Source organism: Rutidosis leptorrhynchoides, chromosome 1 (genome assembly GCF_046630445.1).
Source record: "Rutidosis leptorrhynchoides isolate AG116_Rl617_1_P2 chromosome 1, CSIRO_AGI_Rlap_v1, whole genome shotgun sequence".
NCBI lineage: Eukaryota > Viridiplantae > Streptophyta > Magnoliopsida > Asterales > Asteraceae > Rutidosis > Rutidosis leptorrhynchoides.
In genome coordinates, this window is record NC_092333.1 from 220,831,951 (window position 1) to 220,904,039 (window position 72,089).

General features: G+C 35.2%; 3 protein-coding genes across 8 annotated transcripts; all 3 read right to left on the reverse strand.

Moving 5' to 3' along the window:
* Nucleotides 1-3,756: 3,756 nt before the first annotated feature.
* LOC139868372 (uncharacterized) lies at nucleotides 3,757-9,487 on the reverse strand. Of its 5 annotated transcripts, XM_071856710.1 has the most exons (10): nucleotides 9,368-9,487; nucleotides 7,447-9,051; nucleotides 6,029-7,333; nucleotides 5,770-5,838; nucleotides 5,370-5,422; nucleotides 5,205-5,273; nucleotides 4,759-4,846; nucleotides 4,594-4,662; nucleotides 4,236-4,288; nucleotides 3,757-4,020 (listed from the first exon to the last, which is right to left on the reverse strand). In XM_071856710.1, exon 3 carries the CDS (start codon nucleotides 7,263-7,265, stop codon nucleotides 6,597-6,599), a length of 669 nt encoding a protein of 222 aa, XP_071712811.1. In that variant the 5' UTR covers nucleotides 7,266-7,333; nucleotides 7,447-9,051; nucleotides 9,368-9,487; the 3' UTR covers nucleotides 3,757-4,020; nucleotides 4,236-4,288; nucleotides 4,594-4,662; nucleotides 4,759-4,846; nucleotides 5,205-5,273; nucleotides 5,370-5,422; nucleotides 5,770-5,838; nucleotides 6,029-6,596. The 5 variants fall into 5 exon arrangements, 3 of the variants coding, with proteins under 3 accessions (XP_071712811.1, XP_071712807.1, XP_071712814.1); XR_011765963.1 differs by having other exon boundaries at nucleotides 4,759-4,899; nucleotides 6,029-9,051; XM_071856706.1 differs by having other exon boundaries at nucleotides 6,029-9,051.
* Nucleotides 9,488-22,694: 13,207 nt separating this feature from the next.
* On the reverse strand, nucleotides 22,695-35,788 carry LOC139894673 (uncharacterized). Its single transcript, XM_071878077.1, has 5 exons — nucleotides 35,745-35,788; nucleotides 35,603-35,653; nucleotides 35,459-35,524; nucleotides 34,808-35,303; nucleotides 22,695-23,474 (listed from the first exon to the last, which is right to left on the reverse strand). The coding sequence occupies exons 4-5, from the start codon at nucleotides 35,051-35,053 to the stop codon at nucleotides 22,695-22,697; spliced, it is 1,026 nt and encodes a 341-aa protein (XP_071734178.1). The 5' UTR covers nucleotides 35,054-35,303; nucleotides 35,459-35,524; nucleotides 35,603-35,653; nucleotides 35,745-35,788.
* A 2,827-nt stretch (nucleotides 35,789-38,615) lies between these two features.
* LOC139868388 (replication factor A protein 1-like) lies at nucleotides 38,616-51,333 on the reverse strand. 2 transcript variants are annotated; one of them, XM_071856725.1, is made up of 13 exons: nucleotides 51,011-51,333; nucleotides 50,017-50,070; nucleotides 49,306-49,353; nucleotides 49,049-49,218; nucleotides 48,197-48,470; nucleotides 48,024-48,111; nucleotides 47,872-47,928; nucleotides 39,832-39,899; nucleotides 39,665-39,752; nucleotides 39,461-39,578; nucleotides 39,204-39,370; nucleotides 38,977-39,097; nucleotides 38,616-38,906 (listed from the first exon to the last, which is right to left on the reverse strand). In XM_071856725.1, the coding sequence occupies exons 4-13, from the start codon at nucleotides 49,124-49,126 to the stop codon at nucleotides 38,694-38,696; spliced, it is 1,272 nt and encodes a 423-aa protein (XP_071712826.1). In that variant the 5' UTR covers nucleotides 49,127-49,218; nucleotides 49,306-49,353; nucleotides 50,017-50,070; nucleotides 51,011-51,333; the 3' UTR covers nucleotides 38,616-38,693. The 2 variants fall into 2 exon arrangements, with proteins under 2 accessions (XP_071712826.1, XP_071712831.1); XM_071856730.1 differs by lacking the exon at nucleotides 50,017-50,070.
* Nucleotides 51,334-72,089: the final 20,756 nt, after the last annotated feature.

Genomic DNA, 72,089 nt, shown 5'->3' on the forward strand with positions numbered 1-72,089 from the left:
ATAATGTTTCAGAGTAAATATATAAGCTTAGCTAATTTTTGAATATATAAATCTGAAGTATATAAATAATTGGTTGAAGTAACTGATGGACATAAATCATTTTTGAATGTAGAAATTCACTCCAACTGTTTATAGTTAGAACCGAGACGTTCAGCAACATTTATATTACAAGGGCTACTATGGGCTCATGGATATATTTGTATAACTCACAAACATGAAGTGTTGGACCACTATATATATTTAATGGGGTCACTTGTAACTAAGTCCAAATAATTCATACTATATTGGCTGTTGGGCTGTGGACTAATAGTCAGTTGAGTGGTGGCACAGGCCCCCACTAATGCCTATGTCCCTCCGCCCCTGTATCACTTGTTGCTTGAATTTTTCTTCTTTGTCATGAAATGAGCACTTCTATCTTGTCATATGAGACGTATCAAAGTAGCGGGAAATGTATAAATGATAATCCTGCATGCACATCATGTGATTAAGTAGTATATAAGTCATTAGAAACCCTCCTGATTTGGTAATATATTTGATTTAATAATGATTTTATTTATAGCTGACCGTGCTTTGTCAATTACAATATCATCATTGTTTAAGCTGTGAAATTCAAGCTCGACTAAGAGAATATCTTATCAGTTTGTATGCTATTCTGAACTTGATTATAATGCTTCAGTATTCCTTCATATATAAAAGTTAGTTCATGATTGTTATCCTTCTCATTGTAAGCTCAAATTGCAATTATTGACTCTGTAATTCTAACTAACTGCTAATTTATCAAACATACCCATTATCTAACTGCTAATCATTGACTCGTATTTGTTTGGCATTCATTCATTTTCTTTATTCATTTCTCAGTTAACTGAAGGAGATCATTATTGCCTTATTGGGTTCCTGGACAAAGTTGCACGATGGTGATGTTGTAGCAGCAGTTGAGATGGATAGAAGGTTATTTTTTGGTTAATTTCTTTCAGTGCCTTGTAAGTAATGGTCCGAGTGTTACTTTGCTCATGTACCTTTTGAAACTAAATTCACACTCTGCTGTACTTACTTGGTAGTCCTGAGTTATTATTGGCTTGAGAATAATACTACTAGTTACTAACATCATTTTGGTGTTTGTTTTGCTATAACATATTGCCTGCTAACCAAATGAGCAACCTGAATACTGGATATATCCTCAGGGTAAATTGAAAAGAATAATACTTGAATCATCAGCACAAATATTATGATGACTTAATTAAGTCCTTGGTCCCTAAAGTTTTAACTTTTTTTTATTCTTGTCCCTAAAATATTTTTGTTTCATCCTAACCCTTAAAGTAATGATATGGTTTCATTTAGGTCCTCAGTTAACGGATTGAGTTAACGGCAGTTAACCATGGGGACCTAAATGAAACCATATCACTACTTTAACGGTTAGGATTAAACAAAAATACTTTAGGGACAAAGATGAAACAAAAATACTTTAGGGACCAATGGCGTAATTAAGTCAAGAGGGAACGACATTTTAGGGAAATAAATAACAATTACTCTGTACTTACTTATATACGGGGATGTCAACCGTAAAGGTGCATGATTGGTATTTGGTCTGTTACGGGTGGTTGTCTCTTTGCTTGCACAATAACTCCCACCTGACATGCCTTTTGAGTTCTTTTTGTCAATGTCTTTCACCTCTGTTATTTGAGGTAACAGCAATCTTTGATTTATTGGCGATTTGACTGTCGCTTAGAGCCTAGTTTGAATCCTAGATAGACTTAAAAACCATGGAAATTTGATTCTAACATTTCCATGTCGTCTTGTTTTTATTTTATTTTATCTTATATTATTTATTTATTTATATTTATTTTGTTTTATTTTATTATTTTATTATCTTTTTGGCCGGAGGTCTTCACGGAAGCAATCTCTTGAAGTAGAGAGATTGCTTCCGTCAGGACCTCCGGCCAAAAAATAATAAAATAAAATAAAATGAATATAAATAAATAAATAAAATAAGATAAAGTAAAAATAAAAATAAAAAACAAGACTGCCATGGAAAATGGTAGAATCAAATTTCCATGAGTTTTTAAGCATGCCTGAGATTCAATCTAGGCTCTAAGCGGCAATCAAGTCGTCAATAAATCGACGCTTGTTGTTGTCTCAAATAATAGAGTCGAAAGACATTGACAAAAGGAACTCAAAAGGCATGCCAGGTGGGAGTTGTTGCGCAAGCAAAGAGCCAACCACCTATAACAGACTAAACACCATTCATGCACCTTTACGGTTGACGTATAATCCTTGTCCCTAAAATATTTTTGTTTCATCCTAACCCTTAAAGTAATGATATGGTTTCATTTAGGTCCCCATGGTTAACTGCCGTTAACTGGGGACCTAAATGAAACCATATGATAACTTTAAGGGTTAGGATGAAACAAAAATACTTTGATGCAGATACGGTTGTTATTGGGCCTGCAGGAGCTAATAGGCCTGCAGGAGGTAATGGGCCTGCTCAGCAGAAATTGGGACAAGTGTATCAAAGGAGATCCAGAAAGAATATTGGACTAAAGATTAATTTGGGCTTGTGGAAACTTGGACGTGAAGCACAAGACAGACTCAGCTGCAGCAGCGAATTAGAATTCCTCCAGGATTCTAATTCTTTTTATAATTTGTTATATCTTTATCCTTATTTGAATAGCTATTTTAATCCAATAAGGACTCTAAGTCCATTAGCTTTTATAAATAGACAGCGTAGGTTTTTTTTCTTCAGCAGATTGTTTTTTATTCTCGTGAATTAATAAAATGGCTTTAAGCCGTGTGTCAACTATTCTGTGCAGCGTTTATCGTTCTTGTTTAGCCACGATCTCAATCTATACATTATACTTTAGGGGCAAGGATGAAAAAAAGATAAAAACCTTAGGGACCAAGAGCGTAATTAAGTCTGTTAAGATTAACAAAGTTATCAATTTTTTTTATAATGTTCATGTAATTCAAGCCGCAATTGAAGAAACGATGTAAGTTAAACCTCTCTTACTGAATGGCATGTACTTGAGGAACCTTTGGTCTATGTGATTTTGTGTGCAACATAAATCATGCCATGCTATACAGTTTTGGTTAGATTTAGGATTGTTAATTAGTGTCATCTGATCAAAAATAAAAGCTTACATGCATTCAAAATTTTTATAACACAGATCCAAATCCAACTCGTAAGTTATATAGTCACATGGTAGGATTATACTTCAACAAATATAAATAAACATTAATAATTAAATCTTACAAACATTCAACGTCTGAAAAAGATAATTCTTTTTAATCTGCTAGTGATTTTTCAAAAGATCTTAAAAAGCCAACATAATATTAACATGTTATGATCGAGATTCTCAAACCACCAACCCATTTAACTTTTCAGCTCATGTTTGGGTAAGTGGGTCAATCCACAGACACGAGTAGGGAAGTCAACTTCCAACACAACCTAAACCTCATTAGAAAACCGACAATAGGGTTATGGTTTTTGACCCTTGAACCTAAAACCCGCAAACAGCAAACATGCTATTTTTTGGTTGGGTTCGGATTGCCTAATGTGTGTTTGGGTTGACCAACATGCTATAGTGTCTTTATTAATAAGTTTGTCATTCTTCCTAAATTCTACTAGGCGTATTGCCCGTGCGTTGCACGAAGATGGTAATGGTCGTTGTATTGCGCTTGGATGCGACATTGTTTGAATTGGGGCTCGATACATGTTTGGCATTATTTTAAGAAGTGTATGTTATGCCCAAAGGCGGGATAAGTCTGAACCATGTGCTAAAGTGTTAATTACCCGAAAATATAGTTGAGAAAGCAAAATTCGATTGTACTAATTATTAAGGAAAGTCCCTACACATACGCATACACATGACTAAACATAAGTGTCTAATGAACATTTGGAAGGAACGTGCTATAAATGTGGAATCAACTGAGTGATTATTATGTTGAACCAATGTTGTAGTCTTCAGTAGGTGACTCTAACGATCGTGTTGTGGGCACGATTCTTCCTATTCAAAAGGAGCCGACCTGCGGTTGAGCAAGCTATTAAAGCTACAATGGATCCAAGACAACGGAATATTATGTGAACATGGAAAGCAATAAAAATCAGGGTACGTGGGAGACAGGGGAGGGGTTTTTTTTTTCCTGGCCTGCTTTATTTCTGGTTAAACTACATTTGGGATGGAATGTAGACCACATTTGAAACATCACAACTGAAACAAAACTTGTTTGTTCGAATATACCTGATAGAGGATAGAGATGGTTAGGAAAATGAAATGGTAATAAACGCCACAACCTGCAGGTAATGGGAGGTGTCATTAATTTTTTTAAAGGCAAGTGAAAGTTTATTACAGTTAAACATTTTCTGCAGTCAAATGTATGGTCATAGTTGTCTGACCAAGTGGATGTAACAATGTAGTGTTTACATTCGAATGACTATCCCAAAATAACCAGCACATACCAGGCCATGGGTCGGTTATTGGGTCAAAAATTTTCTCAGCATAGCAACATGTTTTTATCTACCTTTTTTAATAGTTTTTTGGGTGGTTGTAGAGAGTATGAATGTAGTGAATGAACCACCCCGTACTGGTGACATCATACCTTTTTAAGAGGTAGGCACGTTCCCAAAATCACTATTATTGGGCACGATAGTTTGAAGGAAACGGTTTCCTGCAAAACGAATACACCCAAGATATGAAAGTAAGGGAATTTAGTGCGAATTTGAAACATGAAAATTGAAACAAACAGTTGTTTTCTCGACCATACCTGATAGAGGAGGGAGATGATTAGAAAAATGTATTGTTAATATATGGCATGATCTGCAGGTATCGGAAGGTTGTTTGTTCGAATATACCTGATAGAGGATAGAGATGGTTAGGAAAATGAAATGGTAATAAACGCCACAACCTGCAGGTAATGGGAGGTGTCATTAATTTTTTTAAAGGCAAGTGAAAGTTTATTACAGTTAAACATTTTCTGCAGTCAAATGTATGGTCATAGTTGTCTGACCAAGTGGATGTAACAATGTAGTGTTTACATTCGAATGACTATCCCAAAATAACCAGCACATACCAGGCCATGGGTCAGTTATTGGGTCAAAAATTTTCTCAGCATAGCAACATGTTTTTATCTACCTTTTTTAATAGTTTTTTGGGTGGTTGTAGAGAGTATGAATGTAGTGAATGAACTACCCCGTACTGGTGACATCATACCTTTTTAAGAGGTAGGCACGTTCCCAAAATCACTATTATTGGGCACGATAGTTTGAAGGAAACGGTTTCCTGCAAAACGAATACACCCAAGATATGAAAGTAAGGGAATTTAGTGCGAATTTGAAACATGAAAATTGAAACAAACAGTTGTTTTCTCGACCATACCTGATAGAGGAGGGAGATGATTAGAAAAATGTATTGTTAATATATGGCATGATCTGCAGGTATCGGAAGGTTGTTTTTTGTTTTTAGAAGTAAAACAAAAGTACGGAACAATTGAATGTTAAATTTTCCACAGACAAATGTAGGTTATTATGTGCCAGAGTCCGTGGATGTAAGAAAGGAGTCTCTTTAACGAATAGGCATTCTTAGCAAATCCAAAAATACATTCGCATCAATAGCCCGAAACACCCATCACATATCAAACCAGACATCAGTTAGGGGTGGCTAAATTTGCAGAGCATAGTAGCATAGATTTAACTGTTTGGTTTTTAGGGTTTTTTGCTTGGGCTATAGAGAATGCAAAAGGAGTGAGTGTAAAAACCAATTATCATTGAAAGTGTACCTTAGATAAGGGGGAGTACGGACCGGAAATCATTGGCATTGTGCGCGTTACTGGGGAGGAACCGCTTACCTGCAAATTATTTTTTGTTAAAAAAAAATAAGGTAAGGAAAAATGGCATTCCATAATGAGGCAGCTTCACAATTATATGAATTATAGGTTGTTAATGTGGTGTGTGAATACGCGACTGCAAATTAGGCTAAGTAATATAAAGCGATTATATTGAAATAACATCTGGATTATAATAAGGGTTAAGTATTACCGTTATATATTGTGGTTTAAGTTGACGAAGGTTTCCTTGTACATGACATTTCTAGTGTGATCCTTAAAACAATCAGCGCTATCATTGACCATCACGATTTTCAGGCCATCGGGGTCGGTTACTCGCAAGAGAGCTACAAATAATTGACCATGACTGAATATAGGTTTAGGGAGATATAGGCCAACCAATTTCAACGATTGCCCTTGACTTTTGTTTATCGTCATCGCATAACATGGCCTCACTGGGAATTGTATTCGTTGCATTACAAAGGGCCATTTTTTTCTGTTGAAGTAAGGACAATTCTATGTATTATTACCATTTTCCCTATATGTGATCCAGTGATGATTCTAGCTTGAAGAACAAACTTGTTAAAGTCGATTATGATGAGGCGTGTTCCATTACACATGCCTGTGCTAGGACTGAGATTTCGTAGAAGCATTATTGGCTGCCCTAGTTTTAGCTTCAGTTTGTGAGGAGGAACGCTCGGAAAATTTAGCTTGTTTAAGAATTCAACTGGATATGAATAGTGTTGGTCGATGTTGTCAGTTGAGCCCTTGCAAATTTCATCCTAGCTTTTAAATGTCATCTTTGCACCCTGCAATTTCTTGAACATATGCTTGTTGATTTCATCAGCATCGTCATTCCTAGGTGTCAAAATAGCTCTTTCACCCAAATAGTCTTCATCTTCTTGCCTGTTGATGAAATCTGGAAATATGGTGTCCACAATTGCTTCAATGGGGGGTTTGTCAGATTTTATAATGAATTCATCGGGAATCTTTATCCATGTTGGTTCATGCTCTCCGTCTTTACACAATGCGGGGACCTTACCTTCACCTACATCGAGGACCCATTTATTGAATTCGTGATTGCGGGCATCAACTTGACCATCGGCTGTGTATTCGTTGACCCTCATAATACGCGAAAGCGTATGCAATTCACAATGTTGCCATAAATCTGATCTATTAATACACGCATGAACCACTTCTTGTCTCTTGCCTTTTGTTACTACGGGGAGTATTTGTCTGAAGTCACCTCCCAATAAGATAGGCATACCACCAAATAACTTTAATCTGTTTGCATCATCTTTAGCTCCTAAAATATCTCTTAAAGTTTTGTCTAACGCTTCGAAAGCGAATCGTTGGGTCATTGGAGCCTCATCCCAAATAAATAATCTGACCTCTTGGATAAGTGCCGCAAGGTGCGTCTTTTGTTTTATACCACATGTACTATTTTCCATAAGTTCCAGGGGGATCACAAATCGGCTATGGGCAGTCCGTCCGCCGGGCAATAGCAGAGACGCAATACCTGTGGTTTACACATCAGTTGTGATGTTACATGTTCATGAAATGAAAGGGGCTGTTTGTGTCAAATGTGTATGATATTGTGATGATTAATAAATGGCTGAATAATAAATGTACCTGACGATGCAACTGCAAGAACAATCAACCTTTCTGATCTTAATTTTGCGAGAACGGCGTTGTCTAGGAATGTTTTCCCAGTGCCTCCAGGACCGTATAAGGAAAAAAGTCCTCTTTTTTTTCGGTAACTGCATGTATAACCCTTTGATATATTGATAGTTGTTCTGGGTTGAGTGAGCAGAAGAGGTTCTCATGTAGTAAATTCATTTCTTTTATATTGTAGTTTAGCTCTTCTCGAATTAAAAAGTTGTCCATTTGGGTTAGCATAGATGGGTCGGGTTGTGGTAGGTCGAGGTAATCATCCAGGGACTTTCCATTTCTATTTAATAAGCCTTGTAATTCTAACCAAAAATAATTTTTAATTTGTGCTTCGGTTAGGATTAGATCAGGAAAGTTAAATAATTTCCTTCTTTTATGCAAGATGTCGTCCGATAAAGCCTCCCAACTCGATTCCCATAGTTGTAGTGGTTTACTTACGTTGCAAAAGAGTAACATAGTAACGAATAACTTGCGAAGTTGTGTACCCGTAGCCCATATTTTTGCTTCTGAGATAGCCTCGGTCCATTCCTTGTCGTCATTCACTAACCCATATGCAAAGCAAGCGTCTTTAAACGTTGGGTGTAAAACACCGTTCACGGTACGTAGTTCTTCAAAAGAGCGGGGGCCCTTAACTATATTTAGTAACATACGTAGGTAGTAACGTTCCCTGAGTAGACAATGCGACCGATGCAGATTCTAAGTTTTCTCGGCTCCACATTTTAGCATCTTCATTCCATGCATAATGTGTAGGGATTTTTGCATAAGTCAGTGTACGTGCAAACTCATCTTCCTTGTTTAGTTCAAACCATTGTGTGAACATCGTTTCTTTAATACTTTCCCTTTGTAAAAGTGCAGGTAGCTTTTGTAAGTCATGGAGAGTGATCGATTGCTGGTTTGGCAGGTGGTAAGACAACTTAATGACTGATGATTTAGAGTAGTGGATGTCAAAGGAAAACAGCCTCCAAACAGCCTCGCATGGAGATAAATAACGACAATCTAAATAATTCCTTATCTCGTCAACGTCAATAACCTTGTCTCCACTGGAATCATCACCGGGAATCATATTTTTTTGGATGACTATTGTTGCTCGATCAGGGCCCTTGTTTAAATATTTGAATAAATATTTTATTGCCCGAGATCGATTACACCACTCAACGTTGATATGGGCGTTGTATTTTAGTAAAAGGTACCTATTGTAGGGGACAACGGAGCTGTTGTCAAGTGAGGTGTTTTTTTTAGTGAACCTGACACCATTGTTTCGTCTCCTATAGTTAGCATATCCTTCATCGTCAATTATGGTTTCTGCATAATAGGGTTTGGGGAAATGTTTGGAACATTGCCTATCAATAATGCATGGAGCGTTCATGTGGAGTCCACCGCAAGGGCCGTGTAACATGTACTCAGTAACAGCCCGAAACCCCTTCGGATCGTCTTTTTCAGATGGAATCTCAGTTGTGATGATGTCATCAATGGCAGCGGGCGTCTTGCATTTGTGAGCAGTGATCAACCATATTAGCATATGTATATGTGGCAGGCCCCGTTTCTAGAATTCAATGATATATATACCTGTAACAATGGAATTGAGTTAACAAAATGTCAGGATATTTGGGAGCTGCAATACATGTCAATTTTGATAGTCATAGTAACCGAAAATGGTACATTCATATTTACGCAGACATTTATAAGGCTCCCGTCTAACGTGTTGTATTAGTAATGAATCACCCATAGGCATATATGTTGGGCGTTGGTCTTAGTTGGAATGGACCAGGATGTTACTAATATAATAGAAACTGGGTTGCTATAGTGTTTTGTCTTTGCAAATTTTCATAACCATATCCGAAATAAGTATAATATAATAGATGAAAACAGTTGGCAAAAGTACCTGCTTGGCATGTTCCAAATATTTGTGTTTTCATTATGTCAGTCATGAGCCCGTCAAGTTTCTGTTTGAATACTCGAGCAACAATGTCAGGTCGGTCGGCTGATTTTTTACCATCGATATAGGAGATCATCTGTAGTGACCCGAACTTTTCCATGTTTATATATATTAATTGAGATTGATATTTACATGATTAAATGTTTCCAACATGTTAAGCAATCAAACTTGTTAAGACTTGATTAATTGAAATATGTTTCATATAGACAATTGACCACCCAAGTTGATCGGTGATTCACGAACGTTAAAACTTGTAAAAACTATATGATGACATATATATGGATATATATATATATATATATATATATATATATATATATATATATATATATATATATATATATATATATATATATATATATATATAGTTAACATGATACTATGATAAGAAAACATATCATAAAGTATATTAACAATGAACTACATATGTAAAAACAAGACTACTAACTTAATGATTTTTAAACGAGACATATATGTAACGATTATCGTTGTAAAGACATTTAATGTATATATATATCATATTAAGAGATATTCATACATGATAATATCATGATAATATAATAATTTAAAATCTCATTTGATATTATAAACATTGGGTTAACAACATTTAACAAGATCGTTAACCTAAAGGTTTCAAAACAACACTTACATGTAACGACTAACGATGACTTAACGACTCAGTTAAAATGTATATACATGTAGTGTTTTAATATGTATTTATACACTTTTGAAAGACTTCAATACACTTATCAAAATACTTCTACTTAACAAAAATGCTTACAATTACATCCTCGTTCAGTTTCATCAACAATTCTACTCGTATGCACCCGTATTCGTACTCGTACAATACACAGCTTTTAGATGTATGTACTATTGGTATATACACTCCAATGATCAGCTCTTAGCAGCCCATGTGAGTCACCTAACACATGTGGGAACCATCATTTGGCAACTAGCATGAAATATCTCATAAGATTACAAAAATATGAGTAATCATTCATGACTTATTTACATGAAAACAAAATTACATATCCTTTATATCTAATCCATACACCAACGACCAAAAACACCTACAAACACTTTCATTCTTCAATTTTCTTCATCTAATTGAACTCTCTCAAGTTCTATCTTCAAGTTCTAAGTGTTCTTCATAAATTCCAAAAGTTCTAGTTTCATAAAATCAAGAATACTTTCAAGTTTGCTAGCTCACTTCCAATCTTGTAAGGTGATCATCCAACCTCAAGAAATCTTTGTTTCTTACAGTAGGTTATCATTCTAATACAAGGTAATAATCATATTCAAACTTTGGTTCAATTTCTATAACTATAACAATCTTATTTCAAGTGATGATCTTACTTGAACTTGTTTTCGTGTCATGATTTTGCTTCAAGAACTTTGAGCCATCCAAGGATCCATTGAAGCTAGATCCATTTTTCTCTTTTCCAGTAGGTTCATCCAAGGAACTTAAGGTAGTAATGATGTTCATAACATCATTCGATTCATACATATAAAGCTATCTTATTCGAAGGTTTAAACTTGTAATCACTAGAACATAGTTTAGTTAATTCTAAACTTGTTCGCAAACAAAAGTTAATCCTTCTAACTTGACTTTTAAAATCAACTAAACACATGTTATATATCTATATGATATGCTAACTTAATGATTTAAAACCTGGAAACACGAAAAACACCGTAAAATCGGATTTACGCCGTCGTAGTAACACCGCGGGCTGTTTTGGGTTAGTTAATTAAAAACTATGATAAACTTTGATTTAAAAGTTGTTATTCTGAGAAAATGATTTTTATTATGAACATGAAACTATATCCAAAAATTATGGTTAAACTCAAAGTGGAAGTATGTTTTCTAAAATGGTCATCTAGACGTCGTTCTTTCGACTGAAATGACTACCTTTACAAAAACGACTTGTAACTTATTTTTCCGACTAGAAACCTATACTTTTTTTGTTTAGATTCATAAAATAGAGTTCAATATGAAACCATAGCAATTTGATTCACTCAAAACGGATTTAAAATGAAGAAGTTATGGGTAAAACAAGATTGGATAATTTTTCTCATTTTAGCTACGTGAAAATTGGTAACAAATCTATTCCAACCATAACTTAATCAACTTGTATTATATATTATGTAATCTTGAGATACCATAGACACGTATACAATGTTTCGACCTATCATGTCGACACATCTATATATATTTCGGAACAACCATAGACACTCTATATGTGAATGTTGGAGTTAGCTATACAGGGTTGAGGTTGATTCCAAAATATATATAGTTTGAGTTGTGATCAATACTGAGATACGTATACACTGGGTCGTGGATTGATTCAAGATAATATTTATCGATTTATTTCTGTACATCTAACTGTGGACAACTAGTTGTAGGTTACTAACGAGGACAGCTGACTTAATAAACTTAAAACATCAAAATATATTAAAAGTGTTGTAAATATATTTTGAACATACTTTGATATATATGTATATATTGTTATAGGTTCGTGAATCAACCAGTGGCCAAGTCTTACTTCCCGACGAAGTAAAAATCTGTGAAAGTGAGTTATAGTCCCACTTTTAAAATCTAATATTTTTGGGATGAGAATACATGCAGGTTTTATAAATGATTTACAAAATAGACACAAGTACGTGAAACTACATTCTATGGTTGAATTATCGAAATCGAATATGCCCCTTTTTATTAAGTCTGGTAATCTAAGAATTAGGGAACAGACACCCTAATTGACGCGAATCCTAAAGATAGATCTATTGGGCCTAACAAACCCCATCCAAAGTACCGGATGCTTTAGTACTTCGAAATTTATATCATATCCGAAGGGTGTCCCGGAATGATGGGGATATTCTTATATATGCATCTTGTTATTGTCAGTTACCAGGTGTTCACCATATGAATGATTTTTATCTCTATGTATGGGATGTGTATTGAAATATGAAATCTTGTGGTCTATTGTTACGATTTGATATATATAGGTTAAACCTATAACTCACCAACATTTTTGTTGACGTTTAAAGCATGTTTATTCTCAGGTGAATATTAAGAGCTTCCGCTGTTGCATACTAAAATAAGGACAAGATTTGGAGTCCATGTTTGTATGATATTGTGTAAAAACTGCATTCAAGAAACTGATTTCGATGTAACATATTTGTATTGTAAACCATTATGTAATGGTCGTGTGTAAACAGGATATTTTAGATTATCATTATTTGATAATCTACGTAAAGCTTTTTAAACCTTTATTTATGAAATAAAGGTTATGGTTTGTTTTAAAAATGAATGCAGTCTTTGAAAAACGTCTCATATAGAGGTCAAAACCTCGCAACGAAATCAATTAATATGGAACGTTTTTAATCAATAAGAACGGGACATTTCAGTTGGTATCCGAGCGTTGGTCTTAGAGAACCAGAATTTTGCATTAGTGTGTCTTATCGAGTTTGTTAGGATGCATTAGTGAGTCTGGACTTCGACCGTGTTTACTTGAAAAATGATTGCTTAACAAATTTTGTTGAAAACTATATATTTTTAACATGTGAATATTATGTGATATATTAATCTCTTAACGCGTTTGATATTATGTGATAGATGTCTACCTCTAGAACAAGTCCCATTGACTCACCTAATAATAATGAAGAGTCAAATGAAAATTGGAATGATTCGTGGACTGATTCACAAGTTCCCGAAGAGGAACCGGAAGAAGAGTCGGAACCGGAAGAAGAGTCGGAACCGGAAGAAGAATCGGAACCGGAAGAAGAATCGGAACCGGATGAAGAAATAGAACCGGTGGGGGAAATAATAAAACGGTTAAGTAAAAGAAAATCCTCAACCAACCGACCAAGGTTAATTATGGTCAATGGTGTTTCCGCCAAGGAAGCAAAATATTGGGAGGATTACCAATTCTCCGATGAATCGGATTCCGACGAGAATTCCGATGATGTTATAGAAATTACCCCAACTGAATTTAAAAAGGCAAAAGAAAATAATAAGGGAAAGGGCATAAAAATAGAGAAATCTAATTCCAACCCCGATGAACTTTATATGTATCGTCAACCCCCGAAGTCCTTAAGTTGTAACAATGACCCGGGAACCTCTAAACCACCAGGTTTTTCTAAACCAATGTGGACAACGACGGCTCGTATTAGGGGAACATCATATATCCCTAGAAACTTGACAAAACGAACCAAAACCGAAGAAGAAGAAACGAGCGAGTCGGAATAAGATAGTTGTATTCGTGTGGTGTAATATATGTAATATAGTGTTCTTATGCTTTATGATATATGTAAAAATTTCTTGTATTAATAAGTATTTTTTTTATGAATCTAACTCTTGTCTATTTTACAGTTTAAAAACACAAAATGGATAGACAACCTAATATTTTAAGAGACCTACCCGGAGACATGATTGATGAAATCTTGTCTAGAGTCGGCCAGAATTCCTCGGCACAACTATTTAAGGCGAGATCAGTTTGTAAGACATTCGAAGAACGTTCCAAGAATGTCTTGGTTTATAAGAGACTTTCGTTTGAAAGATGGGGGATATCACATTGGGAAACCCATAAGTTACGATGTGTTTACTTTGACGCATATATTGCGGGGAACCCAAATGCTATTTTACGCAACGGGTTAAGAAATTATTTTGACTCAATATATCCGAATATTGGACTTCGTGATTTAGAAAAAGCGGCTAACATGCAACATAAAGAAGCATGTTATGCTTACGGATTAGTAATGTTCGCTTCTCACCAAAGTGAGAACAAGAACATCGGGCTACAACTATTAAACAAAACGTTTCCACAAGTGACGGAGTCGGTAATTGGGGTAAGAAATGAGGTTTTTAGATTATTACGGGACTGTTGGACATTACGTAACCCTCGTCCCTTTGACGATGTTACAACACGCTGTCTTATCAACGGCCATAACGGTTATGTTGCACAAGACCAAGGATGGGAAGTAGTCCTAGTAAAACCAGAATGCATGACTTGTTTCTGGACGTATGAATTACGTGTCTTTATTGCCTTTGTTGAACGACTTGTGTACTAGCTAGCTTCACAACTATCTTGTATCAAAGTTATTGTGTGCTATATTTCATGCTTTATGTAAAATAAGCGGTATTGTAAGTTTGTAAAATATTGTATAAAAGTTTGAACGCGAAATATTATTACAATCAGTTTTTCATATAGAATTGTAGTAGTTGAATTGTATATTAGCTACTAAGTATGAACTTAACGGGTAGGTACTACCCGAATTTAAACTTATAAAACGCTAATATGAAGAAAAAGCTTTTATAAATGAGTTCATATTATGCTACGAAATACTATTAACTACTCTTAATATTCTGTATGATTAACTTGTTCCATTTAACTATTTTGAAGGAAATGGCACCGACTACTCGACACACCGTGAATATGAATGAAGAGGAATTCCGTACTTTTCTAGCTTCAAACATAGCTGCAGTACAGGCTGCGCTACATACCAACAATAACCTTGGATCTAGCAATACAGGAAATCGTGTAGGATGCACCTACAAAGAATTCACTGCCTGCAAACCTTTGGAATTTGATGGAACCGAAGGACCGATCGGATTGAAACGGTGGACCGAGAAGGTTGAATCGGTGTTTGCCATAAGTAAGTGTACTGAAGAGGACAAAGTGAAGTACGCTACGCATACCTTCACAGGTTCTGCGTTAACATGGTGGAATACCTATCTAGAGCAAGTGGGACAAGATGATGCGTACGCACTACCGTGGTCAGCATTCAAGCACTTGATGAACGAGAAGTACCGTCCCAGAACCGAGGTCAATAAGCTCAAGACAGAACTTAGAGGGTTACGAACCCAAGGATTTGATATTACCACGTATGAAAGACGATTCACAGAATTGTGCCTATTGTGTCCGGGAGCATTCGAAGATGAGGAAGAGAAGATCGACGCGTTTGTGAAAGGATTACCGGAAAGAATCCAAGAAGATATAAGTTCACACGAGCCCGCCTCCATACAACAGGCATGTAGAATGGCTCACAAACTAGTGAACCAGATTGAAGAAAGAATTAAAGAACAGACTGCTGAAGAGGCCAATGTGAAGCAAGTCAAAAGAAAGTGGGAGGAAAACGGTGATAAGAATCACCAATACAACAACAACAGCAATTACAACAATAATCGCAACAATTATCCCAACAATCGCAACATCAATCGCAACTACAACAAACGGCCCAACAACAACAACAACAACAACAACAGCAACTACAACAATCATCCCAACAACAATAATAACCGCAACAACAACAACAATCAGAAGCAGCTATGCCAAAGGTGTGAAAAGAATCACTCGGGGTTCTGCACCAAATTTTGCAACAAGTGTAAAAGAAATGGTCATAGCGCGGCGAAGTGTGAGGTCTACGGACCAGGGGTTAATAGAACGAAAGGAACAAATGGTGTCGAAACGAGTAATGGCGGAGCAAGTAGTGTCGGAGCAAGTTATGCCAATGTAGTTTGTTATAAATGTGGAAAACCAGGCCACATTATTAGAAATTGCCCGAACCAGGAGAACACGAATGGACAAGGCCGTGGAAGAGTTTTCAATATTAATGCGGTAGAGGCACAGGAAGACCCGGAGCTTGTTACGGGTACGTTTCTTATTGACAATAAATCTGCTTACGTTTTATTTGATTCGGGTGCGGATAGAAGCTATATGAGTAGAGATTTTTGTGCTAAATTAAGTTGTCCATTGACGCCTTTGGATAGTAAATTTTTACTCGAATTAGCAAATGGTAAATTAATTTCAGCAGATAATATATGTCGGAATCGAGAAATTAAACTGGTTAGCGAAACATTTAAGATTGATTTGATACCAGTAGAGTTAGGGAGTTTTGATGTGATAATCGGTATGGACTGGTTGAAAGAAGTGAAAGCGGAGATCGTTTGTTACAAAAATGCAATTCGCATTATACGAGAAAAAGGAAAACCCTTAATGGTGTACGGAGAAAAGGGCAACACGAAGCTACATCTTATTAGTAATTTGAAGGCACAAAAACTAATAAGAAAAGGTTGCTATGCTGTTCTAGCACACGTCGAGAAAGTACAAATTGAAGAAAAGAGCATCAATGATGTTCCCATTGCAAAAGAATTTCCCGATGTATTTCCGAAAGAATTACCGGGATTACCCCCACATCGATCCGTTGAATTTCAAATAGATCTTGTACCAGGAGCTGCACCAATAGCTCGTGCTCCTTACAGACTCGCACCCAGCGAGATGAAAGAACTGCAAAGCCAATTACAAGAACTTTTAGAGCGTGGTTTCATTCGACCAAGCACATCACCGTGGGGAGCTCCTGTTTTGTTTGTCAAGAAGAAAGATGGTACATTCAGGTTGTGTATCGACTACCGAGAGTTGAACAAACTTACCATCAAGAACCGCTACCCACTACCGAGAATCGACGACTTATTTGATCAACTACAAGGCTCGTCTGTTAATTCAAAGATTGACTTACGTTCCGGGTATCATCAAATGCGGGTGAAAGAAGATGATATTCCAAAGACTGCTTTCAGAACACGTTACGGTCATTACGAGTTTATGGTCATGCCGTTTGGTTTAACTAATGCACCAGCTGTGTTCATGGACCTTATGAACCGAGTGTGTGGACCATACCTTGACAAGTTTGTCATTGTTTTCATTGATGACATACTTATTTACTCAAAGAATGACCAAGAACACGGTGAACATTTGAGAAAGGTGTTAGAAGTATTGAGGAAGGAAGAATTGTACGCTAAGTTTTCAAAGTGTGCATTTTGGTTGGAAGAAGTTCAATTCCTCGGTCACATAGTGAACAAAGAAGGTATTAAGGTGGATCCGGCAAAGATAGAAACTGTTGAAAAGTGGGAAACCCCGAAAACTCCGAAACACATACGCCAGTTTTTAGGACTAGCTGGTTACTACAGAAGGTTCATCCAAGACTTTTCCAGAATAGCAAAACCCTTGACTGCATTAACGCATAAAGGGAAGAAATTTGAATGGAATGATGAACAAGAGAAAGCGTTTCAGTTATTGAAGAAAAAGCTAACTACGGCACCTATATTGTCATTGCCTGAAGGGAATGATGATTTTGTGATTTATTGTGATGCATCAAAGCAAGGTCTCGGTTGTGTATTAATGCAACGAACGAAGGTGATTGCTTATGCGTCTAGACAATTGAAGATTCACGAACAAAATTATACGACGCATGATTTGGAATTAGGCGCGGTTGTTTTTGCATTAAAGACTTGGAGGCACTACTTATATGGGGTCAAAAGTATTATATATACCGACCACAAAAGTCTTCAACACATATTTAATCAGAAACAACTGAATATGAGGCAGCGTAGGTGGATTGAATTATTGAATGATTACGACTTTGAGATTCGTTACCACCCGGGGAAGGCAAATGTGGTAGCCGATGCCTTGAGCAGGAAGGACAGAGAACCCATTCGAGTAAAATCTATGAATATAATGATTCATAATAACATTACTACTCAAATAAAGGAGGCGCAACAAGGAGTTTTAAAAGAGGGAAATTTAAAGGATGAAATACCCAAAGGATCGGAAAAGCATCTTAATATTCGGGAAGACGGAACCCGGTATAGGGCTGAAAGGATTTGGGTACCAAAATTTGGAGATATGAGAGAAATGGTACTTAGAGAAGCTCATAAAACCAGATACTCAATACATCCTGGAACGGGGAAGATGTACAAGGATCTCAAGAAACATTTTTGGTGGCCGGGTATGAAAGCCGATGTTGCTAAATACGTAGGAGAATGTTTGACGTGTTCTAAGGTCAAAGCTGAGCATCAGAAACCATCAGGTCTACTTCAACAACCCGAAATCCCGGAATGGAAATGGGAAAACATTACCATGGATTTCATCACTAAATTGCCAAGGACTGCAAGTGGTTTTGATACTATTTGGGTAATAGTTGATCGTCTCACCAAATCAGCACACTTCCTACCAATAAGAGAAGATGACAAGATGGAGAAGTTAGCACGACTGTATTTGAAGGAAGTCGTCTCCAGACATGGAATACCAATCTCTATTATCTCTGATAGGGATGGCAGATTTATTTCAAGATTCTGGCAGACATTACAGCAAGCATTAGGAACTCGTCTAGACATGAGTACTGCCTATCATCCACAAACTGATGGGCAGAGCGAAAGGACGATACAAACGCTTGAAGACATGCTACGAGCATGTGTTATTGATTTCGGAAACAGTTGGGATCGACATCTACCGTTAGCAGAATTTTCCTACAACAACAGCTACCATTCAAGCATTGAGATGGCGCCGTTTGAAGCACTTTATGGTAGAAAGTGCAGGTCTCCGATTTGTTGGAGTGAGGTGGGGGATAGACAGATTACGGGTCCGGAGATTATACAAGAAACTACCGAGAAGATCATCCAAATTCAACAACGGTTGAAAACCGCCCAAAGTCGACAAAAGAGCTACGCTGACATTAAAAGAAAAGATATAGAATTTGAAATTGGAGAGATGGTCATGCTTAAAGTTTCACCTTGGAAAGGCGTTGTTCGATTTGGTAAACGAGGGAAATTAAATCCAAGGTATATTGGACCATTCAAGATTATTGATCGTGTCGGACCAGTAGCTTACCGACTTGAGTTACCTCAACAACTCGCGGCTGTACATAACACTTTCCACGTCTCGAATTTGAAGAAATGTTTTGCTAAAGAAGATCTCACTATTCCGTTAGATGAAATCCAAATCAACGAAAAACTCCAATTCATCGAAGAACCCGTCGAAATAATGGATCGTGAGGTTAAAAGACTTAAGCAAAACAAGATACCAATTGTTAAGGTTCGATGGAATGCTCGTAGAGGACCCGAGTTCACCTGGGAGCGTGAAGATCAGATGAAGAAGAAATACCCGCATCTATTTCCAGAAGATTCGTCAACACCTTCAACAGCTTAAAATTTCGGGACGAAATTTATTTAACGGGTAGGTACTGTAGTGACCCGAACTTTTCCATGTTTATATATATTAATTGAGATTGATATTTACATGATTAAATGTTTCCAACATGTTAAGCAATCAAACTTGTTAAGACTTGATTAATTGAAATATGTTTCATATAGACAATTGACCACCCAAGTTGATCGGTGATTCACGAACGTTAAAACTTGTAAAAACTATATGATGACATATATATGGATATATATATATATATATATATATATATATATATATATATATATATAGTTAACATGATACTATGATAAGAAAACATATCATAAAGTATATTAACAATGAACTACATATGTAAAAACAAGACTACTAACTTAATGATTTTTAAACGAGACATATATGTAACGATTATCGTTGTAAAGACATTTAATGTATATATATCATATTAAGAGATATTCATACATGATAATATCATGATAATATAATAATTTAAAATCTCATTTGATATTATAAACATTGGGTTAACAACATTTAACAAGATCGTTAACCTAAAGGTTTCAAAACAACACTTACATGTAACGACTAACGATGACTTAACGACTCAGTTAAAATGTATATACATGTAGTGTTTTAATATGTATTTATACACTTTTGAAAGACTTCAATACACTTATAAAAATACTTCTACTTAACAAAAATGCTTACAATTACATCCTCGTTCAGTTTCATCAACAATTCTACTCGTATGCACCCGTATTCGTACTCGTACAATACACAGCTTTTAGATGTATGTACTATTGGTATATACACTCCAATGATCAGCTCTTAGCAGCCCATGTGAGTCACCTAACACATGTGGGAACCATCATTTGGCAACTAGCATGAAATATCTCATAAGATTACAAAAATATGAGTAATCATTCATGACTTATTTACATGAAAACAAAATTACATATCCTTTATATCTAATCCATACACCAACGACCAAAAACACCTACAAACACTTTCATTCTTCAATTTTCTTCATCTAATTGAACTCTCTCAAGTTCTATCTTCAAGTTCTAAGTGTTCTTCATAAATTCCAAAAGTTATAGTTTCATAAAATCAAGAATACTTTCAAGTTTGCTAGCTCACTTCCAATCTTGTAAGGTGATCATCCAACCTCAAGAAATCTTTGTTTCTTACAGTAGGTTATCATTCTAATACAAGGTAATAATCATATTCAAACTTTGGTTCAATTTCTATAACTATAACAATCTTATTTCAAGTGATGATCTTACTTGAACTTGTTTTCGTGTCATGATTTTGCTTCAAGAACTTTGAGCCATCCAAGGATCCATTGAAGCTAGATCCATTTTTCTCTTTTCCAGTAGGTTCATCCAAGGAACTTAAGGTAGTAATGATGTTCATAACATCATTCGATTCATACATATAAAGCTATCTTATTCGAAGGTTTAAACTTGTAATCACTAGAACATAGTTTAGTTAATTCTAAACTTGTTCGCAAACAAAAGTTAATCCTTCTAACTTGACTTTTAAAATCAACTAAACACATGTTCTATATCTATATGATATGCTAACTTAATGATTTAAAACCTGGAAACACGAAAAACACCGTAAAACCGGATTTACGCCGTCGTAGTAACACCGCGGGCTGTTTTGGGTTAGTTAATTAAAAACTATGATAAACTTTGATTTAAAAGTTGTTATTCTGAGAAAATGATTTTTATTATGAACATGAAACTATATCCAAAAATTATGGTTAAACTCAAAGTGGAAGTATGTTTTCTAAAATGGTCATCTAGACGTCGTTCTTTCGACTGAAATGACTACCTTTACAAAAACGACTTGTAACTTATTTTTCCGACTAGAAACCTATACTTTTTTTGTTTAGATTCATAAAATAGAGTTCAATATGAAACCATAGCAATTTGATTCACTCAAAACGGATTTAAAATGAAGAAGTTATGGGTAAAACAAGATTGGATAATTTTTCTCATTTTAGCTACGTGAAAATTGGTAACAAATCTATTCCAACCATAACTTAATCAACTTGTATTATATATTATGTAATCTTGAGATACCATAGACACGTATACAATGTTTCGACCTATCATGTCGACACATCTATATATATTTCGGAACAACCATAGACACTCTATATGTGAATGTTGGAGTTAGCTATACAGGGTTGAGGTTGATTCCAAAATATATATAGTTTGAGTTGTGATCAATACTGAGATACGTATACACTGGGTCGTGGATTGATTCAAGATAATATTTATCGATTTATTTCTGTACATCTAACTGTGGACAACTAGTTGTAGGTTACTAACGAGGACAGCTGACTTAATAAACTTAAAACATTAAAATATATTAAAAGTGTTGTAAATATATTTTGAACATACTTTGATATATATGTATATATTGTTATAGGTTCGTGAATCAACCAGTGGCCAAGTCTTACTTCCCGACGAAGTAAAAATCTGTGAAAGTGAGTTATAGTCCCACTTTTAAAATCTAATATTTTTGGGATGAGAATACATGCAGGTTTTATAAATGATTTACAAAATAGACACAAGTACGTGAAACTACATTCTATGGTTGAATTATCGAAATCGAATATGCCCCTTTTTATTAAGTCTGGTAATCTAAGAATTAGGGAACAGACACCCTAATTGACGCGAATCCTAAAGATAGATCTATTGGGCCTAACAAACCCCATCCAAAGTACCGGATGCTTTAGTACTTCGAAATTTATATCATATCCGAAGGGTGTCCCGGAATGATGGGGATATTCTTATATATGCATCTTGTTATTGTCGGTTACCAGGTGTTCACCATATGAATGATTTTTATCTCTATGTATGGGATGTGTATTGAAATATGAAATCTTGTGGTCTATTGTTACGATTTGATATATATAGGTTAAACCTATAACTCACCAACATTTTTGTTGACGTTTAAAGCATGTTTATTCTCAGGTGAATATTAAGAGCTTCCGCTGTTGCATACTAAAATAAGGACAAGATTTGGAGTCCATGTTTGTATGATATTGTGTAAAAACTGCATTCAAGAAACTGATTTCGATGTAACATATTTGTATTGTAAACCATTATGTAATGGTCGTGTGTAAACAGGATATTTTAGATTATCATTATTTGATAATCTACGTAAAGCTTTTTAAACCTTTATTTATGAAATAAAGGTTATGGTTTGTTTTAAAAATGAATGCAGTCTTTGAAAAACGTCTCATATAGAGGTCAAAACCTCGCAACGAAATCAATTAATATGGAACGTTTTTAATCAATAAGAACGGGACATTTCATCATCGTATCAACCTCGGGCCATCGAGGGTTGGAAGTGAAAGTGATAAACAAATCGGGGTTATCATATTCTCGGTATAAAGCCATTGCATCCTGGTAGTTTTGAACCATGTATCGTGGGCTGCCTGTGTGTGAAGATGGCAGAATAATTCGCTTCCCAATTGAAGTGGCTGATGTATCTCCCCTTATAACAGCGTCACAAACATTGTTGTACAGTTCAAGCCGTAGCTCATTTTGGTGGTGTCTGAGCCACTTCAGCCTCTGTTCTTCTACAGCTGTATAAGCGTGAACCAAGTATTGCTGGAATAATCGACCACCTCTAAGAATCGTTGTAGCCTCGCTTTCCCGTTGTTGAATTCTGTAACAGTAGTATTCTCTCATGGTAACGTGACCGCGGGTTGTTTTCCTTCTGCCAGTATTCGTGTGATATGGTATCTCCTCATGGTAACCGGTTTCCCCGTATGGAAATAGCAATGGGTATTGCAATGCCATATATAACTGGTGAATCTCAGATATTCGATGTGGGGCGCAATTTTTTTTTTGAACATTGATAACCCGTGTTGAGTTACAGTGGCCAAAGTCCACGGTAATTAACGCAGCAACTTCAGTGACATTAGGCGTATTATATTGCTGCGAGGTCGTTACCTTCGCGAGTAAACGGAGACCACAATCTGACATTGTATTGTTACTTGACCAATCACGTGCCATACGAAAGGCTTGTGCAACGGCACTTGATTCATCAAGCATGGTAATCAGGTTATGTAATGACCCGCACTTTTTCGATCATTCTATACTTATAAGATTAATATTTACATAAATTAAACCTTACCAACATGACAAGCAATCCAAATTGTTGAGACTTATGTTTTTGAAATGAGTTTTACACAACGTTTGACCGTCTAGTTTGACCGATGATATCACGAACTATATTACATATGATAATTATACGTTTGTGTATATATATGTATATATACATATTTAACATGATCTAAGGATGTTTTAATATCTCATTTTATATTAATAACAATAAGTTATAAGTATATTTTGAAACTACTAACTTAAGTTTTCAAAACGATAACCATACGTAACGTTATTTGACATAAATACTTATAACCTATAATGTTTATATATATATCGTATATGTAATGTATTTAATCACTTTTTAAGGACTTAAATACATAAAACAATATAAGTATATTCACAAAAGATAGCTATATTTGAATTCTCATTCCATTTTTCACAAAATTTCTATACGTATATCTAGAGTACATGTACTCGTACCATACCTAGCTTCTATACGTATTTACTATTGGTATATACACATCAAATCACCACCAACCAGCCCTTGTTCAATGCCTTATGTATAAGGTAACTACTTTTGTTATCTAGTATGACAATTTCACATGATTAAAAGATTTTTTCACAAAATTACAAACTTATACACCTTTTACACCACCATTTATACTCCATTCCATTTTCATTTTACTACACATTTCCTTTAACTAAAACACACACACTTTTAAGAGCCTTAACCTCCATAACCATTCAGCTAAAATCCATGAAGATCTAGCCATAAAAACATCACTTAATCACCATAAGAAAACTCTTACAAAAACACTTCAAGAATCCTTCCAAGAACACAAGTTTACTTCCAATCTTTCATCCAATTCCATCACCCTTTTGGTTCTAGGTTCTTACTCCTCTTTTACAGCAATCTTGTCCAAGTAACTTGAGGTAGTAACTTTGTTCATAACCTTATTCGATTCATATATATATAGCTATCTTATTTTGTGGTATAAAATTTTAACAACAAGAACATAGTTTGAATGTTTTCAAACTTGTTTGCAAACTAAATAGATCCTTCTAACTTAACTTTTAAAATACTTCAAGACCTGTAATATAACTTAAATATATTCTAATTTAACAAGGTATAACTTGGTTTTTCAAAGAACATCTTAAAAACTGTTTTTACGACGTCGGAGTGCAACCGGGGGCTGTTTTGGGTTGGATAATTAAAAACCATCTTAAACTTTGAATTGGAGGTTTATTTTCTGGAAAAATGATTTTTACTATGAATATGATAACACATAAAAATTTCATGATTTAACTCAAAGTATAAGTATTTTTAGAAAAATAATCATTTAAGGTTGTTTACATGATGGAAAATGATTAACTTCATAAGTTTCACTAAAGTTTGACCTATGACCTGTGATTTCGAATACAAACTAAGGTATTTACAGTTCATAGTCTTAAAGAGGGACTCGATCCAAGGAAGTGGCAAGTTGAACCAACGAAAACGGAGTTGTAACGAAGAAACTATGACCAACACAAAATCGGATATCCAAGACTTGTTTAGTCACGAAAATAATTGGAGAAAAATTAAATAAATTACATCTTTTTAAAATAACATGATATTTTATATATATGTACTCATAATTTAATTTTATATGGTTCAGGATCACCCGTAAACAATACGAGAAGATTAATCATAAGATCCCATGATTGTACGCAACACGTCATTTGACAACACCGGTACTTTATGTACGCAACACGTCATTTGACAACACCGGTACCATGGGTCAAGATTAATCTCGACCAATACATATACGATGGGGGTTTTATTTATTTCATTGGGGGTTTATTAAACACCTAAAAATGAACCATTAAAATTGAATTACTAACATCGGACTGCTAACTACGGACTAAGAAATTATTAAAAGTATTAAAAGTATAATAAGTATATATATGTGACGATTGTTTTAAAAAAAGAAAAGGTATTGATATATTATATATGGATAGGTTCGTGATATCAATCGGAGACCAAGTCAAAATTACATATCTTCAAGACGAAAGTGAGTATATAGTCCCACTTTTAAACTCTAAATATTTCGGGATGAGAATACATGTATTTTATGTTTTACGATATGGACACAAGTAACTGAAAAATATATTCTACGTTGAGTTGTACCACTGGCATACTTCCCTGTAGCTTGGTAACTGTTATTTACAGCGGTATTGTAAACGCGAATCCTGTTGATAGATCTATCGGGCCTGACAACCCCAACCGGACTGGACGACCAGTATTCAACGGTTGCACAGTACTTCGTTTTGTGACTACACTTGGTACGGTGTAGTAAGATTTCATAATAAAGGGAATATGCGACGTGATTAAATGTTAAGTATGGTTACCAAGTGCTCAACCACTTAGAATATTTTTATTAAAACGTTTATATATGAAATCTTGTGGTCTATATATATATATATTGCTGCCGGCATTAAACCTATATCTCACCAACTTTATGTTGACGTTTTAAGCATGTCTATTCTCAGGTGATAATTAGAAGCTTCCGCTGCAACATGTTGAATTTAAACAAGATCTTGAGTATGCATATTTGTATCAAAAATAAAACTGCATATCGGAGGATTTGTAATGTAAAATATGCTAGAAATCGTATTGTTATCATCACATGTAAAGTTTGTAAGTCTAAGATTATCGCTAAACGATAATCATCTTTATTTTGTCTAAAGCTTGTATCAAAATAAGAATTATGGTTTGTAATGTAAAATATATGCAGTTGTTCTTTTAAAAATATCGCATATAGAGGTCAATACCTCGCAATGAAATCATACGTTATCTAACACGTTCTTATGGTTAAGGACGGGTTATGACATGTGGTATCAGAGCGGTGGTCTTAGCGAACCAGGTTTGCATTAGTGTGTCTAACTGATAAGTCGTTAGGATACATTAGTAAGTCTGGACTTTGACCGGGTCTGATTTTAAAAACCATTGCTTATCATTGTTGGTTAAAATTTATATGTAAATATTATGTAGTACTAATGGGTTAGTTGTTGTGTGATAGATGTCGGGCTCAAAACTTATTATCACATTCAGCGACTCCGAATCAGAATCTTCAGATGGTGTTTCAGTCATTAACCTATCCGATGACGAAAATAATATCTTTGGGGAAGACTCACAAATTCCGGATGAACCAACTATAAAGAACCCGGAAAGTGAACCCGAGGAGGAAAGTGAACCCGAGGAGGAAAGTGAACCCGAGGAGGAAAGTGAACCCGAGGAAGAAATACAGGAAATTACGAAAGACAAGTTCGAACTAGGAAAGAAACGAAAGGCTAATGAATTAGAAAATTCAAATCTTGAGTTTAATAAGGATGATGTGGCACCAACTCCACTAGACACTACCACCCCTATTCCCGCTATTCCTATTCGTTCTATCCCGGCATCCAGTTCTTCAGTCCCACAGCCAAAATATAGGCAGACAGCCAGGATAAGCGTTAAGCGATTCTTTGAACCTAAACGTCCTAGAAAATAGACCAAACGATGCGCTGCCGTATTAAACCATGGGATCATATAATGTTTTGTATAATATTATTAGTGTGGTTTGTTTAATGTTCGATGTAAGATAAGCATATGTAAAATAGTGAAGTGTGAAATGCAATAATTTTCCATGGTTAAGTATTATTTAGATGGTAGTAATTGATTCTGTACTAAGCTATTAAGTATGGACATTAACGGGTAGGTACTACCCTAGATATAATTATAAAACGCTAATAAGAAGAAAAGGCTTTTATAATAATACCTGGTTCATATTATTAATAAGCTATAATGTACTGTAAATATACACTACATCTATAATATTCCATGTGAATAATTATTTTCTTTTCATTCTTATAGAAGAATATGGCGCGATTGAACCGAATGACGGAACAAGAAATCCAGGAACTCATCAATCAGCGAGTGAACGACAGAATGTTATGGGTCGAGGCTGCAAGAGGTGCTGCAGTTAACCCAAATCCTCGTGTGGGGTGCACTTACAAAACTTTTCAAGCTTGCAAGCCCTCATCATTCAGTGGAACAGAAGGACCGATCGGTTTAACTCGGTGGATAGAAAAGATGGAGACTGTGTTTAAAATCAGTGGTTGTGTTGAAAAGGACATGACCAAGTATGCATCGTGCACTTTACAAGATAGTGCACTCACGTGGTGGAAAACTTATGTGAAGGCTGTAGGAGGAGATGTAGCTTATGATACTCCGTGGGAAGAATTCAAAACAATGTTAATCAACGAATATTGTCCAAGGAACGAGGTTAGGAAGTTGGAAGATGAGTTACGAAGTCTGAAGGTTATTGGTACTGAAATCACCAACTACAATCAGCGATTCATGGAATTAGTTTTGCTATGTCCTGAATTGGTTCCAACCGAAGAACGGAAGATTGAAATGTACAAAGATGGTTTGCCCAAAAAGGTCAAGGCAAATGTTACAGCATCGAAACCTAAGACAATTCATGAAGCTATAACCATGGCAAACGAGCTAATGGATCAGGTCATCATGGATAAGAAAGTATCCAATACTGATGTGAAGGTATCAGGTAACAAAAGAAAGTGGAATGGAAATTATGATCGAGGTAACCAACAACAATCTTTTAAGAAACAAGAAAACACGCAAGGTGCGGGTAGTGGTTTAAGCTTTGGTTATAAAGGACAAAATCCTTTATGCAACCGATGCCACAAACATCACTCTGGTTACTGTAATGTGTTATGCAACAAATGTAATCGAAAGGGTCATCTTGCTGAAGATTGTAGGGCTCTCGTTACAAATACAAATGGTACCAAGACTCCTGCCACCAATGCAAATAGAACTGCTTTGGCTACCATTACTTGTTTTGGGTGTGGAAAACAAGGTCACTATAAGAGCCAGTGCCCGAATCCAGAGAAGAATATCGGACCTGCACGTGGGAGAGCATTTGTTATTAATGCTAGAGAGGCATGTGAAGACCCGGAGCTTGTTACGGGTACGTTTACCATTAATAACTTATCCGCATCTATTATATTTGATACTGGTGCTGATAGAAGTTACGTGTGTAGAGACTTTCACGCTAAATTGAATTGTTCATCATTACCTCTAGATGCTAAGTACATGATTGAGTTAGCTAATGGTAAACTAATTAAAGCCGATAAAATTTGCCGTGATTGTAAAATAAATTTAGCCGGAGAAACATTTAAGATTGATTTGATACCCATAGAATTAGGAAGTTTTGATGTAATAATCGGCATGGACTGGATGTCCAAAATAGGAGCTGAAGTTGTGTGCTCCAAGAAGGCAATTCGCATTCCTCGTAAGGATAAAACGCCAGTAATGATTTATGGAGAGAAGGGTAACTCAAAGCTAAAACTCATTAGTTATTTGAAAGCTTATAAGTGTTTGGAGAAAGGGTGCTATGCTATCTTAGCACATGTTAATAAAGTCAAAAAGAAAGAAAAAGAGAAGTGCATCAATGATGAGCCTGTGGCAAGAGATTTTCCTGAAGTATTTCCGGAAGAGTTGCCGGGATTACCTCCATTTAGATCTGTAGAATTTCAAATAGATCTTGTACCAGGAGCTGCACCGGTTGCCCGTGCTCCATATAGACTTGCACCGTCCGAGTTAAAAGAACTTCAGAGTCAGTTAAAAGAATTACTGGATCGTGGATTCATACGACCAAGTACTTCACCGTGGGGAGCTCCAATTTTATTCGTCAAGAAGAAAGACGGATCTTTCCGAATGTGTATAAATTATCGTGAATTAAATAAGTTAACTATCAAGAATCGGTATCCACTACCGAGAATTGACGACTTATTTGATCAACTCCAAGGATCATGTGTGTACTCGAAAATTGACCTAAGATCGGGCTATCATCAATTACGTGTCAAAGAAGAGGATATACCGAAAACTGCTTTTCGGACACGCTACGGTCATTACGAATTTTTGGTCATGCCGTTTGGATTGACGAATGCGCCAGCTGTATTCATGGACCTCATGAATCGAGTTTGTAGTCCATATTTAGATAAGTTTGTTATCGTTTTCATTGATGATATTCTTATCTATTCCAAGAGTGAGCAAGATCATGAGCAGCATTTAAGGTTGATATTAGAGTTGTTAAGAAAAGAACAGCTATATGCTAAATTTTCTAAATGTGCTTTCTGGTTGAAAGAAGTGCAATTTCTTGGCCACGTTGTTAGTAGCAAAGGAATTCAGGTTGATCCAGCAAAAATTGAAGCCATTGAAAAATGGGAGACTCCTAAGACACCAATGCAGATACGCCAATTTTTGGGTTTAGCCGGTTATTATAGAAGGTTTATTCAAGATTTTTCCCGAATAGCTAAGCCGTTGACAGCGTTAACGCAAAAAGGGAAGAAATATGAATGGACCTCTGAGCAGGAGAGTGCATTTCAATTACTGAAGAAGAAGTTAACTACGGCGCCTATTTTATCATTACCAGAAGGGAACGATGATTTTGAAATATATTGTGACGCTTCGCGACAAGGTTTTGGTTGCGTTCTTATGCAACGGAAGAAAGTTATTGCATACGCATCCCGACAATTGAAGATTCACGAGCGGAATTATACGACGCATGATCTAGAACTGGGAGCAGTCGTGTTTGCATTGAAGATATGGAGACACTACTTGTATGGGGTTAAATGCACTGTGTTTACTGATCATAAAAGCCTTCAACATATTTTCGATCAAAAACAGCTGAACATGAGGCAACGTAGGTGGGTTGAGTTAATAAATGACTATGATTGTGAAATTCGTTATCATCCCGGGAAAGCGAACGTGGTGGCCGACGCTCTAAGCAGAAAGGAACGAGAACCAATTCGAGTACGAGCGATGAACATAAAAATTCGCATGAATCTCAACTCACAAATCAAAGAAGTTCAACGAGAAGCACTTACTAAAGAAAATATAGGAAATGAAATAATGAAGAAGTATGAGAAGCAACTCGTTATGCGGGAAGATGGAATTCGATATTTTGCAAATCGTATTTGGGTACCAAAGTTGGGTGGATTAAGGGAGTTGATATTGAACGAGGCACATAAGACAAGATATTCGATACATCCTGGAGTTGGAAAGATGTACCAAGATCTTAAGACACATTATTGGTGGCCTAATTTAAAGACAGACGTTGCAACATATGTTGGGGAGTGTTTAACTTGTTCTAAGGTCAAAGCAGAACACCAGAAGCCGTCAGGGTTACTTCAACAACCAGAAATCCCAGAATGGAAATGGGATGGTATTACCATGGATTTCATCACGAAGTTACCAAAGACTGCCTGGGGATACGACACCATTTGGGTAATTGTTGATCGTCTTACCAAATCTGCACATTTCTTGCCTATAAAGGAAACGGATAGAATGGAGAAATTATTACGATTATATATAAAGGAAATAGTTTCAAGGCATGGAATACCTATTTCCATTATATCCGATCGTGATAGTAGATTTACATCAAAGTTCTGGCAATCACTACAGGAGGCCCTAGGAACTCGTTTGGATATGAGTACCGCATATCATCCGCAAACTGACGGGCAGAGTGAAAGAACAATTCAGACTCTTGAAGACATGCTCAGGGCATGTGTGATCGATTTTGGAAACGGATGGGATAAATATCTACCATTAGCAGAATTCTCGTATAATAATAGTTATCATGCGAGCATTAAAGCTGCGCCATTCGAAGCATTGTACGGAAGGAAGTGTAGATCTCCTATTTGTTGGAATGAAGTAGGAGATCGACAATTAACTGGTCCCGAGATCATACACGAAACGACTGAGAAGATAGTACAAATCAAGGAGAGATTGAAAACAGCCCGTAGTCGCCAAAAGAGTTACGCCGATGTCCGAAGGAAACCATTAGAGTTTCAGATCGGTGACATGGTTATGTTAAAGGTGTCACCTTGGAAAGGTGTAATACGTTTTGGAAAAAGGGGTAAACTAAACCCAAGATATGTAGGCCCGTTCAAGATCATCGAACGCATTGGACCGGTAGCTTATCGACTCGAGTTACCGCAACAACTCGCCGGAGTACATAATACCTTTCACGTCTCAAACCTTAAGAAGTGTCTTGCAAAGGAAGACCTCACCATTCCTCTTGAAGAAATCCATGTCGACGAGAAACTACAATTCATCGAAGAACCAATCGAAATCATGGATCGTGAAGTTAAACGGCTCAAGCAGAGCAACATACCGATCGTTAAGGTTCGTTGGAATGCTCAAAGGGGTCCCAAGTTTACTTGGGAACGAGAGGATCAAATGAAACAAAAGTATCCACACTTGTTTCCCGATGACGCAAAATAGGTACAATTTTAAAATTTCGGGACGAAATTTATTTAACGGGTAGGTACTGTAATGACCCGCACTTTTTCGATCATTCTATACTTATAAGATTAATATTTACATAAATTAAACCTTACCAACATGACAAGCAATCCAAATTGTTGAGACTTATGTTTTTGAAATGAGTTTTACACAACGTTTGACCGTCTAGTTTGACCGATGATATCACGAACTATATTACATATGATAATTATACGTTTGTGTATATATATGTATATATACATATTTAACATGATCTAAGGATGTTTTAATTTCTCATTTTATATTAATAACAATAAGTTATAAGTATATTTTGAAACTACTAACTTAAGTTTTCAAAACGATAACCATACGTAACGTTATTTGACATAAATACTTATAACCTATAATGTTTATACATATATCGTATATGTAATGTATTTAATCACTTTTTAAGGACTTAAATACATAAAACAATATAAGTATATTCACAAAAGATAGCTATATTTGAATTCTCATTCCATTTTTCACAAAATTTCTATACGTATATCTAGAGTACATGTACTCGTATCATACCTAGCTTCTATACGTATTTACTATTGGTATATACACATCAAATCACCACCAACCAGCCCTTGTTCAATGCCTTATGTATAAGGTAACTACTTTTGTTATCTAGTATGACAATTTCACATGATTAAAAGATTTTTTCACAAAATTACAAACTTATACACCTTTTACACCACCATTTATACTCCATTCCATTTTCATTTTACTACACATTTCCTTTAACTAAAACACACACACTTTTAAGAGCCTTAACCTCCATAACCATTCAGCTAAAATCCATGAAGATCTAGCCATAAAAACATCACTTAATCACCATAAGAAAACTCATACAAAAACACTTCAAGAATCCTTCCAAGAACACAAGTTTACTTCCAATCTTTCATCAAATTCCATCACCCTTTTGGTTCTAGGTTCTTACTCCTCTTTTACAGCAATCTTGTCCAAGTAACTTGAGGTAGTAACTTTGTTCATAACCTTATTCGATTCATATATATATAGCTATCTTATTTTGTGGTATAAAATTTTAACAACAAGAACATAGTTTGAATGTTTTCAAACTTGTTTGCAAACTAAATAGATCCTTCTAACTTAACTTTTAAAATACTTCAAGACCTGTAATATAACTTAAATATATTCTAATTTAACAAGGTATAACTTGGTTTTTCAAAGAACATCTTAAAAACTGTTTTTACGACGTCGGAGTGCAACCGGGGGCTGTTTTGGGTTGGATAATTAAAAACCATCTTAAACTTTGAATTGGAGGTTTATTTTCTGGAAAAATGATTTTTACTATGAATATGATAACACATAAAAATTTCATGATTTAACTCAAAGTATAAGTATTTTTAGAAAAATAATCATTTAAGGTTGTTTACATGATGGAAAATGATTAACTTCATAAGTTTCACTAAAGTTTGACCTATGACCTGTGATTTCGAATACAAACTAAGGTATTTACAGTTCATAGTCTTAAAGAGGGACTCGATCCAAGGAAGTGGCAAGTTGAACCAACGAAAACGGAGTTGTAACGAAGAAACTATGACCAACACAAAATCGGATATCCAAGACTTGTTTAGTCACGAAAATAATTGGAGAAAAATTAAATAAATTACATCTTTTTAAAATAACATGATATTTTATATATATGTACTCATAATTTAATTTTATATGGTTCAGGATCACCCGTAAACAATACGAGAAGATTAATCATAAGATCCCATGATTGTACGCAACACGTCATTTGACAACACCGGTACTTTATGTACGCAACACGTCATTTGACAACACCGGTACCATGGGTCAAGATTAATCTCGACCAATACATATACAATGGGGGTTTTATTTATTTCATTGGGGGTTTATTAAACACCTAAAAATGAACCATTAAAATTGAATTACTAACATCGGACTGCTAACTACGGACTAAGAAATTATTAAAAGTATTAAAAGTATAATAAGTATATATATGTGACGATTGTTTTAAAAAAAGAAAAGGTATTGATATATTATATATGGATAGGTTCGTGATATCAATCGGAGACCAAGTCAAAATTACATATCTTCAAGACGAAAGTGAGTATATAGTCCCACTTTTAAACTCTAAATATTTCGGGATGAGAATACATGTATTTTATGTTTTACGATATGGACACAAGTAACTGAAAAATATATTCTACGTTGAGTTGTACCACTGGCATACTTCCCTGTAGCTTGGTAACTGTTATTTACAGCGGTATTGTAAACGCGAATCCTGTTGATAGATCTATCGGGCCTGACAACCCCAACCGGACTGGACGACCAGTATTCAACGGTTGCACAGTACTTCGTTTTGTGACTACACTTGGTACGGTGTAGTAAGATTTCATAATAAAGGAAATATGCGACGTGATTAAATGTTAAGTATGGTTACCAAGTGCTCAACCACTTAGAATATTTTTATTAAAACGTTTATATATGAAATCTTGTGGTCTATATATATATATATTGCTGCCGGCATTAAACCTATATCTCACCAACTTTATGTTGACGTTTTAAGCATGTCTATTCTCAGGTGATAATTAGAAGCTTCCGCTGCAACATGTTGAATTTAAACAAGATCTTGAGTATGCATATTTGTATCAAAAATAAAACTGCATATCGGAGGATTTGTAATGTAAAATATGCTAGAAATCGTATTGTTATCATCACATGTAAAGTTTGTAAGTCTAAGATTATCGCTAAACGATAATCATCTTTATTTTGTCTAAAGCTTGTATCAAAATAAGAATTATGGTTTGTAATGTAAAATATATGCAGTTGTTCTTTTAAAAATGTCGCATATAGAGGTCAATACCTCGCAATGAAATCATACGTTATCTAACACGTTCTTATGGTTAAGGACGGGTTATGACAGGTTATTCGTAAGTGCTTCGTCAAGTGAGGTTCTTGAATCAGCATCCACAAAGGCGGGCATGCGATTTTTGATCTCATTTTGAGTGTCATAAAAATACAGTTGTTCATATTTTGGTCGCCCTCCTTCTTTTGGTAATAGTGAGCCTATTTTATGGTATGTCTGACCACTGATTCTAAATGTATAAGGACCCTGACCCCCGTTGACAGAGTGGTCGATCTTGGCACCGAATGACGTGAAAGAAAACATGCTATTATAAATCCGTATTTGTTCTCGGAATTTTGGACCCGCGGGTTCATTGTAGTCAAGCAATGTTTTTAACAGTGTAGGAGGCTCCTACAATTTCGGGAGTAACACTTTGCCATTTTGGTAGCACATCGAGAAGGAGGGATTTCTTGTATTCTTGGGTTTGGTGTTCCTTTCATCATACCACATTGTAGCATCACAGTGCTGCATCTATGCGTTGGTGGTCCTTGGTTATGGTAAGACACACTTGAGCCTAAAAAATGCATACAACAAAGTTTTAGGTGACGAAGTAGGTGGCCAAAGCGTAACAAATGGGTTTCAATGTTGAAACAGCCTAAGCACGATGCTAAAATAGTCACTCAAAGTAAACTGTGTAATTAATAAGTAGTTAGACAACCGAATAAGTACCTGATGAATTCAGCGCACTTTTTATGGCCGTTTTACCATGGCGTGGTTTCTGTCTACTTAATCCACCTGATACAGGAGAAAATAGAGTTTAGGAATGGGACAGCATAATAGGAGAAGGGAAATATTATTTAACATGTGGCTTACTTGTTGTTGTAGTTGTTCGGGCCTGGTCGTGGCTGTTAAAATGAAGATTGCCTGCAATATGAAGTCTGTGAGTGTGGCTTATGTAAGTGAGAGACAACTGCAGGCTGATGAATTTAATATTCGGTGAGAGCAGATACAATACCTGGTTCCAGGGACAATCTTTCATTTAACTTCAGACCACAAAATATCCGTGTTTTTCCATCAGCTGTAGGCACGGTTGCTGAGTAAATTGATATAGGACCATTGAATAACTCTGCAAGGGATACACACTGAGCACTGCCTGCTATTTACATGTTTTAAAAGAAATTAAAGGGAAAATTATGAAACTATATAAACATAAACATGTAAACAACAAATGACCTACCTTTAGCAATGTTGGTGGATGAGGATGCAATATCATTTGCAGGCATATTACATGAATGAATTGGGGTTGTATAAACTATTTTTTTTTTTTGGAGAGGGTGAAGTATATAGCCTGATGAAGTTTCTGAAGGTTTTATAAAGTATAGGTATTGGGAGAATGGGCTTAATAGGTTGGTGAGGTTATAATGTAACACCAACTCTTTGTATTTCCAAACAATTTATTAGCGTAAGGGTTACTAATAACTTACATGTATGAATTGGGAAGAGTTATAAAAGAAAAAGCTGAAAGGATCCCATAATTAATTAGCATAATTAGTAGTCTTTGTTAAAAGAAGCTGAAAAATCTGTGTGTGTGTGTATATATATATATATATATATATATATATATACACACAGATATATACATATGTACACAAATATATATATATATATATATATATATATATATATATATATATATATATATATATATATATACACACACTTGTTTATATATCTATACAGTTATATATACATTTACATACATAAATATAGAGGTATATATATGTATCTGTATATATGTATATATATATATACACACACAGATATATTCAAATATGTGGGGCTTAAAGTGTCAGTATGATAAGTATGATGCAAAGAAAGTTCCGGGGAGGAGAGCTGGGTGAAGGAGGAGAACACCAAAAAGAAGGGTGGGGGAAAAACTAATCCACATACAAAGTAGCTGTAGTTTTTGAATCAGAAATACATGAATGTCATTGAAAAGTAAGCGGGCATCTAATAACTCTATGCATGTATACAGCTATAAAAGTAGTCATAAAATCTTTGTGTGTTGTACAATGACAGCTTGTGACCATAGGTTCACACAGTTCTGAATAGTAAGTGGAGATGGTTTGGAGAGTAATGCCCCACTCCTAATAATGCAGGCTAAAATAGAAACCCTAATCATAAGGCACCCTGCTACAGTTCAAATGCTAACACTTTAATAAGCGGTTCATAGTGACCTACTGTTACCATCGCACCTAAGATAACTGTGCTGACTGGCACCAAATCATTTATTAATGGTACATGATTCTGGCCAGCAAACATATAAATCTGCATACATACTACAAAGAATGCCAGAAATACAAAAGCTGGTGTTTACCCCAATGGGTAATCTAGGTATCTCTATCAACAAATGGCAGCATCTTTAGCTGCAGCCAAAGACTGCAGCTTAGAATGGCATTGTTGGACACAACAGTCAAATACAGGGGAAACAGAATACCAAGCTAAAGGTCGAAGCAAATTCTCCATATAGGAGTGGAAATTATATTCGAAAACCGTTCATTATGTTGTTAAAAGTTGCATCATAAACACACCAAAAAAGTAGTTCAAACAAATCATGTTCGACAAATCCAACATCACAAAAGCAAAGACTCAACAGGATGAGCTATTTATTGACAAATAAAGGGAAACCTACTATTCAGGACACACATCCTCCTTCTCAGGCTTGCTATCTTCACCATCAGTCTCTTCATCCTCCGAGTCAGTGGTAACAACAAACCTAACCAACAGTATAAAAGGCAAATGTGAGAATCGAGACATCAGTGAAACGAAGCACACGTGATATGTATATGGTCATGTGTATATAAATTGATGTTCATATATATATATATGTTCATATATATATATATATATATATATATATATATATATATATATATATATATATATATATATATATATATATATATATATATATATATATATATATATATAGTGGTAGGATCAAGAGGGAAGTAAACAATCGGAGGAAAGCGGGGGAAGAAAAAACTTTTTTTTTCGTTTTTTGAAAAAACATTGTTCACGAACATTATAGATGGGATTAAAATATGAACATTTAATAAAGACACTTTGTGATAAATATTTTTATTTTGACGGGAAAACGCTCGAAGAAGTAATATATAACAATTATCATGTTTTTCGAGCGTATGTTGAGATTTTAGCTATTAGGGTTTAGATATTAGGGTTTAGATATTAGGGTTCATAGGGTTTAGAAATTTAGGGTTTAGGGTTTAGATTTAGGGTTTAAATTTAGGATTTAGATTGAGTTTTTAACACGAACGGTTTAGAGTTTAGGGTTTAGGGTTTGGTGTTTTGGGTTTATGGAATAAACCCAAAACACCAAACCCTAAACCCTAAACCCTAAACTCTAAATCGGGCTAAATTTTACTTCACAAAACATGAAGAAAAAAAAACGTTCATATTCTTCACGAACAAAATTATCTTGAATGTCATTTTTGTCGATCGTTTTTTTGCCTAAATAATGACATTCATCACGAAGTGTCTTTTCTAAATGTTCATATTTTCGTGTGATCTTGATGCCGGGAAAAAAATTCAAAAAAAAAATGAAATTTTTTTTTTTCTTCCCCCCGATTGGTTACTTCCCCATTGATCCTGCCCCTATATATATATATGTGTGTGTGTGTGTGTGTGTGTGTGTGTAAATGTATATGTATATGTATATATATATATATATATATATATATATATATATATATATATATATATATATATATATATATATATATATATATATATATATATATATAAATATGGGGCTCTGTGTGTGTATGTGTCCCTGCCATATATGTAAACTAAAGGATGTGACTAACACGCTCCAAATCCTTTGCAGGCGTAGGAACTTCAATGCTCCTCTTCAGTGCTTTGGGTGTCGACAATGGGGGAGCAACTACACAGGATGACGCGGAGCTTGCAGACATGGGTGGTTCCATGATAGCTGGGGGACCGGATGCGCTGGAACAGGCTCGTCTGCATAAACCTTAATGCAATTGAAGCTCTCGTACGGGCCCTGATCATAGTACGATGCCGTCTTCAACAGAACCACTTTTGTGGTGCTCAATAGTTTTGCAAGTGCATTTGGAAGCACAGTGTTACATGTTTCCTGAATACGATATAGCTTGTTAGATGGGTTGAAGTGGGAGAACAAATTGGGTGCAAAAGTAGCTTCTTACCTCATCGACTTCAGATAGCAGAGCCTTGGCAGTGCTTTTGGTTATCGACTCGACAGTATCGTCGAAGAGCACCATGACCGTTTTTGCTGTCTCATCTCTCACATCGCAGATAACGCGGAACCTGCGGAAAAGTAGTCGAAATAAAATTTAGCAGTCTGACAGCCAAGGTTAGGAAAGGAAATCGTCTTCTAATTAACACCCAGCGTTGCGAAAAATGTGCCAAAGACCTCGTGTTTGGTTCGGGAACATTAGCCTGGCACGATTCGCACCAGTGGTGCCCAGATCTCCTTTCGAGGCCCTTCCTTGCTTTACAGACGCTGCAAGTGTTGTAGTACCAAAAGTTTTTCATGCGGATGTTGACAATTTCCACCTTACACTTGAATACGTCAGCTGTCTAAACGGCGCGCCAAATAAATGTAAATCAAGTTAGTGGACTACGTTAGTTGGGAATAGTGGGTGAAAAGGAAGTTTGGGCAACACTTACGATGTTCTTCTTGCCCTTGCGCGCCATATCAAGTAGCTCACGAAGCGTTCCTTCATTGGGTGGTGGCAAATGCCACCCTGGAGCAGAAGGCTGCACAATTACAGGCAATTCGATGCCACTGCAAGGACAGTCCATATGTAAGATCACATGGATGGTAATGCGCAATATATAAATATAAGTTGGTAATCTAAGCGGAAGTGATACCTCATTCTCTGCCTGAAGTCATTAAGTGCCGGAATCTGGAGGTCGTCGATAAGGAGCGTGGAGGACGTGCTCGAGAGGGTGATGGTGTCTGGTAATGAATGCAGGAAAAACTTAGTGAATCATGGGGAAATTGTACCAAATATAAGGTCGGTGAAGGTGAAATATACTATTGTAACCCCTTTTGACGGTAACTGAACTCAAGAGAATGAAGTATGATGCAGGTGCTGCGGGCTGCCTGATAAGGCTAAAAAGGAACATATATTTCATAGCAATATCCCTCCTAAATAATAGGTTTTCATATGTAATTGTATTATATTTTCATTGTAATTGTTTAAATAAATAAGTGCGAAGACAAAAGGCGAAAATGAAGATTTGAAGACACAAACGTCCAAAAAGCTCAAATGTTCAAGATACAATTCAAAAGGTTCAATTTATTGATGAAAAACGTCTAAAAATGACAAGAGTACAAGTTACAAAACGCAAAGTACAAGATATTAAATTGTACGCAAGGACGTTCAAAAATCCGGAACCGGAACATGAGTCAACTATCAACGCCCGACGCAACGGACCAAAAATTACAAGTCAACTATGCACAAGAATATAATATAATATTTAAATAATTATATAAATTATTTATATATTATATATATTTAAAAATTATGTCGACAAGCTATGAGACAAATGATCCTGAGCTGGATTTTCAAACTCCGCGACTCGCGGAGTTTGAAGGCTAAAAACTCCACGTCTCGCGGAGCTATCAGAAATCAAAATTCCTATAAAAGGTCACGAATTCTGCGAGTAAAAAATATATAATAATAATAATACTCCCTAGTATAATATAAATAAATATATATATGTATATATAGTATAGATTAGTGTTATATTAGATTAGTTTGGGTTATGTAAAAGTTATTTTTACGGGTTTTTAAAGTCGGAGCTCTGTCCGTGTAACACTACGCGATAAATAATCAATGTAAGCTATGTTCTCCTTTTTAAATTAATGTCTCGTACTTAAGTTATTATTATGCTTATTTGAGCCAAAGTAATCATGATGTTGGACTAAATATTAAAGACGGGGTAATTGGGTTTTGTACCATAATTGGGGTTTGGACAAAAGAACGACACTTGTGGAAATTAGACTATGGGCTATTAATGGGCTTTATATTAAATTAATGATACCTCGTAAATTTAATATAAAGGTTATGATTTGAAGTATCTATATATAACCACATACGCTTAATCGAACACGATGGGCGGGATATTTATAAGTACGAATTATTGTTCATTTGACCGGACACGGGGATGGATTAATAGTCAATGGACTCATTAAAACAGGGGTGGATTACATTCAAGGGTAATTGGTGTAATTGTTAACAAAGTATTAAAACCTTGGTTTACACACAGTCGATAACCTGGTGTATTCATTAAGCAAAGTATTAAGACCTTGTTACAGTACAAATCCCCAGTTAGTTGGAATATTTGACTTCGGGTATAAGGTTAAATTTGCCGAGCAGTTTATAATTATGACCGATGAACTATTATGGACAAAAACCAGATAGGTTTCAAATACATCCAGGACAAAGGACAATTAGCCCAGGACAATAAATTAAAATCAAAACGTCAAACATCATGGTTACGGAAGTTTAAATAAGCATAATATATTTTATTTCATTTTTTCTCGTACTTTTATTTATTGTCATTTCAATTATTGTTATTTATTTTATATTGTTATTTAAATATCGTCATTTACTATACGCTTCGCTTAAAATATAAATCGACAAACCGGTCATTAAACGGTAAACCCCCTTTTATATATATATTTTGTACAAATATAGTTGTTTAAAAATATAGTGTGCAATAAGCCCGCTCCCTGTGGAACGAACCGGACTTACTAAAAACTATACTACTCTACGATTAGGTACACTGCCTATAGTGTTGTAGCAAGGTTTAGGTATATCCCATTTGTAAATAAATAATTAAAACTTGTGTAATTTATAACGTATTTCGTAGTAAAATATAGTACTATCACGTACCCCCACGCTACCACATCAAGTTTTTGGCGCCGCTGCCGGGGACTTGGCGAAACGCTATATTTTTAATATATATTTGTATAAATATATTTTTAGAAAAACAATATCAAAAAAAAATAAATAAATAAAATAAAATATATATATAAATCTAGTTTTACGATTTTTATTTATAAAATTATAAAGTAGTTCTATTTTTATTTTAGTTTTTAAATATAAGTTTTTATTATATAAATATTTAGATTTTAAAACAGAAAAAAAAAAACACGTCGAATTAAAAACTGTACCAGAGTTGAATTTTGGAACCCCGCGACTCGCGGGGTTTGCTGCTTGAAATACCGCGACTCGCGGAGACACTCTGACACACGTGACAGAACCCTAATTTCACATTAATTACGGATTTTATTATTATTATTATTAATAAACCCTAATTAGTTTAATTATTATAATTAGTTTAAGTTTTTTTTAATTAAATTGTATTTTAAATTTTAATTAGTTTTATTATATGTAAAATTAATAGTTTTAATAAATAAATAATATAAAAATAATATTTTTATAAAAATTGTACTTTTTACAACTTTTTGTATATTTTTATATTTTGTCCCTTTTTAATCGTTTTAGCGTAATATTTGTATTTTTAGCTCATATTTAGTTTTAAACTTAGTTTTTGCCATAGTTATTTTTACTTCTAGATTTTTAGGCTTTGCCGTAAAATCCCTTAAGTGCTTTTTCTTTAGACTAAGATTTAGGTGCTTTAGAATTTTGCGACGCCGTTTTTATATTTTAGTATCTTTTTAAGTTATTACCATTTGGGATATAGTTTTTCTTTTAAGCTTTAATATTTTTAGACGCAACTTTTAATTCTTAGTTTTTAATTCCTTTTTAAGTTACGACGCGCTATTTTCTTATTTTTATTTTTCGACGTTTTTCGACGCGCATTCTTTTTCTTTCTTATTTCTCGACGCTTTAGTTTTTAGGACTTAGAAATTTTCTCTATTTCTTATCTAATATCTCAAACAGAAAGAAAAATTATTTAAGTGGTTAAATTAATGGACGTTGACAATTTTCTGCTTCGTAGTAATAGTTGGATTTGTTAGTGGCTGAGTTGTGAGCTTCTGATTTAAAGGGTTCTGGCTCCCTGCTGCATCTTTTGGCTATTCAAAACGTGGGCAAAAGCAGAAAAGTCTATTAATTGGACAACTTATATAAGTTTTTCTATTTTTATAACTAATAGGATAATTAGTAAATGCACCACATTGTAGCTAAAATTTGGCCATCGCAATAAAATGGAAAATTTTGAAAATAAGGCTATGGAAACTCTTTTTGATATCCAAAATCAATTAAATCAATACTCTCAAACGAGTGTTGATGACAATTCGTTCGGTCAATCTTGGATCACGAATGACGAAACAATAACTGGTTGTGAAATCTGTGGAGATTATCACTCAACATGGGAATGTTATTATTACGTTCCTATGAAAAATTACGCACCCACGGAACCTGAATGGAATGATTATGAAGAATACAATTCAAATTGGGATTATTCCCAAGAATATATCCAAACTCAACAACCAGTAGACGAGGAAAATTACGTGTCTGAAAATTTATTAGACAATATGAAAATCAAACTCGAAGAACTCAATGCTCAAAATGAACAAATGAGAGAGTTTGTAAACCGGCAAGCTGAAACTCTATCAGACTACACACCTGTTGATCTGAGGAGTCGTGTGCAAGAAAATCTCATATCATCGAATTTTGATGAATTCGAGAGCTCCGAAATCACCAACTATCCCGATGATACTTTTTATTCAGTCTTACCAATTTCACAACATATCGACACATTAGCCTCTACCGACGAAATCATCGATCCATCAATGGATAAAGAAGAAGTAAGGGTAACAAATTGGTACTCTTGGGAATACGATAACGTTGAAAATTTTACCCCCAAGGCCAAACCGAACTTCACCATTCCACAACCTTCCAACCCAATATTCTCAATAGACGAGTCATCCACCGGAAATGAACTACGAGCTGTAACAGATAATGACACCTCAAATTTCACCCAATTGGGTAATAGAGGTGAAAACTTTGACGTCGAGAATAAAAGGAAGGAAACGTTAGAAATTGTCCACCCTATAATATGTATGTCGGTGTATATCGATCCATTTGACCAAGAACCAGAAAAGAGACATATTCATTTACTAAAAGCTACACTTAAAAAAGAATTAAGTAGTGACAATTGGGCGAGTCTAAACTTTAAACCCATTGATATATTATACACCACCCGAGATGTAAATAACTGGCTCACTACTCTAATTCGTGGAACTTATTCTACCGACTTCACATGTCGTCAGCTAAGTGTGGGGAAGTTTAACCCCACTTAATGTTAAATTAGGGGTTCGGGTTAGTGCATAACTCGTTAACAAAAATGCATGATAAGTTAGGATAAAAGACGTTTTTTCAAATATTAGTAAACAGTTCAGAAAAGCAACCGTTTTTGAAGAAAAACATGTGTGATAAAACAAGAAGGAATGAACGATGAGGTGCACCATCTATCATCCTGCAATTTTATGGTATCTTTAACTACTTTCTACACTAATCACCCTCATGAATTTATAATTAGAGTCTGATTTCATGCAAATGAGGGCATTGCATGATCTTAAGTGTGGGAAAAGGTTATAAATTCTCTCGGATCTATTCTTGGCTTATTTTCTAAATTTTGTGAAAATTTTAAAAAAAAAAAAAAAAAAAAAAAAATCAACTAAATGAATTCAAAATCATGTTTATACATATTTATGAACGGTGAAAACTAGGTGTTAATACCGAAATTATCGTTACCTCGGAAAGGACATAAATTGAGAAACACCCTAAAACGATTGAATTCATTTAAAATGGAATAAAGGAGAATAAAAAGGCAAAGAAAGAAACTAAGTGTGGGGAGAATGTACCAAGTTATTCAATTAAAAGCTATATATCACATGTTTCTGTAAAGTTATTGCAGGTGCTTTTGTTTTGGACTAAATTAACTGTTTTACCCGATTTACTGTAATATATTTGAAAGAAAAGATGGATCTACACGATGAATCAATTCCATCATTAAAAGGAAGTAAAGTCTTCCGAAAAAGACACGCGCTTCTTGATTTAGGTCATGAAGTTGTCGTCCAGACCAGCTGTAGGTTGACGAAAAATCTAGAAAAGTCATCTCTAAAATCAGCAGGAAATCCACGGACCTCAGCATCAAACAGGGTCGCCAAGTGGTCAGATTTATCCTAACCATGAGAAGAATTTATCTCGTACAATGGGGGGGGCACCGTGCAAATTAGCTTGATAAGACTAATGAATCAGATCCCCAGAAAGGATAATCTCCTTAAAGATCAAAAATCAGCTTTTAAGCCTGATATTACTCAATCCTTGAGATTGACCTTAAAGATTGAGAATTACAAACTTATGGAATTCAATGATATCTAAACTCGAGCTTGAACGAGAAAATATTTTGATCAAAAATAAAACCGATTTGTTTTCTGAAAACCCATTTTCAATGCGTTCATTACCTTTGAACGTAAAATCCTAGGAATTCACCTGGAATTCATTAGGTCACCTGAACCAAATCGGGTGTCAACCGTAAGAACGGTGGTTGCATAGCATGGTCGAAGACAGGACCTTGTGCCAGACCGAAAAATCATAGGATGATCTTTACTATTGCTCCTACAAAGGATAGTAATAGCATCCGACACGTTTATAGACCATAATCAAAAGCAAGTAATGGAACATTGCCTTAACAGTTTCTTGTTCATCGCTTTCCTTTACAACCGGACGGTAGTTTACCGAAAGGTAATATACGGAGCAAGTATACTGGACGTGTTGCTTTCCCAATACAAGGTTAGCAAGTGGGTAACACAAAACCACAAGTGTTGAGCTAAAATTTTCAAATCAGAAACCCACACAACCCACAAAAATAATTTGCAAACACCGGTGAAGGGTTATTCCGGAAAACTTATCTAGGGTAAAAACTAGATTGAATTTTCAAAAGATCAAATGTTTTCATAAAGATCCAATTTCCTTACGGATCTAAATTTTCATAGTCATGTGGGACTGTAAACCGCCTTTCAAATGTGCACTTTGCTTTGGAAACCGAAAGTAAATCGGCAATTTGATTGCAAGTGTCGTTGACCTAAACCCGAGGCAACTGTGGATGACACACCCACCTTTAACCATGGTTCTATCGTTACTATCATTGTTTATACTACCATATCAAAATCACTGATGTACAAAGTGTGATGAATAAAAAAGTGATTCATGTATGTTTTTATTTCAAATTCTGTATTGCTTGAGGACAAGCAACGCTCAAGTGTGGGGATGTTTGATAAGGCTAAAAAGGAACATATATTTCATAGCAATATCCCTCCTAAATAATAGGTTTTCATATGTAATTGTATTATATTTTCATTGTAATTGTTTAAATAAATAAGTGCGAAGACAAAAGGCGAAAATGAAGATTTGAAGACACAAACGTCCAAAAAGCTCAAATGTTCAAGATACAATTCAAAAGGTTCAATTTATTGATGAAAAACGTCTAAAAATGACAAGAGTACAAGTTACAAAACGCAAAGTACAAGATATTAAATTGTACGCAAGGACGTTCGAAAATCCGAAACCGGGACATGAGTCAACTATCAACGCCCGACGCAACGGACCAAAAATTACAAGTCAACTATGCACAAGAATATAATATAATATTTAAATAATTATATAAATTATTTATATATTATATATATTTAAAAATTATGTCGACAAGCTATGAGACAAATGATCCTGAGCTGGATTTTCAAACTCTGCGACTCGCGGAGTTTGAAGGCTAAAAACTCCACGACTCGCGGAGCTATCAGAAATCAAAATTCCTATAAAAGGTCACGAATTCTGCGAGTAAAAAATATATAATAATAATAATACTCCCTAGTATAATATAAATAAATATATATATGTATATATAGTATAGATTAGTGTTATATTAGATTAGTTTGGGTTATGTAAAAGTTATTTTTACGGGTTTTTAAAGTCGGAGCTCTGTCCGTGTAACACTACGCGATACATAATCAATGTAAGCTATGTTCTCCTTTTTAAATTAATGTCTCGTACTTAAGTTATTATTATGCTTATTTGAGCCAAAGTAATCATGATGTTGGACTAAATATTAAAGACGGGGTAATTGGGTTTTGTACCATAATTGGGGTTTGGACAAAAGAACGACACTTGTGGAAATTAGACTATGGGCTATTAATGGGCTTTATATTAAATTAACGATACCTCGTTAATTTAATATAAAGGTTATGATTTGAAGTATCTATATATAACCACATACGCTTAATCGGACACGATGGGCGGGATATTTATAAGTACGAATTATTGTTCATTTGACCGGACACGGGGATGGATTAATAGTCAATGGACTCATTAAAACAGGGGTGGATTACATTCAAGGGTAATTGGTGTAATTGTTAACAAAGTATTAAAACCTTGGTTTACACACAGTCGATAACCTGGTGTATTCATTAAGCAAAGTATTAAGACCTTGTTACAGTTCGAATCCCCAGTTAGTTGGAATATTTGACTTCGGGTATAAGGTTAAATTTGCCGAGCAGTTTATAATTATGACCGATGAACTATTATGGACAAAAACCAGATAGGTTTCAAATACATCCAGGACAAAGGACAATTAGCCCAGGACAATAAATTAAAATCAAAACGTCAAACATCATGGTTACGGAAGTTTAAATAAGCATAATATATTTTATTTCATTTTTTCTCGTACTTTTATTTATTGTCATTTCAATTATTGTTATTTATTTTATATTGTTATTTAAATATCGTCATTTACTATACGCTTCGCTTAAAATATAAATCGACAAACCGGTCATTAAACGGTAAACCCCCTTTTATATATATATTTTGTACAAATATAGTTGTTTAAAAATATAGTGTGCAATAAGCCCGCTCCCTGTGGAACGAACCGGACTTACTAAAAACTATACTACTCTACGATTAGGTACACTGCCTATAGTGTTGTAGCAAGGTTTAGGTATATCTCATTTGTAAATAAATAATTAAAACTTGTGTAATTTGTAACGTATTTCGTAGTAAAATATAGTACTATCACGTACCCCCACGCTACCACATCACTGCCTTTCTAGGAAAGCGGGCCCCAAACTTCCCCAAAGCGTAGTGCGTATCATTTTGTACCTGTAGAGAAACAAAGATTAAATGGGGGATTTAGCGGTAACATAGGTGTGGTTAAGATGTCCAAGCTAAGCTACCTACCCGACAATGTCGTTTACCTCGCGTTAGCCAGTTCGAAATCGAGGGTGTTGGAGCCTATTTTATGTGGATCGGGTGCCCCAATGTTAACAGCATAACCAACAACATCTAAAAAAATAATGAGGTATGCGTGGTACATTAGACAGGAAGAATGAAATGAATGTAAAAAGGGAAAGAGGGATAAATTTTATACCCACTACGAATTTGCCCAACGTCGGCTCCAAGTCCTCGAGTTCAATACAATTAAAGGGATGGCGGGTAAAGCCTGTGGGGTCAGCAGTTGGCTGTTTCCTAAGAAATGTTGTCCCGGTGATTTCGATCATGAGGCTGTTATCCCTCATGATACGGTACTCATTTCGGTTCGAGATGACTTCAAATCCATGTAGCAAGTAAACAATACCATCCTTTAGCCGTGTGATGAAGTGGTGTGCAACATTGCTTTTGGCAGTCAACTGAATGATGTTGCCCTGCATGACACATAGGTTACCAAAGTTTTATAAATGAGCAAGACAGGGAAGAAATGAATTGAAAGAATGGATAACAAAGAAGCTTACAATCCGATGTATCATGAACCTGTAGACAGTGTAAAACATGAACCAGATATGTGGGTCCAAAATTAAATAGTTGCTTAATCAATAGGGTCAGTAAGAAAATAGAGGGGATGGGTGTACAGAGGCAATTAATTTCTAGAAGCAGAGTGCCATAACGAAAAAATACTATATAAGTGGCGTAATTGATGACCATAGTGGGAAATTGGAAAACATCGGGCATGACATGTTTTTCAAGAATTGGCCAGGCTATTAGTCATTATATTCCACAACTTTAAAAATTGCAAATACATTATACTAACTCTAAACACTCTCTAATATAGGAAACTCAAGTAGTCAAAATAATCTGGAAGGAGTTGAAGTTAGAGAAACATTTAAGCATAACAATGTTAGGGAACATATGAAATAATCTATGCAATAGAATAAAATACAATGAACGCTTAACGAATGCAGTGATTATCGGATTTAAGAAATTCATTGGGCATATGTATACATACCTTTTCATCTGAAGCAATAAAATCGGTGCTCAAATATCTCCCGTAAACCATATGCGTATCCCAACTTCTGCAGATCATCAGCTTCACCTGGGATTGTTTTCCTATTTCCAACTCATTGAGGAAGACGTATGCGTTTGTGTTAACCTCAGCTGAGACCTTTGCTTTACCATCTGCCATTGCAATACAAATTGATTTATTAGTTAATATGCATAACAATAAAGCAGGCAATTGAAATTTATAGTCATATAGCATTGTACCGTATGGGGGATTTGAACCAGCTTCTCAAGTTTAGATCCAATTGAAAACTGAAGCCCACCAATCGATTAGTTTGGTGACATGCATGAGTAACCGTCAATTGTAATTGATCCGATTGGGATGCAATTCGAACAAAATCATGCAATTGAAGTTAGATAACCGACAATTAGATTATTCAATGAAAGGGGTTATTGAACCATCGACAGAGAGGAAGAAGAGAGATGAAGCGGTTTTTTTTTGAATTAATTGACCATCTACAGGCGTATAGACGGTGGGTTTTTTTTTATAACAAAAAAGTCAAGAAACCTAAATAAATCAAGTAATTTGTTTTATTTTGTGGGAAATATTAAAATTGATAAGGGGTCTCATTTATTGACAAAAGGAGTCAATCTTTAGATATGTATAGATTACTCGAGTATGCATTGAATTATCTCGTACCATCTTTTTAATACTATATAGTTTGCAAACGATTTTGTTACATCTTCATCCTTCATCAGCCATACAAGGAGTTGAAGGGACTCTTTTTGTAACACCCCACTTTCGTAACCGAAAATGGATGTCACGTTAACGATAATCAATAACATTAAAATTCATTTATTTCAAGTATCTAATAAGAAACGATACATTAATTGTTTTCAAATTAACCAAACTGAAAGTGCGCAACAGAATTTATATAATAACGATATTAATAATGAAAGAAATCTTGAACAAACTTTTCCAACAGCTTCAACTTCCTTATAGCTCTGTTCCTTATGTGCCTTGATAACCTGCCGCATGGAAAGAAAAATGCGGCTAAGCGAAAGGCTCAGTGCGCAGATACAAATAAAAGAAAATATATATGTTTTGTAAAATAATTTTTAAGTAACGAAAAAGAAAGTTGGCGATGAATAGAACAAGAACAAATATCTATCGATTAGATTCAAGTGAATCTTGAGTCAATGGGATTCTTACAAATCCAGAGTCAATGGGATCCATACGAATCCAGAATCAATGGGATCCAAATGAATCCAGAATCAATGGGGTACGACAATCCGAGCTCAATACAATACAATACAATGGGTACATGGACTGCAGATCCAAGTGTACCAACAATGGTGAAGAAGGCGTGGGGCACTACACCTTCATTCACAACAATATGATCCAATACAATAACTAAGGTTAACCAATACGTCTCCTAAAAATTCCTTCACCACAATGAGGAGACGCCATAACACATCACACTGTTACGGTAGTGTCACGCCACCGGTGCCACAATGACATGTCTATGGTACCTCCATAGAAAGTTATGCTCGCATACCCAGAGTAAAATAAATAACGCTAAACAAATATTTGGTCAACAATAAAGCAATGAGTCCAACTATTAGAAGCCAATAACGATGTTCATAAGTCAATATTAATAGGAGGTCAATAACGCATGGAGTCCAATAAAATTTATCAAAGAGTTCGTACAAATTAATTAAATGAACCGATATCCATATCAAACAATATTAATCAAAGTAATTTTAGTAAAGAGATTAGAATCCGTACTAGTCGATATATATTAACAAATATATTTTAGTAAAAAAAATCCGTTTAAATATTACGAGTAAAGAAATCCGTACTACGATTATGTGAACTAATAAATTTTAGTAAACAAATTATATATAGGTACCAAACAACCATGAATCAAATTTTAGTTCAGTAAGAAAATTCGTAAGAGATCTGTACCTTCAAACGGAATCGAATATGAACCGAAACTGAAAGTATAGCTATTCTTGTTCCCGTATTAAGTCGTTGGTCTCTCAATATGATTTTGGTGGTGGAACATTGATATGTCTAGGTATGTTTAGTGATGGTTTGAGTTTTAAGGCTAGCAAATGAACGACGTGGCTAGAGATTTATAACTAATCAATTTCTATTTTAATAGTAAATAGTAAAAAAGTCACAAGCAAATGGGGTTCTTAAATCCTTCCACTACCTTATTAAATTAATTAATATTATCACAGTGTATTATAAGGCTTGCCTCTTTCGGTTCTATAAATTAAAATAAGATAACGCTTGCTTTTAAAAAGTATAGGATACTGATATATTTAAAATATATAAAGATAAGTTTGGTCGATCAAGTGGAAAATATGAAGAACAAAAAAGTAAAGAGGTAGGACATACCTCAAATGTATGCCGGTACATAACTCTAACCATATATATATATATATATATATATATATATATATATATATATATATATATATATATATATATATATATATATATACTTGAGTAGAACACTAAATATCTTGCATAAATTAATCAAGGTGTACTTATTTGACTACCGACTATCATGGATGAAAATCAGTTACTTCCACTAAATTTCCTATGGATCATTAATTAAATTTACATCATACCATGCATTACGATTATAATAGAAAACAATAATAGTTATTAATAAAGCTAATGACAACAACAAGAGTTGGGAAGCATGATCACATCTTTATATTTTAAATATATCATAACTTGGAGTGAGTGTGGCCCCCATTTTACCTAATACACCTTATCACAACTTTTTTTTAAAAAAATTATATTATTTTTGTTATATACTAACTATCTTATTGCACATTATATATAAATTTATTATAATATCTATATCTAAGGAATATTAATCTATTAGTCAATATGCATTTGTGAATATCTTAAATTCTTAATTTGGCCCACAAGTAACTTCGACTGATTACAATTCAAATAAGAGTCGTTACCAATTGATCATTTATTTATTCAAGTAGTATTATTATTAGTATAATTGACATGAATTAACCATAGTTACCAAATACTATTTCACACTTACAAGTAACTAAATTTTTAAACCATCTTAGCTCAAAAATATACTCTAAAAATTATGAGTATTACAACTCTACTCCCCTTAAAATGATTTCGTCCTCAAAATCAATAATAATCAAACTTTGTCACATAACTTAGAGTTGACAATTTACGCATATCAATATTAATATAAATATTAATCAATTATTATATTATTATAATTGTGTAATTCTCAGGTTGTACCTTAACACGATCAATCGGTCCTTAAAGCAAACACCCTGCCGTTGGTAGTCGGTTGAGTTTTGCCTTCTTCTGTATTAACACGTTTACTTTTACAATCCCTTGCAATATGTCCCGCTTTACCACAATTATAGCAAGCTCCAGTTTCTTTATAACACGTGTTTGAAGGATGACGTTTGCCACAAGTATTACATAAAGTAATCTCAACATCACTGCGCTTATTATGTTTGGAATAACGGTTTTGCGAATTCCCTTTTTGACCTCTCTTTGCGTCTCTATATTGGTCATCTCCATTTCTCTGTTTGTAGCTTGCTGCCTTTGACGCTTTGTAGTCCAACTCTTCCATTTCAATGTTCTTAGCAGCATTTGCAGCCTCTACCACATTAGCAAATTGCCCGTTTACAATTTGAGAACGAACTCGATACTTCACCGCCCACTTAAACTTTTCTGCTTGCTCAGCTGGTGTTCCGGATGCAGCGCCTATAAAACTTGCAAGTCTAACAAATCTGGCCATAAAATCAGTAGCAGATTCGTCCTCGCGCTGGCGAATGTTATCATACTCTCTAACGTACGCCTCTCTATCAGCTCTAGAAAAATATTGTTGATAAAATTCTTCTCGAAAATCATTCCATGAAAGTGCATTAACAAACACATCACCTCCTTTAGCTTACTTTATTGCCTTCCACCATCTTCCCGCATCATCTTCCAACTTATAAGTAGCCAATTTCACCTTGTGGTTGTCAACACATCCCAAAACCTCAAAAAGTTTCTCCATGTGAGCAATCCAATTTTCTGCATCAATTGGAGTCGGGGCTGAGCTAAAGGTTTGGGGTTTCTGCTTCTGAAATCTCTCCAACCATACATGAAAATCACCTAGTTGTATTGTTGTTCCACCAGAACCTTCAGATGTGTTAGGTGGGGTCTCGAGTGTAGTTGCAATGGCATTTACTAGAGTGGGTTGTTCGCGAATGGCATTTACAGTTTGAGTGACTATAGTAGGTATCATACTTGATAACGCTTGATTTATTGCAGTCAAGATATTCGGGTCCACTGCATTCTCATTTGATCTCGGCATACGATGACGAGTTGTTCTTCGAATCTTACGACGGGAGTTTCTTTTCAAAGCATTGCGAAAAGGAGGCATCTATGAGAAACAAAAAGGTAGGAATCAAAACCCTAACAAGGATACCGAAAAGGAAATGAAGAGAAAGTTGTTAAAAACAGTAGCGGAAGTGAAACCAAGTCTCACGGGTCAACACCGGTCGGGTTTCAACAAGAAAGAACCTAATGCTCTGATACCATAACTATAACACCCCACTTTCGTAACCGAAAATGGATGTCACGTTAACGATAATCAATAACATTAAAATTCATTTATTTCAAGTATCTAATAAGAAACGATACATTAATTGTTTTCAAATGAACCAAACTGAAAGTGCGCAACAGAATTTATATAATAACGATATTAATAATGAAAGAAATCTTGAACAAACTTTTCCAACAGCTTCAACTTCCTTATAGCTATGTTCCTTATGTTCCTTGATAACCTGCCGCATGGAAAGAAAAATGCGGCTGAGCGAAAGGCTCAGTGCGCGGATACAAATAAAAGAAAATATATGTTTTGTAAAATAATTTTTAAGTAACAAAAAAGAAAGTTGGCGATGAACTGAACAAGAACAAATATCTATCAATGGGATTCAAACGAATCTAGAGTCAATGGGATTCTTACAAATCCAGAGTCAATGGGATCCATGCGAATCCAGAATCAATGGGATCCAAACAAATCCAGAATCAATGGGGTACGACAATCCGAGCTCAATACAATACAATACAATACAATGGGTACATGGACTGCAGATCCAAGTGTACCAACAGTGGTGAAGAAGGCGTTGGGCACTACACCTTCATTCACAACAATATGATCCAATACAATAACTATGGTTAACCAATACGCCTCCTAAAAATTCCATCACCATAATGAGGAGACGCCGTAACACATCACACTGTTACGGTAGTGTCACGCCACTGGTGCCACAATGACATGCCTATGGTACCTCCATAGGAAGTTATGCTCGCATACCCAGAGTAAAATAAATAACGCTAAACAAATATTTGGTCAACAATAAAGCAATGAGTCCAACTATTAGAAGCCAATAACGATGTTCAGAAGTCAATATTAATAGGAGGTCAATAACGCATGGAGTCCAATAAAATTTATCAAAGAGTTCGTACAAATTAATTAAATGAACCGATATCCATATCAAACAATATTAATCAAAGTAATTTTAGTAAAAAGATTAGAATCCGTACTAGTCGATATATATTAACAAATATATTTTAGTAAAAATAATCCGTTTAAATATTATAAGTAAAGAAATCTGTACTACGATTATGTGAACTAATAAATTTTAGTAAACAAATTATATATAGGTACCAAACAACCATGAATCAAATATTAGTTCAGTAAGAAAATTCGTAAGAGATCTGTACCTTCAAACGGAATCGAATATGAACCGAAACTGAAAGTATAGCTATTCTTGTTCCCGTATTAAGTCGTTGGTCTCTCAATATGATTTTGGTGGTGGCACATTGATATGTCTAGGTATGTTTAGTGATGGTTTGAGTTTTAAGGCTAGCAAATGAACGACGTGGCTAGAGATTTATAACTAATCAATTTCTATTTTAATAGTAAAAGTCACAAGCAAACGGGGTTCTTAAATCCTTCCACTACCTTATTAAATTAATAAATATTATCACAGTGTATTATGAGGCTTGCCTCTTTCGGTTCTATAAATTAAAATAAGATAACGCTTGCTTTTAAAAAGTATAGGATACTGATATATTTAAAATATATAAAGATAAGTTTGTTCGATCAAGTGAAAAATATGAAGAACAGAAAAGTAAAGAGGTAGGACATACCTCAAATGTATGCCGGTACATAACTCTAACCATATATATATATATATATATATATATATATATATATATACATACATACATACATACATACATACTAGATTTAAGAGCCCGTGCGTTGCACGGGTACTCCTCAGTTAAATAAATTTAAAATGTCAAAGGCTATATCATTTTACGAAATGATAATAACAGTATCAAAAGTATATAAATCATAAGAATTGAAAACGTTATAGTTGTCATCAAAGAACATTCGTGCCAATAAAAAAATGTGTCTAATTTCTCATTAGTATTATTCTGCAATTTGAAATATAGTTGTAGTTTTAATACACGTATCCAATACACAACTCAAACTTATGAATTGTTGAAAACATGAAATAGATAAAAAGCACTGGTACTCATCCGAAAAAATATTCTAGTACCAAGATGCTTACTTTAAATCTATGTGAAAGTAATATTCTAGTAAAGTTACTTCATTAAAGTTACCTCCTAGATTTAAGAGCCTTTGCATTGCATGGAGACTCTTGACGAAACTCTTCATTAGTGATAGTATATTGAAAGTAAATGTTTTGACAATATTAGTACTGTAAACGCCAATAACGAATACAATTACACTGCAAAGATTAATTGTTTATAGTCATTGTCACCAAGTTTTCCTCGAGCAGCTGTGCATTTGGTTATTTTTTGCCAACACCATGTGTGAAGTTGCTCACCAGCAGCTGTTGCAACCTTTCATTCAACTTTACACCCGGTTTACGCAAAAAAGACCAGCAAAAGTCGGACGGTCACCAACACACGATTCAACAGCGTAGTGCGCACCTGCAGCTACTACCATCGTCAGAAGATCATGAGCTATAAGTAGTTCAAGCAAAACATGACAATCTAAATCGAATAAAGACATCTAAAACACATAACAAATGAATTCAGAACAACATAGCATCAGTACCTGAATAACACGCATTAGATGTAGAAGGTAAATTCTCAAATGGCATTGAAACTGGTCAAAGACAAAGCCACAAACCTGAGTACTTGACAGAATACGTACATAAATATCACATGTTTATTGAACATGATACCACACATGTTTTTTCTAACATGTTTTTTCTAACTTTTTAACACTCTTCCTGCATAGATAATGTCTGAAGATAAAATATTAAATCTAACATTGATGCAGATACTAAAAATTACATATTGAATGATATAGACAAGTTATTTACTTTAAAGATTCAATTCTCATATGCTCATAAGTTTCTATGCCCAACTGTCATATATGATGTAAAAAAAAAAAAATTACTAAAAGCAAAAATCTCCAAACACACATCTCCAACCTATATAAAAACAAAAAACTATAAGAAAATATACATAAGTACACAATGAATAATATATGAACTCAACTTAATACTATATGCATATCCATATAAACTCTGAACAAAATCTAAATTAAGACATGATTAACTCAACTAAATAATATATGCATATCTAAACCCCTACCATATAGAAGTCTAATATTTACCAAAGGGCCTTTGGTCCAGCGGTATCGTGGTTGCCCTCTAACCAAGAGGTTGAGGGTTCAAGTCCCACCTGGAACATATACGTGATTGTAAATATTCGTGTTAATGAGTGTTGTGAATTTGCCTTTCAAAAAAAAAAATAGAAGTCTAATATTTCTATTCTCGGGGTCCTATTGGTTTTTCTAAATTAGTTGTGTTGACATGCTGATAAGACAACCATTTCCTAAGTTTTTATGCATAGTCCTTGTCACGAAGTAAATAATCGACATTAGAGGTTGTAGCCCGAATGTATGGTAGATTCGGTTTTAGTTCGGCCCATTAGCCTCTTCTCCATTATATAAATATGTGCACACCGACATCAGAAACATAATAAGAGTAACCCCTGAAAAACCACAAGTGCATTAGAAAACCTTAAGAGAAAAGTAACCCCATGAAGAATAGCAAGTACTTTAGAATACCTTATCGATTTAGTAGTTCTCAAATTGGGTGGTGATAGAAAGGAGTATATTGTACTATCTCTGCAATTATACATGTAATGACTTATGAAATAATTTTCAAGTTTCCTATAAATTTATAACCATGTGTAGGACACAACTACTGAATCCTTAAAAATGAAACTATATCACAATGTAAAATGAAAATAATACATACCTTAACGGTATTTTGGTCGGTGATCCTTAATTTGAGAAAATAAGCTTTATCCTCCCAATTTGAAGTTTAGAGAGAATAATAGAGAACAACCTATTATTAACTCAGGCTTCTCATTTGGAAGTCGGGAATAAACACCTTGTTATCCCCAACTCAGATTCACATGTTGAAACATCGCACTTGTCACCAACGTATATTCAAAATATTATAATGGAATTACCTGTAAAAATTTTAGTTTTTGTAATCATATTTCGCACTAATTGGTATTGAAAATTGACCTCTATTTAGACTGAAAATTGACCCTAGCTAGACATACTGTTTCAATGAGTAGCAAAAAGATCCATTTCGATTGTCAAAGAAATAATTTCTCTGTCACATTTACATTTTCAAACCCTTGCCCTTATTACCAGAATCTAATCAGCTTTGCAGGGAGAACCCATCATCGGAAATTCGGAACATAAACTTTATTACTAATCAGTTCCCTTTTGACCCATATTTTCAGAAATCAGTTCCCTTTACCACTCATCAGAACCCATATATCCACAAGTCAGTTCCCTACTGACAAAAGAAAAAAGAAAGGAAAAAAAATGTTTATAGTAAATTACCCGAATCATCCTCTAAGTAATATCCTCTAAGAAAAAAGGGCATTGTTGCAAGAAGTGTATCAGTTGTAAAAGATTTGATAGCATATTATTAAATTCAAAAAATACCTTTACCACTAATAAACAGAAATTCAACGTTTTGAGTGCTTGAAACAGTACTGCGATGAATCAAAACAGACATTGTATCATTAATCAACAAAAGTTTATGTAAGTGGCATGCCCATGGAGAGACACGTTATTGGATGTGAAGATAAGTAGACAACTGCCAAAAATAAAGTTAACAACATATGAAAGCGTTGCATGACTTTCAAAAGGTGAATAAGGGGCACTTACAGTTTGCGTCGTGAAGCCCGACCCGCAAGAGCTTTAAATTGCAAGAGACTGACCTAATAACAAAAAAAAAAAAAAAAAAAAAGATAAAATCAAAGTAATGAATAAGGAGGCGACACGTGGCGGATTTATGTATGAGATTTATAAAGATAAAAGAAGATTCATCCATCAAATAGCTAAAACCGAAAAAAAATCACAGATATAAGATTTATGTATTACTCTTATTGACCCGTCACCCGTGCAGTCCGACCCAAAAGTTAAGATAACTTGGAAAGATAACTCGGAATGCTTCCATTTCTTTAAAAATAATACCCTTAACTACGTTTCCAACTGCGATCGCCATGTTAGGTTCTCCAACTATTTTTCAAGCTTATCTTTTGCTCCTTCCAGTGCGCATGTTTCTCATGCAACCTACAGAAAGGTAACGTAGAGTTCTAATCCTACTCTATACTATGTTAATATATTTCATTGGTAAAATACAAAGAGCCAACTATACCAATATGTACTCAAGTCTACACATTATAGTATAATATATTAATTAATATTAATACCCTCTTGGAAGTAAGATAACCATGGTACTTATGGCTTGATAGGCAAAACTTATACACGCAAATTGAATGAACACCTGCAATAAATTTTGCAAAGTGACCCAAAGGCTTGAGCACAACAGCAGATCCTACATTTAACAATAGATAGCAAAACAACAAATAGGCTAAATCAAAGATTAAGTTTACAATGATTCGAGAGTATGTTAGCTTAATTATGTTAGGACCCATTTAGGATGACATAAATTTAAATGTTTAACTGTGGGAATTAGGTAGGAACCAACATGCTTATTTTCGAATGTTATCACATAAAGTGTTTTCAGAAGGGTGTGTCATTTGATCAACTACTGTGGAAATAAAGGATAAGCTAACAGTTGATTCGCTTACTATCGATGATACCCTCTAGATCATGCAATTAAATAAAATAAAATTAAATAAAAACCTAAAAAAATTGAAAATTTAGGAACTAACCGCTATCGCCAATCAATAGGAGCTTAACCCTAAGTAATCGTAATCAGGTCCTGCCATAGCCGGTGGTGCAAACATTGAATATCAATTATTGGAAAAATTGTCAAAAAATAGATCTTCAATATGAAAACTAAAATCTATTAGCTGAAAAAACCCCAAATAATACCAATTAACATCATTGCGTAATTAGGGTTGACAAACGGCGATTTAATTTATCGATACAAAAACATCCAGAATCGAATAAATAATTGTAGATAACAAACAATAAAGTCAAAATCGTTGCTGGAATTCGATTATAACAAACCTATAGCAGCATCAAACGATGTTTGATGATGAACAAAATCTTCAAGGAAATAAGAATTACTTACCCGTTTGAATGATTTGGCCTTTTGGTTAGATATTAACGTTGATTTTGTTCGCTCTAATTCCGCATCTCTGGTAGAAAAACCCTAAATAGCGATGGAGAAGGAAGGAAGAAATCATCAACAACCACACCTACGATGAAGGAGATGAGAAATCGCCAGAAGATTTGAAAATGAGAGTAAATGAGGCGGTTTTTGCTAATTAGCAGGAAATAGACGAATAGAAGATTAATGGGATGAATTTGTGACACGCGTCAAATGTAGCGATTTTATGAATTTTTTAATTCAGACAAAAAGTTATTTTGTGAGGTTGAATAAGGAGGCGACACGTGGCGGATTTATGTATGAGATTTATATATATATATTTATATTTATATTTATATTTATATTTATATATATATATATATATATATATATATATATATATATATATATATATATATATATATATATATATATAACTATAACTACCTACACTTGACTGGAATACTAAATACTAAATATCTTATATAAATTAATCATGGTGTACTTATTTGACTACCGACTATCATGGATGAAAATCAGTTACTTCCACTAAATTTCCTATGGATCATTAATTAAATTTACATCATACCTTCCATTACGCTTATAATAGAAAACAATAATAGTTATTAATAAAGCTAATGACAACAACAAGAGAGTTGGGAAGCATGATCACACCTTTATATTATAAACTAGTTTCATGAGCCCGTGCGTTGCACGAAAACGTAAAAGTTAAAGAAAAGTTAATTATAAGAAATAACTATTTTTTAAGCCCGCAATTTAAGACATATGTTATGTATTCTAGAGACTGATTTAGATTTATAGAAGAAAACATATTAGGTGTGTTTATTTTCTAATTAAGGAAAACAGATGACCTCTCCGTTGTTTCTTTATTTACGTTAAATAAAAAAGTTTAGAACAAAATTGAAAAAAATTATTCACCACGTGACTTTTTAAATAGTTTTGAATTATATTACTAAAAATCAAATATAAATTTACGTTTACACGATCAACGTGTAAAATTTTGGATGCACAAAAAACTAATTTAAGAACTATAATATACTTTATCGAAAATTTATACATCATTTATTATAATAAATGATTATATTTCCCTACTAATTATGATGTTTGTCCGTGTAAAGGATTTGTAATACTATTATCTTTTTTTTTATGTTAATATTAATATAATATAATATATAATATAGTTTCATATAATATTATAGGTAATATAATATAATATTATAAGTAATGAAATCTATATATTAAATTTGAATTAGGAAATCTCCATATCAAATTAAATTATGAAATCTAATAATTCAATTAATATATAGAAATAATATATAAAAATAATTGATAGAGTGACACGCGGCATGAATAAAGGAAGAGTTGACACGTGACAAAAATTAATCAGGAGTTGACACGTAGAATTATCATCACGTGCTTTATATAATGTAATAGATAATAGATATATCATAACTTGGAGCGAGTGTGGCCCTCATTTTACCTAATACACCTTATCACAACTTTTTTAAAAAAAAAATTATATTATTTTTGTTATATACTAACTATCTTATTGCACATTATATATAAATTTATTATAATATCTATAATCTACGGAATATTAAGCTATTAGTCAATATGCATTTGTGAATATCTTAAATTCTTAATTTGGCCCACAAGTAACTTCGACTGATTACAATTCAAATAAGAGTCGTTACCAATTGATCATTTATTTATTCAACTAGTATTATTATTATTATTATTAGTATAATTCACATGAATTAACAATAGTTACCAAATACTATTTCACACTTACAACTAAATTTTTAAACCATCTTAGCTCAAAAATATACTCTAAAAATTATGGGTATTACACTTTTAGCTTTTGTAAATACAAACAACTCGTGCTATTTGCTAAACCGTCTGAAAGGTATACCTCTCTATATTCTTCAATTGTCAAATCAAACGTATTAATCATATTAAGGGTTACATATCCTTTAATTTCATCGGAACATATGCACCCCAAATAAATAAGTCCATTTACCTCCAAAGTATTTAATGGAAAAATAAACATTTTGTTTCGCTTAGTTTCTCAATATGATTCAGAAGTAACCATCTCCATTTAGCTAAGTGGTTACGCCCTTCTGGGTATCCGCGAGGTCTCGAGTTCGAGTCTAACATGGGAATTTCATAATGCAATATACTTTGGAGTTGGTTATGGGGTCTTCTGGAAGCATCGTTGTCTAAGCATGTCTTATGACATTGTTGTTCAGGGGATGTTTCCCAAGAGTGACTACACGCAGAGACTATCCTATGGCAGTGATTCGGTAGAATATCTTTGACATGTGGAATGAATATGATCGAGTAGTGGGAACTCCTTTAGTGGTCCCCTATCAGTAACTCTAATCTTGTTGTTCAAAAATAAAATAAAATAAAAAATGATTGAGAAGCTCCATCTTTTTTATCTCACATATTATAGTCCTTTTTAGAATGACATGGTTTGAAGACATCACCATTAACTTCACATATTATAGTCCATTTTTAATATTTTATTATTAGGTAAAAGAATAGAACAAATATATATTTTGATCATGATAGGTACTTATGATTTTTCCGCTTTTTTCTTATATATTTAATAATATTAAAATAATTAATATTTAAGTAACTAAAATTTAAATTACTTATAATATATCCTATATCCTATTACATAATTAAAAAATATAAACAGATTCACTCCACTTGCCTCATTTTTATCATTTAATACATCATTTAGTTTTTTTTTCTTCAAAAATAACGAAACTTATATAAATTCGGATAACGTTTTCGAATAAAACACGTCTTCAACAAAAGATATAAGAGAGAAACCTGACGAGACTCGTACCTCGAAGGCGGCAAACAAATTATATATACCGAGCCTCATATTGACTATAACCAAAACAAAAACCGGGACAAATTACAAACAAAAAAACGATTCCCTAAACAAAAGACGCTTCGAACCACGAAACCGGAACTCCGAGCTCGTACATCTTTAATAAAGACGCTGAATTCTTTCATCTTTGCGCCCTGAAATAATTTCTTCTTCCTCTTTAGTTTTTGATTTTTATTTTTAACCGGCTGAGAAGCAAAAACCGGTTCTCTCTCCTCGGTCATACTCGTCATAATTTCATCGAATGCCACGAAAGCCTCCTTTTACATTATTCCTATCCCTTTGGTCAACGAACCTTCTTTTTAGCCGCATCTGTTAATTGCCACACCCTTCTTGACTTCTTTAACATCCATGAACAAGTTTTGAATTGCTTTCTCGTAATCAAGGTCTTCAATTTTATCTTTAAGCTTAAAGGAACCCGAAGTGGACACGTCAGTCATCTTCTTTCTCAACTGTAACAACCCAACTTTTTTCGTTAACTCATTTTAACGCCCGTCTTTTTTTTTTAAATAATATCTTTCGTTATCTAAATTTGTATCTTCCGTTGACTAGCATTTTAATACCTCCCGTTATTTAATTATAACATCTCTCGTTACCCTAGCGTATTTAAATAATTTGTATCGGTTAATTCACGCACCCGCTTTTAAACTTGATGAACTAAAGTTGCCAAGTGGGCAAACTAGTTGACTAGGTCTACTAGTCAACCCACCATCACCACCACTCATTCATTCATCCTCTTCTCTCTTTTCTACTACTTCCATTATTATGCTCTCAAACTCCCAATCCTTAATTCATCATCTAAATTCAATCTAGCAATCAAACATCAAAACAAATTACATATTTGTGATCCTTGCATCATCCTCTTCAATTTGGTACCAATTTCATAGATTGAGGTAAGTTTTTCAAAATCTCTAATTTTCATAAATTAGACCTTTAGACTTGAAATGGTGTTAATTAGTGTCTATGGCTCATTGTGATGTAAGACCCGAATATTTATCTTGTATACTTGTGTATTATGGTGTTCAAGGGTGTGGGTTTTATTGTATATAAATTAAAATGCAAAAGAAACTGTTCCAGTAGGATCACGCGCCGCGCGGGTTTGGGGCGCGCCGCGCCATTTGGCGCTGACAGAATCCTTTGTTTTAATTGGTTTTAATGAAGGGTATTTGGGTAATTTCACTTGGGGCCGGATTTGTGAGCCATATTAGCTGGTTTGGATCAGTTTTGGATCATTTTCACATCCATCCATCACTCCCAACTATCTAGAGAGAGAGAGAGAGATTCTAGAGAGAGATTTGGGGTTTTGGAGAAGAAGGAGGCCGTTTGGATCAAAAGCTCGGGTTCTAAAGTTGTTCCTCTCGTTCTTGGCTACGCGGTGATAGTATTGGTAAGCTCAAACTCCGAATTTCATCTATTTGATTTGATATTCAAGTTAGGGTTTGAGTTAGTTTGATGAAAAACCCTTTTAGATGATGAAATGGGTTTAGTGATGCTAGTAATTGGGTTTATTGTTAATTGTTGGTGGATTTTGGGTTGGTGAACTAATTGGCCATGTTTAGGACTTGAAATTGAGTTTAATCACTTAAGTTAGTGATTATGGAAGTATTGAAACCCATTTAGGGTTATTTGGTTGACTAGTTTTGACTTTGGGCCAAATTTAGGGTTTAATGATGATTATGACCCAATTGGCGATTTAATGAGGTTTATAAACTTAAAATGGATTAAGTTGAAGTATAAAACCGAGTTAAAGGTGTTTTGGTGTCAAAACTTGTAAATGGTGAGATTTTGACCTTATGGGTCAAAATTAGGGTTTATGGGCAATTTGGAGATTTGTAAGTGTTTAACACTTGTGTTCGGGTTTAATTGGCGTGTTAGGACCATTCTCACTTGTGTTAGTGATTATTGGTTAATTTTGGGCGCGGTTTGTACTTGGAAGTGCATTTGGGTCGAATTTGCACTAAGTGTCAAATTGGGTTGGTTTGTAAATCCAATCTAAGTGTGTTGTTGAATTTGTGATAATGGAATAGGTACTTTCCATTGGCGAGTTGCGGTTTACTTGGAAGCATTCATCAAGGCGACAAGGTGAGTGTTAATATTCTATATGCATATGTATGTGTAGGATGGGTGCGGGTCGGGTGAAGTGGTTCTCTGTTATAGAGCTCACTTCACATATAGGTGGATTGATGGACTTGGATATAGGTCCAATTGGCACGGTTGTGCGTTTTGGTTGACCACCTTTGACGAGGTGCACACTTTGTGTGTACGTTATCACATGGGCGTGTGATGTGGATTATATAACCCCAATGGCGAAGGGTTATTATTGTGAGTGGAATAATTATGCGTTCATGTTTAGGGCGTATTTGTTTGTGGATGTTATGGTAGCATCGAGTGTGAACCACGAGCCGGTAGCACTATAAAATAAGATGTGAACCACGAGCCGGTAGCATCGAGTGTGAACCACGAGCCGGTAGCACTATAAAATAAGATGTGAACCACGAGCCAGTAGCATCGAGTGTGAACCACGAGCCGGTAGCACTATAAAAGAGTATGACTCAAGCGTATGGTGTGAACCACGAGCCGGTAGCACCATAGCGTTATTTGGTTAACCATATTGAGATTGTTGATTTGTTTAGCATATTATACATATATGTTGAGTTGAGTATATGCTAATGAAGTGGTGTGACAATGTATGACTTGTTAGTGTTACGGGTATGTTGACATGCTATTTGAGTTACAAGTTCGTATGAGGTATTTGGTATTGTGTTTGCAAATGGATAGGTTATATATATGTATGTATAATTGTTGCACTCACTAAGCCTTGCTTACCCTCTCGTTGTTTACCATTTTTATAGGTTCCTGCTTGGACAAGGGTAAGGGCATACGTTTAGACTAGTGGTCTCCCGCTTATGTTGTCGGGGGTGCTTTTGGTGTTAGCTTTTGAAGTTGGCCTAACGTTTTGGGTAGTTTAGCCCCAAACCATGCTCGAGTGTCGTTTGGATTATAAACTATCATTATAATAGGTCAAACTTGTATTAAACTTAATTAATGGCCTTCGAGCCTTTTGTAAACATTTAAATGGTTGTACGTTTAAATGGAACTTGTAGAATGGTCTACATGTTTAATTGGCGCGTAAATGTGTATTATAAAAAAAAAAATTTATCGTATGGAATACGGGTTGGGTTGTTTCAAGTGGTATCAGAGCATGGTCTAAGGGATTTAGGTGACTTGAGATAGGTGCCTAGACTTAGACTTTTGTGTGTGCTAAATTTGTTGCGGGACTTGTAGGATTACGGGTCGAAATGGGTTTGGTTAGTGCCTTGGCTATAGGTTGACTAATGTTTATATTAGTAATGCGGATATTATTAATATGTTGTTGTGTTGTGATAATAATTCTCGCGTGTGTTTGTACCGCGTAGAATTTTGGTTGTGTTTGTGTATATCATCGAGCGAGACGGTCGTTGTACTAACGAGTCGATGCGGCATGTGTGCGTAATAAGAACTTGCAAACCTTATTACGGGTGCAAATCGTGTCTAACGAGTGATGTACGACGAGTGTTTAGCAAGATGGGACGGAGTTGTGCGTACGATTTTATACGTTCGTGATCTAATCGTTTTGCATTTTGAGATTGACGACGCGAAACGAGATCGAGGCGAATAACGTGAAGTTTAACGCTAGAGTTGAGGCCGCCGTTGCAGAGCAAATGAGAGCGTTTCGAGAAGAAATAGATAGGAAGTATTCCAAACTTCAAAGTAGTGGTGAAATGGAGCGTTATCTTAAGAGCTTCATGAGGACTAAACCCCCGATGTATGACGGGAAACTGGATCCTTTGGTAAGCACAACTTGGATTTCGGACGTCGAAGGGTGTTTCCGTACTATTGATTGCCCTCCCGAGAGAAAGACGAGACTCGCTACGAGTTTATTGCGGGGTAGGGCGAGGGATTGGTTGGATGGTAAGACTGATCTTGTCGGTGGCGAAACGTTTATGGCCTTATCGTTGGGACGAGTTTAAGGAGGAATCCTTCGAGGAGTTCCGGACTTCGGCCGATTTGTGAGAATTGCGTAATGAGTTGTGAAATTTGCGACAAGGATCTATGGATTTGAGTACTCTCAAGACGACCTTTATGGCGAAGGCTCGTTTTTGTCCGGAGTATTTGGGGAATGATCGTTTGTTGATGGGAGATTTCTATCGGACCTTGAATAATGACATGAAGAGTAAAACTTGCCGGGGTCAAGCGAAATTGTTTTCGGAATTATTCGACTTGACTAGGAGTTTCGAGTCATACTCGCGATCGAAGATGAGTGAGCCTTCAAGCGAGAGAAGGGTTGTTTCGTATGGTGCTCCGAGTAAGAGGACTAAGGGTCTGAGCGTGAGCACGGGTGGTACGCGGACGGGTATATCGAATTCTAGCGCGTCTAGATGTTACGATTGTGGCATGAGGAGTCACAAGTCTTGGGGAAGTTCGGTGCCGTTTGAGTTTGAGTTGTTAAATGCATTGTGTTGTGCATGTTATTGTTACGGGTGACGTTCCTAATGGAAGTACCCTATGTTGATGATTGATTGACGGGCGAAGGGCGTAAGACTTGGTGCAACCAAGCATTCCTTAGTATTTGGGAAACGTTTCTACCAAGCCACGGAAATGGTTTTGGTGTTTGGTTGTTAAGCGCGTGTTCGCTTTGATGTTGAAGTGACAAATCATGAGGTTCGTCGGTTGGTTGGAACCCTTGAGATCGAGTGTTTTAAATCTCGATGTGTGTTGGTAATGGAGTCTTTATGACGCGACATTAGGTGCCTCTTTTATACCTACTAGCGTGGTGTTCGACTCCGATTGTGTTGCGGTACACTTTTCGTACAAAGTGTTTAAGGGTTGGTTAAAATCCTTCGTGTGCTCAAGGTTGGAGTAAGATGTGGTAATGGGTCGTGTGAGCCCAATTGTTGGTAAAGTCTACCTGTGGTAGCATTGTGCGGTTGTACGAGTTATGGATATGGAACGTGCTTCTAAGTGGGGGAGTTACACTCCCGCACGAGGAAGTTTTAGTGTGAGATTTCGGATGATGCTATTGGTAGATCCGGAAAATTTTGTCGAGACCTGGTTGGGTCGATTTGTGGTAGAGTACAATTTCGGATAAATTGTACATATGGTTTGGATTTGAATTATCACCAAGGTGGTAACGTGGTAAATCTCATTGAGAGATAATGGACGTGTTTGGCGAGCAAAGTGAAATCCTTCGGTTAAGGGAGGTGTGTGTCGGGTTCTCTTTTGGAGAATTATTGTTTGGTACCTATGTTTGATATAGGTGGTTCTTGCTCGATTATGGGTGGTTAGTGGTCCGCTAGGGTCCACTATAGTGTAGAAGAGCGCGATGTTGCACTACTCGTTGTTTGAGGCCGAAAGTGCGTATGTGATTGATGAAGCATGACCTTCGGGGTCCGCTGACTTCATCGTGGTATTGATGATTGATGAAGCATGACTTTCGGAGTCCGCTGACTTCATCATGGGATTGTTGATTAATGAAGCATGACTTTCGGGGTCCGCTGACTTCATCATGAGCGTGGTGATATATCGGTAAAGCACGACCGTTGACGGGGTCCGCTGACTTCATCCGGTGTTGAGTGATCTGTCAGTTGTTTTATACACCTATGGTGGGATCGTGAGAACCGTGTTGTGTGATTACTGATGCGATAGCCGTGTTTCGCTCACATGTTGTTACGGGTGTGACAATAGTCGATTTTGTACACCTTAGGTTTAGCGTTGCCATAGTCGTTTTGGGCGCTTTTGGTTTTAGCAGTTGGATTTTGATGCTATGGTAGTTGCGTATAGGTCGTATTTGCGCACTGCAAGGGATGTTAGTGATTAATGTTATCCGTAAGGATTCGTTTGGTTCGGTCTTCATCGTTTCAGGTTGTTGACCTTAGGTCGATATGTGGTTGTTTTTAGCATTGTACTTGGAAAGGGTACACTATAGGGTTGATATTTCGGTTCGAGATTGGTGGAGTTTCCCGATGTGAGGGATTGAGCATGGTTTTAGTGCTCGGATTGTGATTTGTTAAATCGCGTGTGACGATTTTGGTTGTTAGAGGTGATTCATTGGGAAGAGTTGCCTAGGAAAGTCGGATTGGGACGTATGTTTAAGGACCGTGGAGTGTGGTCCGTTTGGTTAAGTGACGAGGATCACGAGGACGTGATCGAGTTTAAGTGGGGGAGAGTTGTAAGACCCGAATATTTATCTTGTATACTTGTGTATTATGGTGTTCAAGGGTGTGGGTTTTATTGTATATAAATTAAAATGCAAAAGAAACTGTTCCAGTAGGATCGCGCGCCGCGCGGGTTTGGGGCGCGCCGCGCCATTTGGCGCTGACAGAATCCTTTGTTTTAATTGGTTTTAATGAAGGGTATTTGGGTAATTTCACTTGGGGCCGGATTTGTGAGCCATATTAGCTGGTTTGGATCAGTTTTGGATCATTTTCACATCCATCCATCACTCCCAACTATCTAGAGAGAGAGAGAGAGATTCTAGAGAGAGATTTGGGGTTTTGGAGAAGAAGGAGGCCGTTTGGATCAAAAGCTCAGGTTCTAAAGTTGTTCCTCTCGTTCTTGGCTACGCGGTGATAGTATTGGTAAGCTCAAACTCCGAATTTCATCTATTTGATTTGATATTCAAGTTAGGGTTTGAGTTAGTTTGATGAAAAACCCTTTTAGATGATGAAATGGGTTTAGTGATGCTAGTAATTGGGTTTATTGTTAATTGTTGGTGGATTTTGGGTTGGTGAACTAATTGGCCATGTTTAGGACTTGAAATTGAGTTTAATCACTTAAGTTAGTGATTATGGAAGTATTGAAACTCATTTAGGGTTATTTGGTTGACTAGTTTTGACTTTGGGCCAAAATTAGGGTTTAGTGATGATTATGACCCAATTGGCGATTTAATGAGGTTTATAAACTTAAAATGGATTAAGTTGAAGTATAAAATCGAGTTAAAGGTGTTTTGGCGTCAAAACTTGTAAATGGTGAGATTTTGACCTTATGGGTCAAAATTAGGGTTTATGGGCAATTTGGAGATTTGTAAGTGTTTAACACTTGTGTTCGGGTTTAATTGGCGTGTTAGGACCATTCTCACTTGTGTTAGTGATTATTGGTTAATTTTGGGCGCGGTTTGTACTTGGAAGTGCATTTGGGTCGAATTTGCACTAAGTGTCAAATTGGGTTGGTTTGTAAATCCAATCTAAGTGTGTTGTTGAATTTGTGATAATGGAATAGGTACTTTCCATTGGCGAGTTGCGGTTTACTTGGAAGCATTCATCAAGGCGACAAGGTGAGTGTTAATATCCTATATGCATATGTATGTGTAGGATGGGTGCGGGTCGGGTGAAGTGGTTCTCGGTTATAGAGCTCACTTCACATATAGGTGGATTGATGGACTTGGATATAGGTCCAATTGGCACGGTTGTGCGTTTTGGTTGACCACCTTTGACGAGGTACACACTTTGTGTGTACGTTATCACATGGGCGTGTGATGTGGATTATATAACCCCAATGGCGAAGGGTTATTATTGTGAGTGGAATAATTATGCGTTCATGTTTAGGGCGTATTTGTTTGTGGATGTTATGGTAGCATCGAGTGTGAACCACGAGCCGGTAGCACTATAAAATAAGATGTGAACCACGAGCCGGTAGCATCGAGTGTGAACCACGAGCCGGTAGCACTATAAAATAAGATGTGAACCACGAGCCGGTAGCATCGAGTGTGAACCACGAGCCGGTAGCACTATAAAAGAGTATGACTCAAGCGTATGGTGTGAACCACGAGCCGGTAGCACCATAGCGTCATTTGGTTAACCATATTGAGATTGTTGATTTGTTTAGCATATTATACATATATGTTGAGTTGAGTATATGCTAATGAAGTGGTGTGACAATGTATGACTTGTTAGTGTTACGGGTATGTTGACATGCTATTTGAGTTACAAGTTCGTATGAGGTATTTGGTATTGTGTTTGCAAATGGATAGGTTATATATATGTATGTATAATTGTTGCACTCACTAAGCCTTGCTTACCCTCTCGTTGTTTACCATTTTTATAGGTTCCGGCTTGGACAAGGGTAAGGGCATACGTTTAGACTAGTGGTCTCCCGCTTATGTTGTCGGGGGTGCTTTTGGTGTTAGCTTTTGAAGTTGGCCTAACGTTTTGGGTAGTTTAGACCCAAACCATGCTCGAGTGTCGTTTGGATTATAAACTATCATTATAATAGGTCAAACTTGTATTAAACTTAATTAATGGCCTTCGAGCCTTTTGTAAACATTTAAATGGTTGTACGTTTAAATGGAACTTGTGGAATGGTCTACATGTTTAATTGGCGCGTAAATGTGTATTATAAAAAAAAAATTATCGTATGGAATACGGGTTGGGTTGTTTCATGTGATGTCGTGTATGTAATTTGCATGCTCGATCTTGTTATTTGGTGTAACTAGCATGAACTTGAAAATGAGTGTGTTTAATCTTGAGTTTTGGGTGATTTAATGTTGTTAAATGTTAAAGCTCATGTATTAAAAGTGTTACTATCATCATTAGCTTCGTTTTGGTATGTAGGTTGACTTGGAAAAACTTCATTAACATAAATGTTGAATTCATGATTCTTGGTTAGGGTTTGATAAAATTTAAAATGAACTTTTGATGCCTTGAATGCCATGAGATGTTATGGGTGAGTGTTTAGTTGCATTGTATGCGTAATTACCTTCGAAACGGCATATCGTATGTGTAAATTGGATTCCCGAATCATCTTATGCGTTTTACGAACTTGAAACTTTGATTATGAACATTTAATGATCATTCGACGAGATTTCGGTTATTTTAAATGATGTTTTTGATTGATGAAATGTGTTTAGTTGTATTCCTCGTTAAATTACCTTTCTAACGATATAAGATACGTGTTTTGAATGTTTACGGTTCATTAGTTGTGTTTGAAAGAAGCTTGGTTCGTGCACTTGAAAATTCAGCAACAACACCTGAAACCAGGGGCCTCGCTATAGCGAGCCCTGCTGTGCACAAAATCTCGCTATAGCGAGAATATTTCTGTCCCAAATTTTTTTTTTCAAGTTTCGTTCCCGCTTACTCGCAACTCCGTTTAACATGAAATTTTGCCAACATGCTTATATATATATGACTATGTTTATATGTGCAATAGTCGGATACCCGACTCGACCCTGTTGACTTTGACTTTGACTTTGACTAAGTTTGACTTTTAGTCAAACTTAACCAAACACTTATGCAATCATTCTAACATGATTTTATACTTAATTCTTGCATGAAACTTGACACTTGATTCACATTAATCGAGTCATAACCAGCCATAGGACTAATTGAACACATTTCGACCGACTTTGTGTCGTAACCGGTAATTGATACGACTTATTTGTTTAGGTCAAGGCTAA

What these genes read in the sequence shown, in the direction of transcription:
- LOC139868372 (XM_071856710.1), bottom strand. Translation starts at nt 7,265, where the DNA reads ATGGAAAATAGTACATGTGGTATAAAACAAAAGACGCACCTTGCGGCA.
- LOC139894673 (XM_071878077.1), bottom strand. Translation starts at nt 35,053, where the DNA reads ATGTTTTCTTTCACGTCATTCGGTGCCAAGATCGACCACTCTGTCAAC. An exon ending in ACGAAGCACTTACGAATAAC is followed by an intron (nt 23,475 to 34,807) that starts CTGTCATAACCC and finishes TCATTACATAAC; the next exon opens with CTGATTACCATGCTTGATGA.
- LOC139868388 (XM_071856730.1), bottom strand. Translation starts at nt 49,126, where the DNA reads ATGATCTGCAGAAGTTGGGATACGCATATGGTTTACGGGAGATATTTG. An exon ending in GTTGGGCAAATTCGTAGTGG is followed by an intron (nt 48,112 to 48,196) that starts GTATAAAATTTA and finishes TTATTTTTTTAG; the next exon opens with ATGTTGTTGGTTATGCTGTT. An exon ending in GCAAGGGCAAGAAGAACATC is followed by an intron (nt 39,371 to 39,460) that starts GTAAGTGTTGCC and finishes CGCGCCGTTTAG; the next exon opens with ACAGCTGACGTATTCAAGTG.